The 61,029-nt window shown below is 44.4% G+C and overlaps 11 protein-coding genes across 12 annotated transcripts; 5 read left to right on the top strand and 6 right to left on the bottom strand.

Annotated features, from left to right (window-relative positions):
* The first annotated feature begins 1,980 nt into the window (after positions 1 to 1,980).
* On the top strand, positions 1,981 to 5,885 carry LOC102709823 (CBS domain-containing protein CBSX3, mitochondrial). The gene is made up of 6 exons (XM_006650493.3): positions 1,981 to 2,127; positions 3,912 to 4,170; positions 4,247 to 4,328; positions 4,970 to 5,043; positions 5,305 to 5,365; positions 5,476 to 5,885. The coding sequence occupies exons 2-6, from the start codon at positions 3,913 to 3,915 to the stop codon at positions 5,619 to 5,621; spliced, it is 621 nt and encodes a 206-aa protein (XP_006650556.1). The 5' UTR covers positions 1,981 to 2,127; position 3,912; the 3' UTR covers positions 5,622 to 5,885.
* A 1,001-nt stretch (positions 5,886 to 6,886) lies between these two features.
* LOC121053807 lies at positions 6,887 to 8,190 on the bottom strand. The gene has a single exon (XM_040521647.1). It carries the CDS (start codon positions 8,011 to 8,013, stop codon positions 7,255 to 7,257), a length of 759 nt encoding a protein of 252 aa, XP_040377581.1. The 5' UTR covers positions 8,014 to 8,190; the 3' UTR covers positions 6,887 to 7,254.
* A 3,932-nt stretch (positions 8,191 to 12,122) lies between these two features.
* On the top strand, positions 12,123 to 13,648 carry LOC102706091 (GEM-like protein 1). Its single transcript, XM_006651731.3, has 4 exons — positions 12,123 to 12,606; positions 12,710 to 12,799; positions 12,872 to 13,167; positions 13,277 to 13,648. The coding sequence occupies exons 1-4, from the start codon at positions 12,393 to 12,395 to the stop codon at positions 13,451 to 13,453; spliced, it is 777 nt and encodes a 258-aa protein (XP_006651794.1). The 5' UTR covers positions 12,123 to 12,392; the 3' UTR covers positions 13,454 to 13,648.
* Positions 13,649 to 13,733: 85 nt separating this feature from the next.
* LOC102705805 (ATP synthase delta chain, chloroplastic-like) lies at positions 13,734 to 15,330 on the bottom strand. Its single transcript, XM_040521962.1, has 2 exons — positions 15,070 to 15,330; positions 13,734 to 14,840 (listed from the first exon to the last, which is right to left on the bottom strand). Exon 2 carries the CDS (start codon positions 14,834 to 14,836, stop codon positions 14,207 to 14,209), a length of 630 nt encoding a protein of 209 aa, XP_040377896.1. The 5' UTR covers positions 14,837 to 14,840; positions 15,070 to 15,330; the 3' UTR covers positions 13,734 to 14,206.
* Positions 15,331 to 17,749: 2,419 nt separating this feature from the next.
* On the bottom strand, positions 17,750 to 18,948 carry LOC102705521 (syntaxin-related protein KNOLLE). The gene has a single exon (XM_040521960.1). The coding sequence runs from the start codon at positions 18,868 to 18,870 to the stop codon at positions 17,935 to 17,937; it is 936 nt and encodes a 311-aa protein (XP_040377894.1). The 5' UTR covers positions 18,871 to 18,948; the 3' UTR covers positions 17,750 to 17,934.
* Positions 18,949 to 21,145: 2,197 nt separating this feature from the next.
* On the top strand, positions 21,146 to 24,589 carry LOC102709350 (putative rRNA methyltransferase YlbH). Of its 2 annotated transcripts, XM_006650492.3 has the most exons (9): positions 21,146 to 21,388; positions 21,479 to 21,595; positions 22,030 to 22,134; positions 22,235 to 22,339; positions 22,866 to 23,004; positions 23,505 to 23,620; positions 23,699 to 23,755; positions 23,865 to 23,963; positions 24,054 to 24,589. In XM_006650492.3, exons 1-8 carry the CDS (start codon positions 21,173 to 21,175, stop codon positions 23,940 to 23,942), a joined length of 933 nt encoding a protein of 310 aa, XP_006650555.2. In that variant the 5' UTR covers positions 21,146 to 21,172; the 3' UTR covers positions 23,943 to 23,963; positions 24,054 to 24,589. The 2 variants fall into 2 exon arrangements, with proteins under 2 accessions (XP_006650555.2, XP_006650554.2); XM_006650491.3 differs by having other exon boundaries at positions 23,865 to 24,588.
* Positions 24,590 to 28,382: 3,793 nt separating this feature from the next.
* On the bottom strand, positions 28,383 to 32,538 carry LOC102709064. Its single transcript, XM_040522263.1, has 7 exons — positions 32,481 to 32,538; positions 32,127 to 32,199; positions 30,744 to 30,890; positions 30,340 to 30,649; positions 30,184 to 30,262; positions 29,491 to 30,085; positions 28,383 to 28,790 (listed from the first exon to the last, which is right to left on the bottom strand). Exons 3-6 carry the CDS (start codon positions 30,886 to 30,888, stop codon positions 30,020 to 30,022), a joined length of 600 nt encoding a protein of 199 aa, XP_040378197.1. The 5' UTR covers positions 30,889 to 30,890; positions 32,127 to 32,199; positions 32,481 to 32,538; the 3' UTR covers positions 28,383 to 28,790; positions 29,491 to 30,019.
* A 3,534-nt stretch (positions 32,539 to 36,072) lies between these two features.
* Positions 36,073 to 39,460, top strand: LOC102708782 (endoglucanase 10). Its single transcript, XM_006650489.3, has 6 exons — positions 36,073 to 36,669; positions 37,094 to 37,401; positions 37,538 to 38,002; positions 38,242 to 38,377; positions 38,456 to 38,628; positions 38,719 to 39,460. Exons 1-6 carry the CDS (start codon positions 36,294 to 36,296, stop codon positions 39,115 to 39,117), a joined length of 1,857 nt encoding a protein of 618 aa, XP_006650552.1. The 5' UTR covers positions 36,073 to 36,293; the 3' UTR covers positions 39,118 to 39,460.
* Positions 39,461 to 39,825: 365 nt separating this feature from the next.
* LOC102705242 (pentatricopeptide repeat-containing protein At1g77405) lies at positions 39,826 to 41,682 on the bottom strand. Its single transcript, XM_040522057.1, has one exon. The coding sequence runs from the start codon at positions 41,660 to 41,662 to the stop codon at positions 40,355 to 40,357; it is 1,308 nt and encodes a 435-aa protein (XP_040377991.1). The 5' UTR covers positions 41,663 to 41,682; the 3' UTR covers positions 39,826 to 40,354.
* Positions 41,683 to 45,932: 4,250 nt separating this feature from the next.
* Positions 45,933 to 47,565, top strand: LOC102704969 (glycerol-3-phosphate acyltransferase RAM2-like). The gene is made up of 2 exons (XM_006651727.1): positions 45,933 to 46,943; positions 47,035 to 47,565. The coding sequence occupies exons 1-2, from the start codon at positions 45,933 to 45,935 to the stop codon at positions 47,563 to 47,565; spliced, it is 1,542 nt and encodes a 513-aa protein (XP_006651790.1).
* A 174-nt stretch (positions 47,566 to 47,739) lies between these two features.
* On the bottom strand, positions 47,740 to 49,918 carry LOC102704693 (beta-fructofuranosidase, insoluble isoenzyme 3-like). Its single transcript, XM_006651726.3, has 3 exons — positions 49,701 to 49,918; positions 48,241 to 49,592; positions 47,740 to 48,163 (listed from the first exon to the last, which is right to left on the bottom strand). Exons 1-3 carry the CDS (start codon positions 49,885 to 49,887, stop codon positions 47,966 to 47,968), a joined length of 1,737 nt encoding a protein of 578 aa, XP_006651789.2. The 5' UTR covers positions 49,888 to 49,918; the 3' UTR covers positions 47,740 to 47,965.
* Positions 49,919 to 61,029: the final 11,111 nt, after the last annotated feature.

Here is a 61,029-nt window from a genome sequence, read left to right as displayed (position 1 = left end):
CTGTTCTCTCCCCCTCCCTCCCGTTCGCCGGCGGGGGCCGGGCCAAAGGCCGACGACGCACGCGCCCGCGACGGCGACGCGTCTTGTTGTTTACGTGCGGCCGTGACGCCGACCTCTGCCCGACGACCTCGTCATCATTGCTGCGTTTTGCTTCCTCCTTGCAATTTGGGGGTGTTTAGTTTTTTAAAAAACATCATATCAAAACTTTAAATACACATTTGAAGTACTAAACTTAGTCTAATTATAAAATAAATTTCAGATTCCGCTTGGAAACCGCGAGACGATTCTTTTGAGTCTAATTAATCCATCATTAGCATATTTTGGTTACTATAGCACTTATAACTCAAAGATTCGTCTCACTATTTCCTTCATACTTGTATAGTTAGTTTTAATGTTTATATATATTTAATATTTTATTTAGATGTTCATTCGATGTGATGTTTTTAAAAAAATTTTGGGAACTAGATAGCCCCTTATTATCACCCCGGTAGCACTATAATTATGGATATTATTATCATCGTCGTACTAGCAGCTCGGTCTGTGTATACGTGCGGCATTAGCGATAGATTTGATAAAACAAAATTTACTGGGCACGAGCTTAGCCATGGTCTGCTCACTTGCACAGCGTTTGACCGCGTGAGAAGTTGTACAGTAAGATTATCCAGGAAGACGAGACCTCCTTCGAATGTTTCTTGTATACTGAAACTGTTGCTACGATTTATACGAGGACGTGAGGTACGTGGTGGTTGACTATAATAGATTTGTTTTGTACTCACTTTGCTCTAAAATACAATTTTTTCTAACATTTATGTTTTGTACCGCAATATATTTTCTCAATTCATGTGATTTTAATGATCAGATGCTTGAAAAGGGAATATAACCAATCTAAAATTAAAAAAATTGACTGCTAAAATAGTTAAAAGGATTTTTTACTAAACATTTTGTTAACTAATCTAAAAATATTTATATTTTAAAAAGGAGATAATAAAAATTACTCTCTCCATACTGAATTACGCTATTTCTAACATATTGTCTCCATTATAAAATATACTCTATTTGTCTCCGAAAAACTTAATTTTAAGACTAACTCACATATACCAAGACAAAGTCACAAAGATCAGAACATCCTTTTAACTTTTCAAATTGTAATACATTTGTCTCCCGCTTTTTTAAATCTTAATATATTTGTATCTTATTTTACCAAAATCTCAATAATTATTCAAAAGTAAAGTGTCCGTGGGGGCAAAAATGAGGAACTAAAAGTAAAGACTTTTAAGTACAAAGATATTAATTATTTTTTCGCACAACTACTAATCTCAATACATCACAGCCATTCTTCATTAACTTTTTCATATATATTCTCTTAATCAATCACACCCTTACTCTAGTCATCGATCCGACCACAACGGTAAAATAACATGATCATGGCTGTTTAGATTCAGGGACTTTTTTGTCTCTTGTCACATCGGATGTTTGGACGTTAATTAGGAGTATTAAATATAGACTGATAACAAAACTAATTACATAAATAAATGCTATTTTATTAGATAAATTTTTTAAGCCTAATTAAGCCACGATTAGCAAATGTTTACTGTAGCACCACATTCGATCATGTACTAATTAGGTTCAATAAATTCGTCTCGCGAAATAAACCAGAGTATAGAGTGTGTTTTATTAATAGGCTATATTTAATATTTCTAATTAGTGTCTAAATATTTAATATGACAGATATTTAAAAAAAGTCTTATCGAAAATAAACAGGCCCTAATGCTGCATATTACTGGATGCCGTCGTTCTCACGGTCTCGCTCCTACTCCTACTTGACTACTACTTGTCCATATCCACCTTGATTTTCGCTGAAAAAAAAGCAAATTTATATCCCTCTAATCTGCACTGAAATTGGAGAAATGCTCTGACGAAAAGAGCAGACAGGGGGGGTGAGTGGATAAGACCGACGGCACATGACTTCACGGCACCACGCCAGAGAGGGGAGGTGTCGCTTTAATTAGCGCTCATCACCACTCCCTCGCCTCGCATCATAACAAGTGTCCCTCCTCCTCCTCCCCAGCTCTTGCATCCGGAAGCAAACTCGGTCGTCGTCGTCCTCCTCCTCCTCCCCCTCAGCAGGTAAAGCCGCAGCATCCCTTTCCAGTTCCATGCTCGGGTTGGAAGTAGAGTGGATCGATGCTGGTTTCTCGTTCTTGCTTAACTGGAGATGTGATGCTGATGTGTGGGTATGTGTCAGTGTGTGCCGAGTGACGAACTGGTGATTTCTTGAATTCAGAGGAAAGATCAAAGAATTGTACTACTACTTTTTACAGTGTTGTTCTTGGTTTGTCCCCCGCGAATCCGCGATCTGCTCCGTTTCACTCCTTCCGCGAACAAACGCGCACAGCTCTGCTAAAGTTGGTAGTAAGTAAAAAGATCTTTTTGTACGGAACAGAGCGAAGATTACTAGTGCAAGCAAAGCAGTGTCACTGAGAAAGAACACCTGTGGTTGATTCCGAAATATTTGTTCTCTTCCGATCCGTGGTGGCGACTGGCGAGAGCTTGCTTCCCATGTTCTTTCTGTCCACCTTTTCAGTTAGAGAAGCCAAGGAACTTACTTTGGTTTCGGGTTAATTAGGCGTGTCGTAGCTTCGTTTGCAATTTATGATTCGAATTTGGTCTTTTGATTCTTGCAGCTTCTGTGATTTGATAACATCACAGCGGTACACCTAAACCACCGAACCGAATATCATGTACACATCAAGAGCGTGTAGTTTAGTATTTAGTGGTTTGAGTGGAGACGGCAATAACTGGATTCTGTATTTGGTGGTGACTCATTATTGTGTGACTGTGACGTGAATCAATATTCTTCTTGATCTGCTAACGCATGCTGGCCAGATGCTGCCAATTTTTTCGGGTTGGACTCTCATGAATTGAATGATTCTTGGAATCTTACACCAAGAAGCTTGAATGTATTGGTAGGGGAATCCCTAGAGAATACTGTATATCAAAATGAATGTTGATTAATAGTCAAGACGTATTACATGACCATTTCATTAGCCCAGTTACCCGGAGTTTAAACTAGTCATTCAACATATTTTGGGTGTGCACATTGCTTTATTCCAACATTATCTTTACTGATCAGGGTACAAAATGGTAAGGTAGAGCTATATTGTTATACATCCTTGTCATTGCATCAGCGTAGTGGAAATTAACTTCCACTTGCCATAATGCTCCCAGGCCCCAGCATGATTGGTACATGGTTGTTTATTTGTGTGCAATAGTTCGAAAACTACGTTAGTTTGAAGTAATTCCACTTGTTAAAGCTTTCTTGTCGCTTTCTTTACAGTTCTTTGTACTGAAACTGATTGTCCAGTCATTTTAGCAGTCTTGCGACCTGCACATTACATGAAAACTGATTTGCAACATATGCGAGTTTTGTAAATATACCTGATGCCCTGTTTGGGACAAGGAAAAAATTTCAATTTCCATTGAAATAATTGTCATTTCAATGAAATATTCCAAAGACCCATTTACTTACTTGAAATGCAAAAATTGAGGAAGAAAGAAAAAGAAGAGTCGTAAACAGTTATAAACATTAATTCCCAGTCTTTCTCACTTGTTTTTTGCCAGTACATTTTTATGCCATGGTATGATTGGGTACTAGTCTCTTTGCCTTCAACGACAGCATCTATAGTTCTACCCAGGCCCACAAAGGCCACCACATTGTTGAGTCAAGTAATTGATCACACCTGATTTGGGATTGATAAACTTTTGTGTGCATTTGGTTTTTCTCTAAGCTGTATTTGATACCCTTTTATCATTTGCTAAAGAAAATGTGATATAAGAAGTTATAGGTCAGACAGATATGTTCTTTGTTCAAAACTAAGTATTGTATCATTTGATGTGTTGATCTGACACAGAATGCAAAGAGCAATTCAAGCTATCGGGTCACATGGCAGTCTGCTCAAATCTGCTGTTCTCCGACACATCAGTGCTCCAAAACCAGCTATGTTACCTGCTGTATACTCACGCTTCATGTCAGTTTCATCGGCTCAGATAGAGGAGAGCGGATTTGAGACTGCCACTGTGGCAGATATTTTGAAGTCTAAGGGGAAGAGTGCTGATGGATCTTGGCTCTGGTGCACCACTGATGACACTGTCTATGATGCTGTCAAATCTGTATGTGTTTCTTTGTCATCGTATTACTTCTTTCGTGAACATTTATGATTTATAATGATAAAGATTCTCCTATCAGATGACACAACACAATGTGGGAGCTCTGGTGGTGGTTAAACCTGGACAAGATAAAGTAATTGCTGGTATTGTTACTGAGAGAGGTAACGAGCTATTTCGTGTATTTATAAGTTCTCTATCTGCAGTTGAAAAACACAATCATATGCTTGATCAAAGACCATTGTTTGTTTCTGTTGTAAAGAGATACGTGTGTACGACACATGCTTTAAAATTGGACGAGCTTAAACAGCACATGCAGAGAGGGAGGGAGGGAGGGAGCAACAGTTTGTTTGTTCAGTTGTCTTGCAATTTTTATGGCAGCAAAGGTTATTCAGATTGATCAATATATGTGAAAGGCTAGCTGTGGTAATATTTTGACATGATTGTTCAAATATAGCTTACTATACAAGCATATGTAGGGAGATTTGGTCCTGTCTCGTGCACTGTATAGTAGAGATCAAACCATTTATTGTTATGTCCAATCCTGGACCTCCATTTTGCCATGGGAAATCACATCAATTTCCTCAAATCTAGATGAAACCATCAGGCTGCACATCTTCCTCATATTTACACAATCCCCGCTGTACTTCCAGGTTCAGTGCCTAATCAGAAACAGTGTTCGTCTGAACGGAACTGATCATTTGGGTCAAAACAGTACATAAAACCTGACCTGTTTATGGACAGATTGGCTTAGAGAATATTTGTGTTGTTTAAATACCATCTCAAACTTGCAATGTCTCTGCAGATTACCTCCGAAAAATCATCGTGCAGGGACGATCTTCCAAGTCAACTAAAGTTGGAGACATCATGACTGAAGAGGTACACCGTACACCCCTTACTGTGCTAATTTCCTTTTAGGCCGTGTGCTTCGGTAATAAAGCACACGTTACACCACCCTGAATCCGATTAGTACAAAAATTAAGCCTAAGCATTGGTTGGTTAGTCAGGTGACGAATTTGGTTGCCAAAACTATTGACATCTTGTGCGCTGGTTTTATTTGTAATAAAAACATGAATATCCTACCAGAGCATTTTCCCTGATCTAAAAAGAATGCTCATTGACAAAGCATCATTTTGACAGAACAAGCTCATCACAGTGAAACCTGGGACTAGAGTCCTGCAGGCAATGCAGCTGATGACAGGTAAACATCTTTGATCTTTTCTCCTTTCCAACACCAGAGAGTTCAGAATTCAGATAGCACCAGAGCAACTAAACCTTGACACACCGGAGTGCCCGGTTTCGTCGGTGCAGAGAAGCGCATCAGGCACATCCCGGTGATAGAGGACGGCACGGGCATGGTGGGCATGGTCTCCATCGGCGACATCGTCCGCGCGGTGGTCAGCGAGCACCGGGAGGAGCTGAACCGGCTCAACGCCTACATCCAGGGTGGCTACTAGGATGATGCAAGGCTGCCTCACTCTTCCAATAATGAACGCTCTGGATGATGACGAAATGGGCCGCGTCTCTCCTCCTTGGGAGGAAATGCTGCCGGATGGTTTCTGCTGTTTCTGCTTTGTTTTCGCGTGTATATTATCCGTTTTCGTTTCCATCTAATGGGTAGAAACACCGAATAAAAAGAACCGTGTGCACCGTCTTCTGCACCCTTGAAGACGAGTCTTGATGTTTAATTAGATGGATTTGCCGCTGTTGTCCGGCAACCCTGGGCGTTTGTGAGTTTGACTGGTCAGATCGGACGTTGAATGTAAGCGAGGCTTAGGGTTACTGTTCATGGTGGTCGCTGCAGGCAAGCTGAACGGTTCAGGCTTGACTTGTGCCGTTGCCCACGTGATGAGGTCACGGTCCAAGCTGAGTTCAACCCTCTCTCTACTCGTCTCGTCTTTAGCCAGCAGGTGAAAAATTCAGCGTTCACCCGTTCTTGTCAAAACCGACTCCGTTTCCCCGTTCTCCCGGTGCTTCCAAGTTCCTGCGAACTATAGAGCGCTGGCGACTGGCAGCTGGGAAGTGGGAAAGGCGTATGAGGAAGCGAATTTCGACGGTCATTGCTGGGTGCTTCGACGGGAAAAAGCGAAACCCATATTTACAAACAAAGAATAATAATAAAAAATATGTTTTTTTAGCAATTTTAAATCGAAGATTAGAAAATAAATTACGATAAAAAATTCCTAAAATCAACTTTGAATTTAGTGTTAAAAATTTAGATTTTCGCTCAGGGCAACTATAATGTACTATAAAAATGATTATTATAAAATAAATGCTCTCATATAGGTTGTCTCTATACATTATGAGTGTGGTCATTATAACATTAATAACTAAAATAGTACATAGCCATATGAGTTGTCCATAATAATAAATGCTCTCAAATGATTTTCTGTGAAGTTTATCAAAACCAATGCCAAATGTGATGGTCCAACTCATATAAACTACATGGTTTTTATAAGTTGCTCATGTATAAACAAAACCGAAAATATGAGCCTGAAAGATCGCGGACGCAATGGGGCCGGCAGTCCACGTTCGCTCCATTAATTGTGTCTCCTCTTGCCGCCATTACCAACTTAATCTCCCATGATTAATGCTCTAACGTAACATTCCTCAAATGTCTCCTCTCTCAAGAAAAGCGGAAAAAGGGAGCCGTATGCTAGGACGTTGTGGTGATGTCGAAATTGCGACACCATGTTACTTCACTTGCATCTAAAGCAGGAGCTTGGAACAGATCAAGAAAGTATACTAAAAAAATTCTGATAAAATTGTTTTGTCGTACTAGTACATTGGGCAGTGCTTGGTGCTTACGGCAAATCCTGCATGAATCGCTCCTCGTTGGAATGAATAATCGAGCGAGCAATTGCAAATTTGCAACCAATAATCTGTACAAATCCGCATTTGGGAGAAACCTGAACGAAAGAAAACAAAGAAAGAATCTGAATATGTTCTTCCGTTGCAATCTCTGCGCGCTTTTTTTTTTGTTTCTTCTTCCCAGCAAGCAAGAATCGGAGGGTTCGGTTACGCATCGATGTCATGGTGGTAGGCCAGTAGCTTCAGTAGATTAGTACGCCGCGGCGCCGGAGGAGGGCGCTACCGGCGGCCGGAGAGGCGGTTGAGCCAGGCGTTGCGGAGCTGGAGCTCGAGGGGGTCGCCGAAGCACTGCGCCCTGGCGAGGCAGAAGTGGGTGCAGAGCCCCGCCGACGAGCGGACGCGGCAGGTGTCGAGCACGTAGCACGACGCGCGCTCCATCCCGCGGGCCTGCACCACCAGGCCCCACACCTGCCGCGCCGCCTCGGCGGCGCCCGCGCCGGCGGACGCGCCGTCCTCGACCGCCGCGGCCAGCTGCTCCACCAGTATGATCCCGTCCGGCCGCCGCTGCGCGCCCGCGCCCCACCGCCGCCGCACGTCGAGCCAGCTCTCCGACGACGCAGACTCCCGCCGCACCGTCACGCGCCGCCCGCCTTCCCGGCCGCTGCCGTCGTCGTCGTTGAACAGGTGCACCAGGAACGGCGCCTCCCCGATGTGCCGCACGATCTCCGCGATTGACTCCCGCATCCACCCCTCCACCCTCTCCTCCCCAACCTTCTCCACCTCCTCCTCCCCGTCCTCCCTACCAAACACGCCTCCGAAGAGCCCCAACCCACGCTCCTCCTCCCGCCTGAGCTGCAGCCCTCGTGGCGCGTCCGCCACCGCCGCCGCGCGGAGCCGCACCGAAACCCGCCGCGGCGCGCTCCCGAACGAACACGGCATCCGCAACCGCCCTGCCGGCGTATACAGCGCCACCGACGACGTCGACGCCGGCGCGGGGCAGTACCCCCTCACGGGAGTCGCCGTCGCCGCCGCCGCCATCCGCCGATCGAACCGCCGGAAAACGCTTCCCTCCCGAGGCGGTGGGGATCAATCTCTGATACGAAGCCGGATTGGTGGTGATGCTAACTACCAGAGCAAGGCGAGGGTTCGCGGCGAGGCGCGGGTTGCGCCGGCGGCGAACGGGTGGTGCGCGTACAAATAGGTTGAAGAGGATGGCGTCCGAGCACCGAAGGGGAAGCCCGCACGAAAGAAAGGATTCGTAGCCGTAACGACTCGGCCCCCGTGCTTGCGTGGCGTCCGACGTGGAAGAGTTTCCGCCATCCCGTGCGGCAAGATGGGATCTGTGGCCACCCCTGTGGGGGATCGGTGCGATCTTAGTGGTGGAGACGCGTGTTCGGTGTTATGTGAGGAGGAGGGAACGTGGGGCGCGTCGGCGCGCGCGTCGAGGCACGCTCCGGCACGCAGCGGGCGGGAGGCGGGAAGGAGGTTTGCCCGCGGGAGTGGGGGGGCCACGTCGGAATCGGACGCCAGGTCAGCACGCGGCGACACGTCGGAGAGAGCCGGTAGCGACTTTTTCTTTTTCTTTTCGTGTTTTTTTTGTTTGACTGCCGAGTGGTGCGGGCCAGAAGTGAAGTGAAGGCGCTGGCGTGGCCGATCGTTTGGGTCTCGTTTTGCTCGTGATCCTGGTGCAACCAAGTCGTGTACCTGGGGTACACGGGACCGAACGTGCATGAATATCTTATTGAAATGACTCGATTTGATTTTTGACACGAAAATTTTCTACTGTGCAAAGAAGGTTCGACAAGCACACAATTCCATATCTCAGTTTTTCAGGCGCCCAACTACTGGTGACATGACTGTAAATTATTTAAGGGGCGGATTTAATATGGGGGCGGTGGGGCTCGATCTCCCGCTACCCCGTCCCCGTTAAAACTATTAGAGCCTCCACGAAGATCTCTCTAAATTTTTATGGTAAAAAACAATGAAAGGGAATGATAAAACTCTGTCTAGCTTATTCAGACTTCTTTAATCTCGCTAGCTAGATCCGACGTTGAATTATTCGAGTATAAATTGAGAAGAGAAATGGTAAGGAGACGTACGAGGTTCGTATACAAGGCATGTTGGATGAGTAGATTGCCACGTTTCTCATTTCTCGTCACCAGCTCCTTGTCTCTCCATCTGCTGCTCTCCCTCTATTTGTAAAATAAAAATACTTTTAGGTTGTTTAGTAGTTATCAAGTTTGTTAAGGTTGAAAGATTTAAGTGGAGAATATTTGAGGAGACAACATACTATTATAACTAGTACTTATAATACTTATATCACGTAATGATCTTTAAATCCTAAAAGTTATATTACCTTTGTTCTAAAATATAATTATTTTTAGAATTTGATATGAGTATTAAGGAATTAGCAAGAATTAAACCAAAATAAATTATGATTGGTTTAAGAAAACGTAGCTTGAGAAATTACTAAATTATGGGATATATTAAGGGGCTGTTTGGTTTGATAAGCACGAGAGGCCTTTCTCGGGCAAGTGCATTCAATCACATACACACTAAATCAAACGCCTGAGCATGATGCTCGACCTACGTGTGATTTTAAGAGCACCAACGAAACAAGCACCGAGTATTTAGAAACCAAGGTAGTATTCATTGTGCATAAGTATTCCCTATTACTACCAATAAGCTATGCATTTGGTTTTGCATCAAGACTAAGGTTGAATTACATGTATTGGCTCGCATTGAATTATCCTTCACACCAATAAATTCAAGGTAAAATTATATACATATGATATCAAAACAAATGTCATATGCATCAAGTTTGCATGTATGCTCGAGGCATGTGATATCTATTAAATATGTTAACAAAACCAAAGTGATGCATGCTATGCGTGACCATATATGGAAAAGTAAAAAAAAAAACTAATTTGTAAACAATTGTGGGATGAGGGAAGGGTACAAGAGACATTAGACGTTTGAAAGTGGGTCAAAAACAATCATACCCATTTATATTGAAGTACTCCATCGAATCAAAATATTTATCGTTTAGAACAAAATTTGACAAATCTTTTAAAATTTCGACAAACAATTTTGTGTTAAAGCAAATTTATAAATCTAATAAGTTTATGATTATTATGGCACTACCTTTGTTTTATACTATAAAGTTTTCTAACATTTACATATGGATATCAATAAATCTACACATACTTGCATGCATGCATGCAACCAGACGTAGTCAAACGTCTTATATAATTTAAAATGGATGGAGTGGTATTTTGAGGATAATCTTTTTATATTATTTGTCTTGTATTTAAACTAAGTATTTAAGAAATCATCGATTGTTAGAATTTTAAAAGTTCGATCAAATTTTGATTTTTATGGGAGATTAGTTCGCATCTAGCTCAATCATTTAACATGTGCTTTCTATGATACGGTGAATTTCGTGTGATTGCATCAAGCCGTTCATCTGACCACGCCGTTTGTTGGTCCCTCCTCGTGCGCGTGGGCCCAAACAAAGAAAGCGACGCAACATCGGAACTGGCCAGCTTAAAAACTTGCGAAAAAGAGGGGTCACGTGGAGCAGGAGCCACCAGGCACCAGCCGACCACCCACCTTCCGACCGGGCAACGTGGTGAAACCGGGAGGGGCGGGGCTAATACGCAACCGCGCGCGAACGCTTTTTGCGCAGCCCACGTGAAGATCAGTCCATGTAGCCCACGTGAAGACCAGCCCACGTAGCCAACCCACGTGAAACCAGCCCGCACATCTTTTTTTTCCCATTTAATTTTTTTCCCTTTTGGTTTGCCAAGGTCGGCTAGCCCGGCTAGTTGGGCCCAAATAAGAATTGAATGTATGTATGTATGTATGTATGTATATATATATATATATATATATACTTTAGGTATATAAACTTTATACACATAAACTTTACGTATATAAACTTTATACATACCTACTTACTTACATACATGCATACATACATACATACATACATACATACATACATATACACAAATTCTCTATATGAAATATATATATATATATATATATATATATATACACACACACACAAATATTATATACATAAAAAAGTACAGATATAAACTTAATATATATATATAAATTTTTATATATGTAAAATTATGTATGTAAAATTTATACACATAAAATTATATAGTAGAGAGAGGAAGAGAAAGAGAGTGTGACGTACCTGCCTATCTGTGGCTGTAGAGCGAAACGTGTTCGTGTGAGCACGGACGTCACGGACCTGCCTATCTGTGGCTGTGGAGGGAAACGTGTTCGCGCGAGGACGGAGTTCGCGACCGATCGCGAATTAGACTTTTCGAACCGGGAGAGCATGGCCGGATACTGGGCCCAATAATGCCATTACTTGGGCCGAAGTGCTGAAAGAGCCCAGTGATTCGGCCTTTTGAGTTCAACCGAATCGTCAGAACCTAAAAGATGCGGCCCATTTTGGTCATTTCTGCTTTATTCGAAGAATCCGATCCGGTGCCGCATCTCGAGTCATATATCGGCCGACTAGTAGTAGCTTCGTATGCTGTTCACACGATTGGTTGACGTGAAAATTGATAAAATGCCACTCAATATAAGTAATAGTAAAAATTACCACTCAATATAAGTAATAGTACTTATTTTCTATGCTTACCTTGCTTCTGTCTCCGTCCAATAATAACTTTATTTTTCGTTTTCCCGTATCCAACGTTGACCACTCGTCTTATTTAAAAAATTTATAAAAAACTTTAAAAATTAATAACACATAAAGTATTATTCATGTTTTATCATCTAGTAAAAATAAAAATATTAATCGTAAAAAAATTCAAATAAGACAAAAAGTCAAAATATTATATCAAAAAACTTAAAAATGATCTTATTTCAGGACAGAGATAGTATACTTTAGGTTAATTTTACTTTCTTATTTCCTTCGCTGCGCATTTTATATGGAAGCTATTTTTGTCATGGGGCATCTCCTCTACGAATACTCCGTATTTTCCCGTTCGTTGACTTGGTTCTCCCGGTCCTTCCTGATCAGCGATACCTTTGGAATCACCGGCTCGCCGCCATGCCATGGAATGGGCCATGGGCATCTCGCCGGTGCGGTGGTGGAGCTGGTGCGTGCGGCCGACGTACGCGGACGCAAAGCCCAAAATATTCCACTTGTCTTGTGTGGAGTCACGGCAACCTCGACTGCATTTGCACTTCAATAGTCGAATCCACCCCTTCCCCTTTTGCCTCCGAGCGAAAGTAAACGCGACGGAGAAGGACCTCCCCGTGCAAGCCACTGCCTTCGGTTGGATTGGCCAACGCGGCAAGGAAGGAAGGAAATCATCCAGGGTGCAGGCTACGCGATCTGATCGATCGATTTCCGATTGGTCGCCGGTGATTAGTCTCGCGAGGACATGGCGACGTCGTGGACTGCGCCGCCGCCGGGGTACCCGCAGGTCGGCGGCCAGCCGGCTTACCCGCAGCAGTCCTCCTCCACGGCCGTCGCCGTCGCCTCGGGCAGCAGCGGCGTGGGGAACCCCTACGTGTTCGTCACCCCGGCCAGCAACGGCGTGGGGAACCCCTACGTGATCGTCACCCCGGCCAGCGCGTCCCCTTCCACCTGTCACTGTGCGTTCCCCCCTCTCTCTCGATCTCGGCATGTGTCATGTCTATGAACACGCGCACTGACGTCTCTCGTCGCTCCGGTGGCCGCCGGCGACCTGGCCTACAGCCATCAGGAAGGCGCTGGAGCGGTACGGGAAGAAGCTGGAGGACGGCACCCGCAAGGCCGCCGACACCACCGGCAACATCTGGCACCACCGTGCGTACACACCCGCCGATCCCCTCTCCCGGCTCGGCCGCGAGCGCTGATCGATGCTTCCACCCCTTGCAGTGCGGACGGCGCCGAACATGGCGGACGCGGCGGTGGCGAGGCTGGCGCAGGGGACGAAGGTGTACGCGGAGGGCGGCCACGACAGGGTGTTCCAGCAGGCGTTCGGCGTCGTGCCGGGGGAGCAGCTCCGCAAGGCCTACGCCTGCTACCTCTCCACCTCCACTGGCCCCGTCATCGGCACGCTCTACCTCTCCACGGCCCGCCTCGCCTTCTGCAGCGACAGCCCCCTCCCCTACCAGGCCCCCGGCGCCGGCGCCGCCGCCGGTGGCCACCCTCCCGAGGGCATCTACTACAAGGCAAATTACACTTCATTTCTACATTTTTCAGCTTCAGTTCAGTCCATTTCATCCATGCCTGTCACCTGTTCGATGAATCGATCACGTAAAGGAGATTGACGACTTGCAGGTGGTGCTTCCCCTGAACCAAGTGAAGTCGGTGAACCCTTCTGCCAGCATGACGAACAGGGGCGAGAAGTACATCCAGATCACCACCACGGACAATCACGAGTTCTGGTTCCTGGGGTTCGTGTCCTACGACAAGGCGCTCAAGAATCTCTACGAAGCCCTGCAGCGCCGTGCGTGATCACAGCCCTCAGCTACCGCAGCTAAGCTTCACCTCCATCCTAATATACATATCTGTTGATTTAAGTTTCTTTCGTGATCTTGTAAGCTTCAGTTGGAATAAGTGTGACACGTTACTGAAACAAAAATTCCGATGCCGTGTGTATGAACATTGTCAGTGTAGAATGTGCTGAATTGGTTAAAAGTGAACGGTAAATGCTGACAATTACTTGCATTGAACACACGTAAGTATGTGATATCTGCACATACACAGAACTAGCTGAATTCCATCGCGCAATTACTGGCTAGATAATAATACATGTTCTCATTTGAAGATAGTCATGTTTGATGTATACAACTCCTGTGCTTCCTCACCATTAGTCTCTGCTCTAGCATTTACAGAGCTCTGACTTCCGAATTCCGCATACAAACCGCAACTTTTAGTACTTTACAACAGCATATAGAACCTGCTGTTTAATTTCAGCGAAAAATACGCAGCAAGAATAATAAGGAATATTACAAGTATACAAATATAGGCTCAGCTGAACGGTAGCGAGTAGCTAGCATCTCACGATTGACAACAACACTAGATAGGAAAACTGTTGTTGGCGACGGCGAGTCGTCGGCGTTCTTCTTCTGTATAGAGTCCATTGGATAATTACGAGCTTACGACGGAGCTGTACTTGTATATGGTCCGGCCGGCGAGCCGGCGGCGGCGGAGCACGCTAATTCGCTGCGTGTGCGTGTGCGTGTGTGTGTGTGGAACATGTGTGGCTCAGGGGTGCGGGTGGGAGATGCTCTGGTCGAAGGAGTCGACGCGGTTCTTGAGCGCGGCGAGCTTGCCTTTGACGCTGAGGTCGATGACGTGGGACTCGCCGGGGCCGTAGCAGACGACGAAGCCGGCGATCAGCGATGGGTCGACGACGTTCTCGATGGTCAGGCTCGCGAACCCGGTGATCCGGCGCATCTTGCGCGCGATGAGCTCGGTCTGGCGCGCGTCGAGCTCCACGGCGGAGGAGACCACCACCCGCAGCGCGCGCAGCTGCGGCGGCGCGACGTCGGCGCCCTGGCCCTCGTCGTCCGCCAGGGCGGTGTTCCTGTCCAGGAGCGACCGCAGGAAGTCGAGCGTCAGCGGCTGGAACGGCGCCAGTGCGGCGGCCGACTGCCCGCCGTCCGCCGCCTCGTCGTGCTCGACGCCGACGTAGCTGCTCGGCCGGCGCAGCGTCTGCGCCTGCCACCGCGGGGACTGCCCCGTGTGCGCCCGCCCCACGGCAGCCGCCGCCGTGCTCGGCTGCGTCGACAGGCCGTCGAACCGGACGGACGCCGGCATCAACTGGCCGGCCTCCCTTGCCGCCGGGAACGCCGGGTGGCCGCAAGGGTTGATCGGCTGGTTCAAGATGTTCATCGCCCTGCATCAACCAACAACGAATGTCAACCAACCACGCAGCTATATACCAACTATATTTCAAACACCAACAATTTAATCCACGGTTTCGCTGCACAAGAAACAAATTGAATCCTAGACTCTTAGAAGATTAAACGTTCGAACAAATAATAAGCAGCTATTCTCGCTATCACTCACACGGTGAAAAACACAAGGGCAAGAGCATCATCACAGTAAAAAAACCGTGTTCTAACCTTGCTAGAGCCCAGCTCAGCCTCAGCTCGAATTGGCAAGAAGGGGAGAGACCGAGAGAGAGTGTATGCCTCAGGGTGTTTGTGAAGTGGAGAGAAGTACTGCGTATGTATCGCGGTTAGCTAGCTTGGTGAGGAGAGGCGCGGATAAGGCAAGGCAGTAGCAGCGGCAGGAGGACGAGGAGGAGGAGGGAGGGGAGGGAGAGAATTTGGCGTGCACACGATGCGGCAGCGGCAGCCGCACACGCCCCATCCGGAAAAATCTGCGCGACGCGGCTGCCCAATCCCGTGTGGTCACTGGTCACTCGCGATCTTGGGGGCAGCCGGGCCAGCCCGCGCGCGACGAGCCGTCACGTTTTCGCGCGCGCGGCCACGGTCGATTCCGCCGTCCCAGAATAAAAACGGCTCGTTTCATTTTAGGGGACGCGATGGGGGCACAGGCGCAGAAGTGGCCCGTGGCCGTATTTTTCACGGACGCGAGAGCATCGTGTTGCTGCTGCTGCTATGTCTTCCACATGGTGATGACTTTGACGTGGAGCACGAGCAGTTGTTGGACGATACCGTGGTCGGCGAAACGATCGGCCACGCCCGCACGTAGGCTGTTTGTCTCTTTGGTCAAGACGGGACGGGGGCTTCGTCTAACACGTGGTGTACGGTGCAGGTTTGGGCTCAACATTGTCGCGACTGGTCACTGCTTTTTAAAAACGTTAGACGATGCTAAAACGGGGCTCAATTAAGTTTTTAACCCCTTGCGCGTATGCTTGTGCTTGGCGCTCTATAAAATATCGACCAGAGGATGACGACGACTGTTTAACCACGCCCCCGGTTGCTCAAAGCACGCGAGATGCCCTACGCTACTCGACGATTTCACGTGTGCGGCTGGCTCCAATGATTCCGAGCACCAGCAGCATTTTTCGTGTTCTTCTCCAGCGCGGCACACATGTACCGTTACCATTTTACCAGCGGTTAATGGTGAAAAGGCAGAGTACTTTAGCATTAGTGAGAGCGGTGAGCCTGTGACCTGCTTGGCGCTTTGCTAGTTTTTGTCCTGAATTTTTCCGATATGTCCCCTTCGTCTGTCGGTGTCTCGTTCTTGTTGTCGTGATCTCTATTCAGATAAGTGAGCTGGAACTTTCAAAGATGTGTGTTGTTGGGCTGAGCTAGTGTCCCTGAGGATCCATGACCTATGCAGGCCCAACTAATCTCGGCCTTTTGGAATAGTAGAATCAAGTACTCTCGGAGGAAAAAGTCCACCGGAGATTACTAAACTTGAAGCCGAGTTTGCTTTTCGTCCCTTAGCCGTAATATTAGAAATGTGTATCTCTAAACTAACAAAATCCGTTCATAAAAGGTCTCTCGGCAGTATTGACCCATTTTTGACCGGTTTTGCTGACGTGGCGTCCGGTGGATCCCATACGTCAGACTTTTTTATTTTTTACTCTCTCATCTCCCTTCCTCTCCCTCTTCCTCTTCTTCCTCTCTTCCGTGCGTCTGGACAGCACAGCGGGCGGGGGTGGCGGCAGTGGCGGCCGGCGAGGGCGGGTGGCCGACGCGGGCGTGCGATGGCGGCGGGGACGGCCGACACGGCCGGAACACGGGCAGGGGCGGTGGCGTGCGGTGGCTGGAACATGAGCAGGGGCGGTGGCTGGAACATAAGCAGGGGCGGTGGCGTGCGGCGGCAGGCGCGAGCGGATGACGCGGCCAGACCGGAGGTGGCGTGCAGCGGGCGGGGGCGACCGACGCGGCCGGAACACGGGCGGGGCGATGGCTGCCAGACCGGCACGGCCGCCGACGACGTGCGTGGCAGGCGCGGGCGGGCAGCAGCCGGCGCGGCGATGGTGTCACGGTCGGCGCTTGCGAGTGGTGGTGGCACGGGCGTGCATCGACTCTATGGCCATCGGCTGCAATTCTTGCAAACAAGAATGGAGAAGAAGGCAACGTCCACGACGACGACGTAGAAGACGACGACAGCCGTGGCGAGTGCGTCGCCGACTGAACCCGCTCGCCCCCACCCCTGCGGGCAGCGCTCTAGAGAGAAACAGGGAAGAGAGGAAGAAGCGAGAGAAGGGAGAGGAAGAGAGAGGAGAGAGTAAGAAAAGTCTGATACATGGGATCCATTGGACGCCACATCAGCGAAATCGGTCAAAAAATGGGTCAATATTGCCGAGGCACCTTTTGTGAATGGATTTTGTTAGTTTAGGGATACATATTTCTGATATTGCAGCTAATGGATAAAAAGCAAACTCGGCTTCAAGTTTAGATCTCTGGTGAACTTTTTTCCTCTCACGACTATAGGCAAACAAAGCCCATATAGACAGTTACCACTTGGGCCTTCGCCAACTGACCTCTTCCCGACTTCCCGCTGTGTTTTAAGCTAGATTTTTCTTGGCTTTTATGTGTATGTTTTTTGAACTACTAAACGGTGTAATTTTTTGCAAAATGTTTCTATAGAAGCACGTCATCTCATATTTCTAAAGTAAAATTTTAATTTTATAGTAGTTAATTCTATTGTTTATATCATTAAATAACAATTACAAAATCAAATAATCTTTCATCAATAATCTTTGAAATAACACAGCCAAGATAATTCACAAATGCAGCAAATATGGTCTCAAATGCAGATTCGAGAACCAATCGGTAGATGGGCACTGCAATTAACAGAACAAATATACGGGCGTATTTCATTTGATCATCAGCTAAATCCTGATTGATACAGAAACATTCAGCCAGAGATTAACGAACGAATCGAGAACACGAAATTCGAAAACACGGGAGTGAGACACAACTGTGAAGTGTCTGGTACCAAGTAATCGTAACCGAACCCCTCGACAACACGAGTAATAACTGGGAGTTGACGCGGCCAAGTTCTCATGATCTCTTCAGGCTGGTGGCGATGGGCACGACGATGAGGAGGACGAGGAGCAGCAGGATGACGATGCCGATGCAGAGGCATTTGCGGCTGCTGCGCTGGTACTCGCGGGCCTTGCCAAGCTCCTTGTTGCCGCCCTGGACGTAGGTGGTGGCGCTATTGACGTGGCGCTCGATGTCGTCGAGCTGTTCACCCTGGGACTCCACCACGACGGCCATGTCGAGGAACACCTGGTGGAGCTCCAGGAGGCTGCGCTCCACCTCGCGGGCGGCGTCGTGGCGGTCCTGGATCTCGTTCACCGCGGCGAGCACCGCGCCCTTGCCGTGCTCCGCGACGGCCGCGCACAGGAGCTCCTCGCTGCGGCCCTCGGAAATGATGCGCTCGATCACCTCCTCCTCAGGGACCTCGCCGGTGAGGGTGTAGTAGCGGCGCTCGATGGTGTCCTTGTACTCGGACATGATCCGCTGCCGGAGTGCCTGGAAGTCGAGCATGAGGTCCTTGAGCTTCTTCCGGAGCGCGGCCGTGAGCGCGGTGCGGGTGCGGTCGAGCGGGGTGCCCTCGCGGCACCCGGCGGAGAGCCTGCGCTGGGCGGCGTTGGCGCGGTCCATGGCCTCGAGCCTCGCGCGGATATCCCGGGCGCGGCGGAGCACGGCGATGATGTCGGCGTTGACGCGGCCGCGGAGCGCGCGGAGGGCGTCGGGCTGGTGCAGAGACTTGCCCTCCTCGTTGGCGGCGTTGAGCCTGGCCAGCGCGTCGCGGATGGCGGTCATCTCCTCCTCCACGGCCTCGGTCTCCTGGAAGAACCCCTTCAGCCGCTCGTCGGTGACGCCGACCTCGTGGAGCTCGACCCCGTCGCCGCCCGCCTCCAGATCCTTCATCGCCGCCTTCTTCAGGTCGACGTAGCTCATGAACGACTTGGTCATGAGGTCGTTCATGGCGACGAATCTCACCTCGCTCACTTCTAGGGTTTGGCGATGGCCGGAGGCGAAGGGGATCAGGTGATCTGTGAGGAGAGATTGGCTTTGGGGAGAAGAGAGGAAAGGAGAGGAGAGATTTTAAAGGTCGCCGTGGTCAACGTGGTGGAGCGGGCGAAGGGGAATAGAGCCGTTGGGCAGGGTGGCGGTCGGCCGCCTGTAACGGCTATGAGATTTTTCCCCTTTCCTTTTTGTTTTTCGTTCGCAACGGCTACAATATGGATTAGATTGCACCAGAGAATGGGATGTAAATGTAATTACTCTTTTTCTTGTGAAGCTCAGTAAATATAAATCTGGTGTGTGTTATGGAGGAAAAATGGAGGTGTGCTTCGAGTGCAGCGATTTGCAACGCAGGATTGACCAAACGAATCGTGTGTTGTTTGTTATTGCATTTTTGTTATGAAAATAAATTTTAAATAAATTATATATATATATATTCTTAGTGATTTAGAAGCAAATAATGAAATATAAATTTGATAAAAAAAACTCTAAAATCAGCTCTAGATATAAGGTTGAAATTTTAAATTTTGTGTTATAAGCATAAGCGAAAGATAAGGGTACCAAATTAGGTCAAGGCTCACAGATCAAAGGAAATCAAGAATGTCGTTGTTTCAATGGCTATATTGCTTAATTGAATTCCTCGAAAAGGGTAAGATGGATATATTGTGTCATTTCATTTGGTACAAGTGTATACAATCTTCTTTTTACGAACCTGCGTGACCTGGTTTGTGGACAAATGTTGTGAGATGGTGAGAATAAGATGTTTCATTGCTCCAAATTATTGTCATTGAGTTTTCAATGACTTGCCATAAATATCTATAATGTACCAATATATTTGACATTTGTTCTACGATATGTTATTAGATCATATGTTATTGGATCAGTGATTATTTTTTAAAAATATCCTTATATACACATGGTTAATGATTAATTTATACTCTTAGATGTTTCCAAACTTTTGTTTTTTTTCATAACCTCCTTGCACGATATAGGAGTTTGTGTGTATACTTCAATAAATTTTTTCAACAAATTATACATTATGTTGCACAGATTAATTATATTTACAATAAAATAAAATAAAAAAGTATTGAAACTCATAGATAAACTTCCATATCTTGTAAAGAGGCTACACACGAAAATATCATTTTTTTAAGTTTTAAGGGAATAAATTAATTGTTAACCTTGTAACTATATAGAGTTTTTTTTGGTATATTTGAAAAAAAAATTCTAGTCCAATAGTATATTGTAGAACAATTGATAATCTTATTATAGAAAGTAACGACGTAAACTCACTAGCATACATATCATAGAAAGTAACAACGTACATTGTTGAATTAGGATGAATTATCTCTTCTCTTATTTGCATTAGTTTTATTTCCTATGTGATTCTTCTATTTACAATTTACAAATAGTCTATTCATTTCATATAGTTTAATTTAATTTATCCTACGTCAAACATATTTAAATTAGAATAAGATTATAGAAAAATATACTTAACATCTACAACATCAAACTATTTTCATTAAATCAACACTCGAATATATTTTTATAGTGTATAATTTTGGGTTAAAAATATTGTCATATTATATATATAAATTTGGTTAAACTTAAAAATGCTTGACTTAGACCAAATCCAAAATAACTTATGATAATATAGAAAAGAATGGATGGATTATTTAGTACTTGGGGCTATTCGTCCATACATTTTGACCCATCGTCAACCCCCCCCTCCAAAAAAAAAAATTGGCAAATCCTTGAAGTGGTGATTAAAGCATAGTTCGACACAAAGAGTTAGGGTGAATTTTCTAAATTATTAAGCGGTGAATTTTGTAGTTTCAATAGTTCATACTTGATTAATTATTTATTAATAGGACTCATTGTTTTACGTATTCTTCTCCACATTATTCTTTTACTCATTTTCAAATGTACACATAAAAGTTCCATCTAATACTCTAACCATTTAAAAATCATTGGTTGTTAAATTTGAAACAGTATAAATCAAATATTGTCAAGTAAATACAAACATGCGGCATCATTTCTCCTTTCCCTTTTCTTTTTGAGGGAGGACTTTTTTTTTCGCGAGGGGATATACACTCGCGAACAAATGGGAGCACCCGAGTAACTGAACTTGGTTCATCTCAGCCGTCGAAAGCATAGATCCGACGGTGCAGAGAATCCGAGCAGATGGATAGAGCAAAACCCCCTTATCCCCTTCCTTTCCCCCTTCTACCGAGTTCTTTCCAAGCTCTTCGGCTCCTCGCCAATGGCTTCCTCCGCCCTCGCTTCCCCTTTCCTCCCGCCCCTCTCCGCCCCAAACCCTAAGGCCCTCTCCCTCCGCCTCCCGGTTCGCCGTATCCCCGTGGCGTCCGGCGCGGCTCCCTCGGGCGCCGCCGCGGCGGCGAGGGAGCGCCGACGCTTCCTGGAGCGGTACGGTCTCAACCCCAACGACTTCGAGGATGATACCGAGGAGGAACCCACGGTTTGTTCGGTTTAACGATCGATCTCACGGAAGTTAGTGCCTCTGCTGTATCTGGTGATTTGAGTGCCCTTTTTTTGGGTTTGTTTTCAGGAAGAGAGGAGGAGGGATAGGCGGAAGCGGCGGTCGGGTCGAGGGGAGGCGGCGGCGGAGGTCGCGGTTGCTCCGACGAAGGCGTCTGAGCCTCGGGAGACGCATAAGATGCTTCAGGTGAGACTTTGGTTTTGGTCCGCGTGTGATTTTGTTCATGTGCAACTCCTGAAAAAGGGCGTGGTGCACTTGTTCATGTACTGGCTAAATAAAAGAACCACTTGCTTGTGACCAAATTGCCATCATTAGCTAGGTGTCTGTGGTGGAAATTAATGTTTGTTTCCTACTTGCCATAATTTCTGTCAGAAAGATGTAGTAGATCAGAAGGTGTTTGGTAGATAACTCTTTTGTCCTTAGAAACCAAAATGCACGCTCATGTATTGATCACTTTGCCAGACATGTAGAACAAAATAAACATTGTTGCGTAAGAATGACCCCATACTGCAATTATTCAGCAGCTATTTACATTAACTTGTTCACATGAAAGTAGATCTTGCTTATCATTTCAATGCTTCAGTTCTTTTAGATATTAAAGTGCGCCATGTTTCTGCCAGGTATTAGGAGGAAAAGTACGCCGAAGAAAATTACTTTCACCAAAAGATAGGAATGTTCGTCCAATGATGGAAGTTGTACGAGGGGCAGCCTTTGACATTTTACAGGTACCTGTGTAGTTTAATTTGTTTCTATCAGCTACTCAGTTATAAAAGTTCCACCTTGTGGTACTAACAGATCTATATTGACTCTTCGCCAAATGTGCAGTCAGCTGGTGGTTTTCCTTCCTCGCTTAGACCTGGTCGATGGTTAGACTTGTATAGTGGCACTGGATCTGTTGGAATTGAGGCTATGAGCAGAGGATGTTCAGAGGTTTTCCCCAAAACTGAAGCTAAATTCTATTTATGTGCTAATTTAGTTACTTACCCTGGCTCTACCATAAATCCATCACTGATCACTCTAAACGTCCAAATGTATCCACAGTATACATGAATGAGATTACCACTTCTGGGAGGTGTGCATAGGTGTACAAGTATATTTGCAGTTTATTTCATAAAAATATCTATTGTCACATCTTGTTTAGTACTCTCACTTTTTCGTATTATAAGATGTTTTGGTCTTATCTAGATTTATCCATAGACCAACGAATATGTCTTATATATATGTCCAAATTCACTAGCATCCATATGAATCAACGATTACCAAAATATCTTATAATATGAACTGGGGTAATAAACATAGGTGTACAAGTTAGCATGAAGTGCCTTTTGTGTTCTTTTCTAATTCTCTAGTTTTACAGTTGCGATAATGATTTCAATTTCTGATGGAGAGAACAACAAAGTGATCAGGAATGACAAATATTATCATTCAATCATTTATCTTTTCCTTTTGTCTTTAGGTACATTTTGTTGAGATGGATCCTTGGGTTGTTTCTGAGGTCCTTAAACCGAATCTGGAGTGTACAGGATTTCTTGATGTTTCGCACATACATATGATCCGCGTCGAAAACTTCTTGTCCAATGCTGAAAAATCTAGTGGTATGACTCTTTCTTAGGGAATATGGAAATCTAATTCTAGTTAGGAAATAGCTGGGCCTGTTTGGTTGATGCCCTCGATAGCCACAAAAAAATTGGCAAAAAGAAGTCCATTTGGATCATCGCCAAGCCATGGTTGGTTATACCAATTTTTGGTTTGGTTACAAGGATATTAAGCCAAAACAGGTTTAGAACTCTGCGCCGACAGTGACATGCACTAAAGCTAATGGGTGCTTCGCATCCTTGTTATTACGTTGTTAAAGTTTGATGATCGTAACCACGTATTAATAGTATTAACAATAGAAAGCTAGTAATGGATGTGAACATTGTTGCATTAGGACACATCGTGCAAGACTATGATTTGTGTGCCTTTCAATACACTTTTTTTGCACACAAACACATGGAGCACAGTGTTTCTTGTGAACAATGTATTTTGGACCGTTTCAACAACATTATTCTTCTGTTCTCTGACGCGCGCAGTCCCTTTTATCTGTCTCTCTCAGGGAAATATCCATCTTTTGATTATATTAGTGTAACACCGCCATATGTTGAGGTAAACTACAGTACACTACTTGATCAACTCGTAAGGTCACCATTGGTTGGAGAAGATTGCTTCATTGTAAGTTTTTCATTTTGTGTCAATCTAAGGATTTTGCTCTCATGCACATTCCTTACCATCATCTCTTTTTTTCCTTAGCTCGTTGAATACCCGCTGAAAACAGAGATGCCTGAATCATGTGGAAGCCTTATAAAGGTGAGTGTATTACACTTTTACCCTACTCAGTACTGACATAACGGTTGTGCAATAGCACTTAGCTTTCTGGGTTGTCGATGGAGTTGCTCATTGTTCTCAAATATTGCAGATAGCTGACAGGAGGTTTGGTAGGACAAACTTGCTAATTTATGGGCCAACCTGGGCCGAGAAAAAGAGGAGAGCTTGAGATGATTTGCGGAATGTTGAGGCAATTTCTCCTCTCTTTATGCACATCTTGGATCTCTCCACAGTAATATGGGAATACTGTAATACAGACTCTTCAACAACCATCCTGCAGATATGTAATGACTGGAAAGGAACTCTGTCTCGACTGCATCACCAGTCACCACACTCTTGAACAGCAACGAGTGGCTCAGCTCCTCTCGAAACCATCAGCAGTGAAATTCATGGAACTTCCCGCGGAGATATACTACTGAGTACACTGGAAGACTGTACGAGACAGAGAGTACTTCTCTTTCATTGTGGTTCACCGATCCACGTCCCCAGAAGAAGAAAAGGATCACTGCGTTTCTAGGGATCGACATCAAGCCACCATTCGATAGACATCTCTCCACATTGCTATGAACCTAAAGGCTGCCTTCTCGGTGATATGATCTAGTCCATACATAGATTCATGCAGTATGCTGGCTCCAGCTGCATCTATAGGATGATTTTTTATGTGCTCAATCTCCATGTAACAGCATGATTATTTCGGCCATTAATTGATGGAAACAATAAGAACAATGTGCTTGCTTTTGGTATTTGCACTACTTCCCTGTGCGTCGTGTTTTCTGTTGCCAAGATACAGTCATGCAAACATGTGCGGGAGCATTGATCTGAAGCAATCGCCAGACCCTTCCTTACATTGCACGGAAGAGTTTGGGAATTCGGATGACTGACTTTTCTTTTTCCCTTTTTTTAATGGAAGCATCGAGTTGAATTTCAGGATAATAATCAAGCAGCAGCAAATGCTTCCTCTTCACTATACCACATTAGTACATGGTTTAGGCTGTGTTATTTTGAACACTTTCTCAACCACTGCTCTCGTTTTCTATGTGCAAATTTTTCGAACTAGTCTCATCATCCTAAAATGAAGCTAATCTGTCCGTTTCAAAATATAATCATTTTTAAGATTTAAATTTTATATCATAATATAAGCATTTTCATATTAATTTCTATTATTTCAACATTCTAGAGCCAAGTGTATGCTTATAACGGGAACCTAATCAATTCAAAAATTTAAAAATTGACTATTGAAGTGATTAAAAATGAATCTTTTGATACTCCACTCTGATCAAAAATATTTGTCGTTTATGTCGATTTGATCAAACTTCTTCAATTCCGATATACAATTGTTTCTTAAATGCTTAGTTTAAATATAAAACAAATGATATACATAGATTTTCCTCGAAATGTACTATAATAATATCATATGCTTATTTGGTTTTATAAATTTATTCTAACAAAAAAATGGTCATCAAAATTTTAGAAGTTTGGTTAAATTTTGTCATAAACGATAAATATTTTTAACGAGACGGAGTATATCCTTATTCTATGCTACAATCTAGATATGCTTATATTTTAGAATGAAAAGGCATAAGTATTTCTTCACCTACCTCATCATTTGAACTAATCACAATCATTCCCTATTTAATTTTCTCACATATGTTCTCTTCTCAACTAATTACAACATTTCTCATGTTATTTTCACATACTTTATTAATCTACGTAGCTAACTTTAAAAAGGGCGCATTTTAGGACGAAAGGAGTATGCAACAGTGTAGCTTTTTATAAAAAGTCTATATAAAAGTTATTTTAAAATCATAATAATTTATTTTTAAAGTTTTTTAATGTTAATGCTTTATTAATTATACGCTAATTCATCGCTCCATTTTACGGTAGAGTGGGAAGCCTATCATGTCCAGGGTTCGCGACCGCCGCGGTAACCGCGGTAACTGCGCCCTCCGCTGAGGCACAGCTTCGGTAAGCTGCGGTAACCGAGTTTAAATTTAAGAAGAATTTAAAAAAATTGAGGAAATTTAATGAAAAAATATATGTTGTATATGTTGATATATAGTGTAGTTTTGTCAAAGAAATTAATGAAAAAATGTATTCCCGACGTAATTAAAAATCATAAACGAGTATTTCGGGAAACAAAATTAAAAAATAGCCTATTGTAAGTAATATTTCATAGAAAGATGGTCAAGAATATATTGTGTTGAGTCATTATTAATTTACACTAGACACTTGGGTACATAATGTTGAAATACAAATATACAACGATGGATATATGAAAAATATGTATAGTGCATCTTAGTACATACATAATAGTTTTATTTGTAATAATGAGTAGTAGGTATAGTCGTGACCCATCAATCAAAATGAAGTTGTCGTTACTTGTTATTGGAGTAAATTATTTGATGAAGAGTGATGTGTCGGTGTATGTTTGTATGTTGCAATATCAAGAATTTAGAAAATGTCATATGAAATTTTCTTGTTTTCCCTATAACATGTCCTATTGTCATAAATATAGTCACAAAATATTTTTCTATTTTTCATGTATTTTTTTAGATTTTTTAATTTTTTTTATATTTGACATCACATTCGCGGTCTCATCGCGGTAACCGCGGTTTCCTCGCGGTAACCGCGGTTTCGGCTAAAAAGCCGTGTGGTAAGCCGCGGTAACCGCTGTTCTCATGTGTTGTTCTAGCAAGTAGTTACCGCGGTTTTCGCGGCTTACCGCGTGGTAACCGTGGCAAACCGCGCGGTAAGCCACGAAAACCGTGCGAGTTTAAATTTAATTTTTTTGATTCAAATTCATCACGGTTTTTGCGGTTACCGTGCGGGATCCGCGGGAGCGCGGTACCGCGGTTTTGATGGCTTGCGCAGTAAGAGGAACCCTGATCATGTCTCAGCTTCCAGACGTCAAGAATTTATCGATATTTCTTTACTCATCTCCCAAATTTCCTGCGAGATTCATCTGCCAAGTATGCACGGTCATTTTCCCACCCGCCCTGGTTGGATTTATCCACGTTAACCATCGCAGTTTCGTCCGATCGATCCTAGCCGTCCATCCTTGCTACTGACAACGTGCTTTTAGGACATTGTCAGTGACCCTTTCATTTTAGCATTAATTATATGCCATGTTAAATTTTTTATGATATAACAATAATTTAGTTAAGAAAGAGAAGATAATCCTTTCATTCTAATGAAAGGCTTTTTGGCGTTGTTTGAAAGCCGAATGGAAGTTCATTGAGGACAAACCTTTCTTTCATCTAGATCCCATGCGGGGTCCACCTCCTATTTTTCTCTCATGCAATAATTACTCTTATGCAGAAATTTAATGGTCTATCAAGTCTATGAAACTGTAAAATAAAAGAGACCACCGAGAGATACCCTTTCATATTATAGAACAAAACTAAAACACTGACGTGTCACACTTGAAAACTATGAAATAAAATGGGCCACTCATAATGGCCTTAAGACTTATCTCTCGAATTCCAATCATGCGCGCCTCAGCCAACAGATGCTCTCAGGGCATGCACTATGCATCGACGTGGCGAGTAGCTCAAGCCCGCCACGTCGGTGTAAGCTCACCAGCTCAATATGAACCGTGCCCTCATAGGTGTGCACGTATCCTCTGCAAGGTACGGTGCCTTCGGTGGAAAGTGAGAGAGAGGGGAGAGAGAAGCCAAGAAAAGGAAGAGAGAGGACAGACGCCGACGTTGCTCTCACCTCGTCGACACCGAGGCCGGCCACCGCCACCGTACCGTCCACGACCCATCGCCAGCCCCGATGCGCCGCCACGGGGACACGATCGCCGATCTCCCCCTCACGGACTCGCTGGACGCTGAGCTCCGCCGCGGGCATTCGCCCTCCGCCACCGAGACTCGCCTGTCTTCGATCTCCGCCACCGGGACTCAGCCGACGCCGAGCTCTGTCGCCGGGACACGCGGGCTGAGCTCCCGTCGTCGGCGACGTCAGCGAACGAGAGAGAAAAGAGGCGGGCGAGAGAGAAGAAAGGTGAGAGTGAGTGACAGGTGAGAGAGTGTAGAGGTGAGACAGAGAGCGCCGGCCCAATAAAATATTAAAAGCTAAAGTTTCATGGGATCCATATAAAGAAACTCGTACACTAGAAGAAGTGACTTCATCCTACGTTGTATCTTTTTTTTTTGGGTGGCTACTTCATTAAGGAGCATATGTAGTGCATACCCTCAGCGGACGGAGTAAAACAAAAGAGAGAAAGAAACGTACGAACAAAAACAGGTCGGGCGAGGGCAAAATAAACGGTAGGGTGGAGTCTCGCGGCCCTTCCCCCAACCAGCGAATCTGCTTGGGCTTCAGTGCGCAGTGCAAGTGTGCATTTCCTGCCCAGTGCAAGTCTACTGCTGGATTTTCCTGCAGGGGGCATTTTCCTGCCTGACTTGCCTGTCTACCGCTGGATTTGCCTGCGACCACTCTGGTGACTGGCGGTAGGACCAGGAGTAGTACCTTAAGGCCTTGTTCGGCAGGCCCATTTCCAAACCAGGCTTGGAACTGTTCTGGGCCTGGTTTGAATGGATCCAAGTGACTTCACTGCAAATCTAAAACCACTTGTGGATTGAATCCACTTCTTTTATTAATCCACCTCTTCAAAAAAATGCATTCGGTTTGAGCTGGAATGAAAACAGCTAGCACCAATCCTAGCAAAAAGATCACAGGGGCTTAACAGCAGCTCTAAGATACAGTTTAGCAAAGGGATGTCTCCATGATTACGGGGCCAGCTATGATCATGAGTTTGACATCAATTTAACAGCTACCAAGGTCAACAGCACATGAACAAAATAATGTCTGGGTTGCCACAACAGCTGATCAGGATTATAATAAGAAACAAACTAAACTTCGTGCAAGTAAGAAAACTGAAAATATAAAGCCTCATCATCTGATCGGCGATGGACAACAGCTGATCAGCGATGGACGACGAGGAGAGGATCGCGCTGTAGATGATCGAGGAGCGCTGGGTAGGAGCAGACCGGTCTCGCCATCACATGGATTGCTGCAGGATGGTGAAGGAAGCCTCATCATCTGAATTCTAGAAGAACAGAAAAGAAACTGAAAATGCATGGTTAAAACAGCATGATCAGGTCACCATCTCAGATCAAGGATCTGGTAGGGTGGTTGGTGCACAGGCAGTTAAGATTGCTGCATATGATAGGTATACCTCTATTACTACTACATCAAAGCTTAATTAGGAAACAATTATAAGATCAATTACTACTGTGTGAAATGAAGATGTGTATTTATTAAAGACTTGTATGTACTACTCCAAGATTGGAAATATATGGATAGTTGTCATTCGAAAGCCAAACAAGCAGGCAGCATAAGTTTCTCCTGCATCACTCCAACAACATAAGTCAACCTAAAGCAAAAGGTTTACTGATCAAGTGATAGATTATATGAAATTTAAACAAAATTCGAAGTTTGGGAGCGATCTGGTAAGACATGCATGGTGTGAAACATAGTTTACTGAAAAAAATTGTAATTTATGTTACTCCTGTGCAGAGATAAATGTAATTCTTCTGGTTGTTCTGCTCTGACTTCAGATACTGAGTACATGGTCATGGAACCTACCTCGGGGTCATGCAGGTTAACTAACAGCACTAATTAACAACACTAATTAACTAACATCACTAATTAACATGAGGTTAACTAACAACCCTCAAGTAGCCCAAAGTTTCAACAAGACGAGAACTAACCTTTGATGATGCTAGGCCATTTCATTTCTCAGCCACATTAAAGCAGACTCCAAGTCATCTTCACAGGCACACAAAAATATTTCTCTATTTGCTGGGGTCTTAAAAACTGCATAAGCCTTTGCCTTCTCTTCTTTGGTGACATCCATTGAGCTCAACATAGATACACACTTCTTGACAGAATACTCTGCTGCTTGTGAACATTCCTTCTCTCTAGCTGCAACTTCTTCCTCGCCTTGTTTACTCCTCATCTCAAGGTATCGCTCCATCATGCTCTCCACTCTTGAATTCTTACTAGTCTTCTTATCTTGTTTTTGTTGTCTCCTTTTTGCTATTAAAGCCCGTCTTCTTTCCTCTTCAGTCACAATTCTTGAATCCTCAACTTCAGTTTCCTTCTCTCTCGGGTTTCTTTGGTCTTCAAGCAGCACAACATCAGTTTCTTCCTCTCTTGAGTTCCTTTGGTCTTCGAGCAGCACAACATCATCTTGTTGTTCAATCAGGGGTTCATCATCTTCCAATTCTTGTACTAGCCTCAGGGGTTCCTCATCTTCCATTGAATCAAGGGAGGTGCAGTTGTATTTTCCCTCAGCAAGATGTCCTATGTAAGAACAAGAAAACAACACACGGTTTAAATTGCAGATAAGTAGCAATTTTTCTACCAAGTTACTTCCTAATTTGGACACATACAAAACTTACCGTCATATAGCTCACCAAGTGCATCATACAAGGGAAAGCTGGCCTTGTTGTTGCGAAACTTTTTGATCTTTGGGAATGTCTGCACATGCAAAAGGATAATCACAAATCATTGTAAGATCACATGCAAAGAAAGATATTGATCACAAATCCACTTACAAGTTTTGCCACATAGCTGGCGATCCCTCGACCATGCATCTCTTCTCGTTCCAAGAAGACCCACTTTGTTGTCTGGCCGCTTTCAACATCTTGTAATCTCTTTTCAGTTGACCCTCCTTCTCTTGAACTTGACTTTTGGTGAATGACACACATCTGTTCCTTGTGTGGAAATCTTTCACCATTCTATTCCATCCTTCAGTGTTCCAGCCATTATCTCCTCTATAACCACTGTCTTTATACTCATGAAGGATTTCAACAAGTGACTTCTCCAACTTCGCATTCCAAATTGCCCGCTGCTTGACTTGGTTTCCTAAAAGAAAGTATCTTTAGAATCATTTATAGACATAATAGATGTACATTGTGAAGAGTATTGAGAAATCATGAATAAACAATAAATACCATACCTTTTGGAGAGCTTGCAGTCTTCTTAGCAAGTCTACTTTGAGGAGAGACAGTCTTCATCCTAGTACTTGTCACAGATAGCATCCTACCAAGCTTAGGAGACACCCTTGGAATCATACTGAGTTTTGGAGAACCTCTTCCAACCATAGCTGTCATATATATACAACACTTTATTCAATGATTACATAATGACTCATATTATATATAACTTTATTCAATTATTACATGACTCGTGACTAATGTCCACTAATGTACATGATGCTGATACTGGACCCACATCTCTTGAGCAATTGAGTCTCTCAATGCGTTGCCCTCTTCTCTGCTAGCTGAATTTCCTTGATCACCACTTGGTAAATCAACAAAGTATGTTGGGTCGATATTATCTGGCTGGTCATCCAGCCACAACTCATCTCCTTCCATTTCCCTAATTAGATTGTGAAATATAGCGGCTGCAATGGGTATTTTGACTTGATTCTTCAACTTGTGGAATGTTGCGACTTTAAGAATAGGAAAGCGCTTCCTAAGCACTCCTAGAGTCCTTTCCACATGGTTCCTTAGTAGCGCATGTCGATGATTGAACAACTCTTTAGGATTTTGTGGTCTTCTATGTCCTGCCCCAAACTCTTTCAAGTGGTATCTGACTCCCCGATATGGTGCTAGAAAAGAAGAGGTGTTTGCGCACCCACCATCAACAAGATAAAACTTGCCTGGAGGCACCTCGAATCCTTTGCTCATAGCAGACCTCAACACTCTAGAGTCCATAGCAGAACCCTCCCATCCACTAGAAACAGATGTGATCTTAAGGTCAAAATCACAAGCAATCATAACATTGATTCTGAGTGTTGACTTCCTATAAGAAGAGTTATGACTGAGCATCCAAAGAAAGAATCCAAGTTTCTCCTCGATCTTGATTCTCGTATCAAGGACAAGTTCGTTCCTTCGAAGGTAATCAGCCAAATAATTGAAGATCCAGGGTTCCATCCGAAAAGCTACCAAACAGTTCTTCACGTGTCCTTGGAGCAACCGATGGACCTTCTCCTCACCTGATTCCTCAGGGCTATGGCGTTGTTGCTTTTCCCCTCCTCGGTTAGAACCCAAAAGAGAGAGGGCAGGGAAAAGAAAGAGCATCATGTTGTCGTCCTCCTCTTCCTCCCTCATCTTTCTAACACAGTCTCTCAAAGTCATATTCATTGGATAGTACTATATACCAAAAGAATAGTGTCATATATTTATTGAAGAACATGGCAGCCATATAGAACAGTAATTGACAATGAATTCAGCTTAACAAAATTGAAAAGGTGACCCTAAGATCACCCCCCCACCACTACTAATCCCCAATCAACATTCATAATAGAGAGAGAGAGCGCAACAAACTACCAGATTACCTTTCGGAGTCAAAACAAAGTCCCAGGAAGGAGGCGGCTCGTCTTCACCAATCCTAGGAACTGCTGGTACAATCTGAATAAAAGCACAAAGTAACTAGAAATTAGGAAATGCACAATCATATTTATGCACAATCAGAATTTATATATGCACACTACTGCTACTGTACTGTACCCAAATTGATGAAATTTTGGTTGAATAATTACAATTAAGAGGTATCACTGTGATGAATTATCAGCAAAAAGAAACCGAGCACAAGATTGTCATGGCAAATATTCCATGACAAATATTAGCACAATGTTTTGAAAGATAATAAACAAGAAATTTTCAAGGAAAAGCTGAGTTAACTTCAGTACTGCAGATTGATGAGGCTGAAGATGATTGGATTTCTTTGCTGCACAAGCAATCCTTAACTTCAGTACTGCAGATTGATGGCTAAGTTCAGAGCTTGTGGCAATCAAATTGATGGCTTCAAATTCAATTAGCACTGGAAATTCTAACATGATTCCTCAAAATTCAGGCCTCATCGTTTGACTTATGATAAGCATAAGATAAACTTGTAGAGCAACTAAAAGAAATATATATGTAAAGTTTTGCACATGTGTTCTTGTCTGTCTAAAAACAAATGTTGTAAAATAAACCATGATAATAAAAAAAACCCTAAAAATCAATTTTGACAGATCGATTTTTTCTCACAGGGGCATGAGCATGACAGATCGATTTTGACAGTCGGTAAACTAATCTGGTTGTAAATCATGCACAATGAGTTGCCGCTATAATTTAAAACATTCCCTTCTAGTTGCTACATGCATGAATCAGTAGATTGTAGTTTATTTCAGTGGTGGTGTGCTCAGTGTGTATAATACTATAATAGAACATGCATGCATCAGGTGATGGTCTGATCTGTATGAACAGTTAACAGAACAAAAGCCTCCTCCCGCTGCTGCTCCGGCTGCTGCTCCGGCGAGAAGGCAACTACAAATCTAGAGCAAAAACCTCCTCCCCCTGCTGCTCCGGCGAGAAGGCAGCTATGAATCTAGAGCAAAAACCTCCTCTCGCTGCTGCTCCGACGAGAAGGCAGCTACGAATCTAGAGCAAAAACCAGCCAAGAACCCTAGCAAAAACCCTAGGAAGAACAGGAAGTGTTACCGGTGAGAAGGCAGCGGAGGTCGCCGTCGCCGTCGACGTCGATGAGCAGCCGTGTCGTCTCCTTGCATCCCGGTCGCACCGTCTCCTCGCGGCGTCTCCTCGCGTCGCCGGCCGCGCACGCCGTCGCCTCGCGTGGATTGGAGCCGGAAGGACGGAGGTGCGGATCTGATCCAGGCTAGAAACAGGGGGAACGGGGTCAAAATGGGCCCGTTTCCAATCTGGGCAGGCCGAAACGAACGACGCTTTTGGGCCAGGCCAGATTTAGAAACGGGCCACTTTGTTCCAGCCGGAACAGAGGCCGTTCCGGGCCGTTCCAGGCCTTATCGAACAAGGCCTAACCCGGTTTGATTGAGCATTTTTGTCTTTTATTAAATGAAATTAACGGAGCATTTTGATTCCCTGCCTTTCACTCTAGTGGAACAATATTCTGTTGGCCATTCTAAGCGTTGTGGGATTCTCTTCACAACAGAAATGTAGTAGCAGTACTAGGTCTTTTGACTTATTCAATAAATAAGCCAAACGACGTATATTTGTAAATAAAAGATAATTTATAAATAAATATTTTATATATGTCTTCTTAGCGATCTAAAAACAAAAAATAAAAAATAAACAATGTCAAAAAAAATCTTAAAATAAACTCTAAATTTAAGATTGGAAATTTATATTTTGACTTATAAGCATTAGCATAAACGAAAAGATGAGGATGCTAATTAATTGCCTGGATAGCCTGTGCCATTTTGGAATTTTAGCTTGGGTAAAGCTGTTCCTCTTCAAAGGGGTATCAGAGGATTATGGGATAGCCTCATTTTCTTCATTACCTATAAGGCTATAACCCCTCCAAAAACAAAGACCAAGGAGACCTGACCAGTTGTTGGCATCAAACAGAAAAGCAAATTTGGATTCATTATGGATCAGACCCGATAACCCGGTACAGTAATTCCTTTTCTATGCAAAAATATATTAGTACTAGTGAGAGAAGCCACCACATGATCATCTGACGGACGACATGAGTCTTGCCCTGGGGTCCAAGGAATCCACCGACAGCAGTCCACCGACAGCTCGCCCAGATCTCGATTTGTTTATCAAACTCACCAAATTATCACATTATAATATTACTAGTAGAGACTAGAGAGTAGTATTATTTCTCTCTTTCTTGCTGATTAGTCCCCGTCTCGCCAAGAAGAGAAGTGATTAGCACACCGTGGTGAGAGAGTGACCTCTCACCAATTAAGGTGTGCGTGCACACACACATCCGAGCATTTAATCAATCGCGTGCAATTTTCCCAACCACTCCTCTCGCCGTGTCACGCATCGCATGGCATAACCGCATGGCCAATCGCTCTTCGCAGTACGCAGACACGCCAATTTACTTGTTTGTTGTACCACGTCAATAAATTAAGGTAGTATTATGCAGGGCAGCGCCTTAAAAATGTTATCTTTTTTGTGCATTGGAATACAGTACTACTGTACTGGGGCTCACTCACTGACCATTAAACTATTAAAGTATGTGGTGGTGGTTATGGATTTTAAAACAGTTATCTGATATTGGCTAAGCGATTCTGGTAGCTAGGCACCTCGATAGGAGGAATCACAAGTTGATTAGAATATAATGATATTGCAGATAATGCATGTCCTAGTATGAAGGGGTTTAGATTAAAAAAAGTAGTGATTCATACATATATAAGGACAAGAGCAACAGTGATTATAGGGCATCATGCAGCAAGATGCTGGGCATATATATATGCCCTGAATTCCCCATTTCCTTCATGGTGTAATCCTTTCCCTCCATACCCCCACTCTGTCGAACCTGATTGAAGTATTAAGCTGTGAAGTGGTTCTGTCAGAAAAAAAGGGTGACAATGGTATGGACAAGAACATCTGAATCACTAACGCAGACAGTACTGGTTAACACAACACACCCCAAACGTTTGCTTCAAGCCTTGAGCAGCGGTAACCGCTTTGCAAAGGAAAGCCACTGCGACTTAAGTTAATGCTGTCGCTTTCTTGCATTATTGGCACCTATCTTTTTTTGTCACGTACAGTTTGATAAGGTACAAACAACTATGCATCCCCAGATCTACCAAAGTTAATAACAGATTACCCACCCTCTCTTTTCCATATCATCTGATAATTACATCCACTAGCCACCACTTCACACCAGTAACAATTACAATTTCAGTCTGCTCATACTTTTCCCGCCTAATATCTTCCCACAAAGAAAACTTTAGTATTTTCTGTATTTTAACAAATAATAATATTGAATAAAACGAATGATCAAACAGGTGTAAAAAAATAATGATACTATCTATTAAAAATATAATATGGAGATAGTATTTGTTATTTCACGAGACATGCACAAGTGCACCCCACTGGGTAAGTGCAACTCTGCTATACTACCTACCCCAACACGCCCTCTACCGTGCATGGGCGAGCTCCCAGAATAACAGAGGGAGCAGCAGTGCAGCACCCACCAAAGAGGCAAAAGAGTGAGCTTTCCCCATATTTTTTTGTAACCTTAGCCATTCCCCAATCACGCACCGTGGAGAGCAGCGGTAGCGTTAGCGTAGAGCCGTAGAAGGCACCGCACCGGCGCCGACGCGCGCCCAACAAAAGACCCCACCGGTGAAGTGGAGTGGCCACCCCACCCCTCCTCTCCAGCGCGGCGCGGTCGCGACACCAACCGATAGCGGAGCGGCAACAGAACGCGAGCCGAAACGAAAAGACGCGAGCGAGGGAGGGGAGGGGAGAAAGGGAGGGCCGGCCAGAGAGCAACGCCCCAACCACCGCCCCCCCGCCCAGATCCCTCCACCCCATCGCACGCCACGACACAACGCAACATAAACATAGCACCACCACGCCACTGCCGCCTGCCTCCCACAACACGCCTCGCCCTCTCCCTCCGCTGCGCAGTTCGCTTGCTCACTCTTGGGTGAGCTCGCCCCGAGCCGTACCGGCGGGGGCATTGCCGGCGACGAGGAGCGGAGCGGCGGAGGAGGCGGAGGAGGAGGAGGGGAGGCAAGATGTTCGGGCGGGACCCGTGGGGCGGGCCGCTGGAGATCTCCAATGCGGACTCGGCGACGGACGATGACCGGAGCCGGGACCTGGACAGGGGGGCGCTCATGCGGCAGCTGGACGAGACGCAGCAGAGCTGGCTCCTGGCCGGGCCGGGCGACCAGGCCGGCAAGAAGAAGAAGAAGTACGTCGACCTCGGGTGCATGGTCGTCGACCGCAAGATCTTCATGTGGACCGTCGGCACCATCGTCGGCGTCGGCCTCTTCATCGGCTTCATCATGATGATCGTCAAGCTCGTCCCCCACAAGCGCCCCCCGCCACCGCCGCCCGACCAGTACACCCAGGCCCTGCACAAGGCGCTCATGTTCTTCAACGCGCAGCGATGTGAGTTTCCTCGACTCGCTCTTTCCTCCCTCACGTCCATCTCTGCATCACAAGAAAGATGATTTTTTTTTAATCAGAATTCAGATCCGGTTTTGCACATCAATGGCATGCGAGCGTGTCCTGCCTCCTCTTGCCTCACTCTGTTTCTACATTTAGCATGTCTTGCTCACAGAAAGATCTGGTCGTTTCCAGTAAAATTATCCCAAATATTCTCTCCACGCATGTTTAACCGGATCAAAGTTCACGTGCAAAAAAAAACTGTAAAAAAAAAATTGTCTCGCTCCGCTGGATCTTGAAACAGGATGAACAAACACCGACAAAAATTGGTGAATTTCATACTGGCAGCTAAAATTGGTGAACAGGAAAAAACACCGACAAAAATACTCTGCTCACCTTCTGACGATGTATCGTTCTGAATTGTCAGCTGGTCCGCTGCCGAAGCATAACGGCGTCAGCTGGAGGGGGAATTCTGGCATGAAGGATGGCCTCTCCGACAGCACCGCCCGGAAGAGCTTGGTCGGAGGCTTCTACGATGCAGGAGACGCCATCAAGTTCAACTACCCCATGGCCTGGTCCATGACCATGCTCAGCTGGAGTGTGATCGAGTACAAGGCAAAGTATGAGGCGATTGGTGAGCTCGACCATGTGAAGGAGCTGATCAAGTGGGGCACAGATTACCTCCTCAAGACCTTCAATTCATCCGCCGATACCATCGACCGGGTCGTTGCCCAGGTTCGTTGAGGCTGATCATCTCTGTCCTGAGCTTTTCTTTTCCTGTTCCAAGAAATAAGGGGTCAGATCCACTCAATTATGAAAATTTCACAGCAGATTCTAAATAATTGATTTTGATATGAACTTGTTGTTGCAGGTGGGTATAGGTGACACCTCAAAAGGTGGCGCCCAACCGAATGACCACTACTGCTGGATGAGACCAGAGGATATCGATTACCCCAGGCCTGTCACTGAGTGCCACTCTTGCTCAGATCTTGCCTCCGAAATGGCTGCTGCTCTTGCTGCAGCTTCCATAGTGTTCAAGGACAGCAAGACTTACTCTGACAAGCTTGTCCGTGGTGCAAAGGCCCTGTACAAGTTCGGTAGGCTGCAGCGTGGGAGATACAGCCCCAATGGCTCTGATCAAGCAATTTTCTACAACTCCACCAGCTATTGGGATGAGTTTGTGTGGGGAGGTGCGTGGATGTACTTTGCCACAGGGAACACAACATACCTGTCGGTTGCAACAGCTCCAGGAATGGCAAAGCATGCTGGAGCATACTGGCTCGATAGTCCAAATTATGGAGTTTTTACCTGGGATGACAAGCTTCCAGGATCTCAGGTTAGCACACTTCACAGTTCACACCTCTGCATTCAATGCACTGGTTAGTTAGAATTACGCTGTAGTTAGCACTAAATGTCACAAGCGGCATAAGGTAATCTGAATGAGAAAAGATACAAGGATTGTTTTAGAAGGTACAGGAATTAGCCAAAAATGATTTGCGCTGAGAAGGGTGGTTAATTAGTATTGCAGTGATACTGTGATCCACCGCTAACATTGCTCCTTCCTACTTCATTCAGGTTCTTCTCAGCAGGTTGCGGCTTTTCCTAAGTCCTGGATATCCATATGAAGAAATACTGAGAACGTTTCACAACCAAACGGACAATGTTATGTGCTCATATCTGCCGATGTATAATTCATTCAACTTCACTAAAGGTTGGTGTTGCTCCCATTTGCATCTCTTTTTTTTCCTCTCAGCTACAAATGAAAGTTAAACAATGGGATGTTCTGCAGGAGGAATGATACAACTCAACCATGGAAGGCCTCAGCCGCTTCAGTATGTTGTCAATGCAGCTTTCCTTGCTTCTCTATACAGTGATTATCTGGACGCTGCAGATACACCAGGGTGGTATTGTGGACCTACTTTCTATACTACAGAAGTTCTCCGCAAGTTTGCAAGGTCACAGGTAATGTTTTGTTGTCAATGCTCTTCAAGTAGTCAAAGCTACATTAGTACAGTGCAGTGATTTGACAACTCAAACACTTTCAATTTGCAGCTTGATTACGTCCTAGGTAAGAACCCACAAAAGATGAGCTATGTTGTGGGTTTTGGAAATAAGTACCCCAAGCGCCCTCATCACAGAGGTGCATCGATCCCTCATAATGGTGTCAAGTATGGATGCAAAGGAGGCTTTAAATGGAGGGAGACTAAAAAGGCAAATCCTAATATCCTTATTGGAGCAATGGTTGCTGGCCCTGACAGGCATGATGGCTTCAAAGATGTCCGCACGAACTACAATTACACAGAGCCTACCCTTGCTGCAAATGCTGGCTTGGTGGCAGCCTTGATTTCCCTCTCTAACGCCAAAACTGGAATCGATAAGAACACCATCTTCTCTGCAATTCCTCCTATGTTTCCAACTCCCCCACCTCCACCATCAGCTTGGAAACCATGAAGAATCAGATCGCTGAATATTTCCTCAGCATCAAACGGAGGGAGAGACAGATGGTTGTTTGGTATAGCACAGGACATATACAGAAAGCAGACAACACGAGCTTACAGAGCCTCTATTTTCTGTATCAGTATGGCAGATCGGTATAAAATCATCTGTCAACAATAGACCGGGATGTTGTGTGCACCTTGTGAAACTAATTTTTGGGGTCCTTGTTGTTATTCATTCTGAGCTCATGTGTGAAGTTCTTTTTGTAGAAATGGAACCTTTATAAACTGTTTTATAGGAGTGACTTTGTCATCATACTAAAGGATTTCTAAACCTTTATACACCTTCCTTGATCCCATTTTGATCTACTTGCATTACATTTCAGCGACACTTCAGGGGCATTTTCACTAAATTCTCATCAGAACCAATGATATTTTTTTGGGTGGCGGATGAGTTGGGCAGCCTATTTGTTAATGGCTCTACAGCATGGTAGAACAAGCCTATATCTTTATATAGTTAAACTTAAGTAATCCCTGTGATGGTGCACCAATAATAATACAAATAAAACTAACAACTGCACCGATATAAACCAACAACTAAGAAATAAAAAAAAATACGTCTAATGGGCATAACATATTTGTCATGACTCATGAGCCACATCATGAGATCTTACGAACAAAGCAACTGAGGTAGGAAAGGAATAACGATGATGATATAGAGATGGTTCCAGGCTAGATAGCAGGAAATGGCAATTTCAATTTTGTGATGCTGTCTTTCACCACAAAAAAAAAGTGAAGCTGTAAACTGCAACAACTGAAGATAGCAAGAAAAGACCAAATCTGTATTATGGCATATTGGTACAGGAGTATTATGCTGAAAAACTACAGGATCCCAAAATGGTACAGAAACAAAGGCTGTAGCAATAACAATTGGCAAGTTCGTTGCATAATAATTATTCCAACGTCAACCATGAGCAAGAACCACAGATATTGCTTACCTTCCGCGCAACATTTTGCCTGGGATGATCTACTTTCAAGTGGCATGTTGGGCAACAAGTCCTAGGCAATGATCTTTCAGCAAAGACACTAACCAGAGCACTCCCATTGACACTGTTCCTCAGTTCACAGATGATACATGTATAAGCATTTACTCTGTACACATCTCAATAAAGAATTCTTTGCTTGGTGTACAACCCTCTCAACACCAAGAGTGGATAACAAGTTTGCATTGGCTCATGTTGCACCTCAGTTATCTATCTTGTGACTGATCGCATTATGGGCTTCATTCGCAATAACTGTTGAAATCTCTCCTTGATGCCATAGTCAATAGACTGACACAGCTCTGCCGGCAAAGCCTCCTCATGTGCCTCCTCAATTGCATCTTTCACAAGCTTATATGTGTGTTCCCTAGGAAGATGCCCATTTTGAACCATTTCGATAATGAACTGCCTTGCCTCACTAATCCGTCCACTCTCGCACAAAGAGTGGATAATAGGCGTATATGTGCTCGATGTCGCTCCCCCATGTCCCCTCGCCACCATCTCCTGCATCCACTTAACAGATTTTTCCACCTCGTTCACCACACTATAATATCTCACAAAAGAATTGTAAGTAACCCTGTTTGGTTTGCAGCCCTTCTTTAGCATTTCATCAAACAGTTCGTGTGCACGCTCGACACGGTATGTCTTGCACAGGCCATTGATCAAACAGTTGTAGGTCACGACATCTGGCTTCAGCCCTTTCTCCCCCATTCTCCGGAACAGCCTCCCTGCCTCATAGATCCTCCTCCTCGCTGCTTTCCGGCAACCCGTCTCCACCCCGATGCGGCAGTACCAGGAGATGAGCACCGTGTACGTGTAGGAATCAGGGCTGCAGCGCGCGCCGGGGCGCTCCATCTGGTCGAGAAGGAACCTGGCCTCCTTGAAGCGGCTGTTCTGGCACAGCGCGGCGAGCAAAGTATTATAGCACTGCGCGTCAGGGGAGCAATGGAACTGGCGCGCGCGGTGGAAGGCCGCGAGCGCGTGGCGCGGGAGGCCCTCCTCTCCGAGCGCGCGTATGACGTCGGTGAGCCCGGCCGTGGAGACGAGCGGCGCGTGCTCGCGGAGGAGGCGGAAGAGCGCGGGGAGCGCGCGGGCGCGGGCGAGGGAGAGGGCGGCGGCGCGGAGCGGGGCCTCGGTGAGCGGCGGGCGGCACGGGTTGGCGTCGGAGTGGGACCAGGAGAGGAATGCGAGGGTGAGTGCGGCGGCGAGGCGGCGGGTGGGGGCGGAGGACGGGGAGGGAAAGGGGCGCTGCGGGCAGAGGCGGCGCGGGGAGCGCGGGAGGAGGAGGCGCGGGATGGCGGCGAGCGCGGCGGCGATGGAGGACGGGGAGAAACCCCGGAAGGCCGGGGACGGGCGCAGCGTGGCGTCGAAGCGGCGGCGCTGGAGGAGCGCGACCAGGAGCTGGGGCACAAGACGGGACGGCGACGGGGGAGAAGAGGAGGACATTGGTTGCCCGTCTGCCGCCGTCGGAGCCCCCTGGAGCAGGGGTAGCTTCGGTAGCCTCGTCACCGTCACCGACATCGCCACGGCCACCGAGCTGCGCGAGCCCGCCCCGCCATGCCGCTCTCAGCAGCTCCCCTCCCACCGCACCAGCAGATGGCTCCGGCGGCTGCGGTGTTGTGACGGCCGAGAAAGTCATAGCATAGTAGAGACTAGAGAGGCTGCAGCTTGGGCTCTTGGCCCATAAACATATGGCCCAGTCTACTCTTACAGCTCACAAAGCCCAACTCCACAGATTGAGCCAACTACAGTGTTCTAATGGGATTCAGATCATCTAATGTAATGCCAATGGGTGAATGGTATTTGTATCTAGAGTTAAAGTAATATGTAGCAGTACTTTGTCAAAGTTACATTTTAACAGTAATGTCTCTACTGTTCTGAAACTGAAAACGAGGAAGCAGCTAAACCAAAAGGCCCAAAAAGAAGTACTTCCTCCGTTTTCTAACATATGGCATCATCAACTTTTTGATGTATGTAAGTACGTTAGACTATTTGTTTTATTTAAAAAGTATATAAACTTAAGAAAATATAATTATAATTTAAAATATATTTAGTAGTAAATCCAATCAAAATAAAATAAATGCTAACCATGTATTTTTTTTTAATATGACAAATAGTGAAATGTGTGTAAAAAAAGCCAACGGTATTATCTATTAAAATATTATTTGAGAAATTATTGATGACTATAATTCTAAGTGTTTGATCGATTCTCCTCTTAAACATACATTTTACCGGAGGGAATACCTTCATTCGGTGGTAAGTAAATCCAGGGTTTCCTGGTTGACTGATCAATGATCTTTGCAAGAAACTCTTATCTACTTGGCGCTTCCAGCTCGACCTGGATAACAGAGTAAGAATATGATTTTGTCAAAATAATTCAAATGCTCACCGATCAAGCTAGGCCATCCCCCAGCCAACCAGGTACGAGATTGACAACTCTGTAGCTAGATAAACTGAGGAATCAGAATTTTTGCACAGTTCGAACATTATTAAGAATCAGTTCATGCATGCCTCCCTGTATCTCTGGTGGTAGAAGAGATATTCATATACTATATCAGTGTCAATTCTTAAGTAGTAGCTACTAGTACTATTTAGGAGGCACCTAATCCTAGCACAATTACAATTTTAAGCTAAAATTCTAAGTTCATGATCTGACACGGCTGGTGTTAGATACATATTCCTTCCTGCGGTTTAGCTTCATATTTTTGACACCATGCAAAGAGTTCAGAAAGATGCTTAGGTTTCATAAAGAAATGGAACAGAACGTGCCTTGGCTAGATGATATGTGCACCTACCTTCATCAAGAGCATAAGGGTTTATGTTCTTTTTCAATATTTCTAGAAAACCCACGGGACTAAAACACACCATCATCCTATCTTTGATTATGCTTATGGTTATAGCCAAAATTTGAATTAAATTTAGAGTTGATTTTGAGGATTTTTTTATTAAAGTTTAATTTTTACCTTAGCTCTTAGATCGCTAAGAATATGTATATAAAATTTTTATTTGGAAATTATTTTTTATTTGTAAATATATTGTTTGATTTTTTAAACGAAAAAACCAAATAATCACCCGCATATATATGTTATTAAAAAAACTCCTGCTATACCTGCAAGAATATCACCTGATTTTCCAAAGAGTTAGTGCAAATCTACTCTGAATTCGGGGTGTATTTGCTATTTTATCGTTGATAATTAATTAATATGGAAGAAAGATAAGGTTAATATACAATATATTTACATGTACGAATCGTCATTCGTATGCATATGCATGCCTGATCAATATCAAACATCAAATAAACATGTCATATGGTCTACATACATGCAAAGTCAACATATGGAGAATTCATGCTTGCATTATTCAAAATTTCAAATGCTCTGTCAAGGATAACACGTACTCACAAATCATCCATTATACCACATCCTTATTCTAATATATGACACCGTTAATTTTTTAGCACACGTTTGATCATTTGTCTAATTAAAAAAGCTTAAGTAACTATCATTTATTTTTCCGTGGTTAGAATTATTACCAAATACTTTAACATAATCTAAATTTTTACATATTTGCACAAATTCTAACCTCAAGACCCAAACTAATGCACAAGATCTATGAATGCATTGGAGCATCCTCACATTGAAACGAAGAACAACCTCTACCTATACTAAAAGTCTATGTACTGAACATTCTCTAAAGTATTGTTATGAAGTACTCGTATTACTTCTCTAAAGGCACCCTTCCAAACGCCTCCCCTTTGTCAGCATTGTCCTCCCATTACATTAATCATAACGGATGGTCGATTGTGTTGCCGAGGTAACTATAGCCACATGAATAAGTACATGTAATGATTTGGTACGATGGTTGCATGCTTTGGGAAGGCGACGATGGCTTGGCCAGATGTAGCCTCTGTCATGATTGCTGATGAATTGCAATATGTCATGGTGATTCAAAACAATAAGATGTGGTTGGGCTATCTCTCAATGTTTCTATTCTTTTTCCCCGCTTTCTAAATAAACTTCTAAATCTAAATTGGCGAGTATACCCAAATCAATTATGATATTTCCGTGCTCTAAGATTTATTTAAAAAGTTTAAAACTAACTTTCGGTTGGATAGATTTCAACTCAACTTCAAATTTTCAGTTAGGGATTTACAGAAAATCAAAGTTGAGGACTATCAGTTGCATAATTAACAAAGACTCTTCAGATGTTATATATAGAAAATAAGAATTCATGTTCTCTTTCAATATTATGAAAGACCCACGTGGTTAAAAAACCGTATTCAGAAACACATCTATTCACAAGAATATCACCTGACTTTCTAAGAGCATCTCCAAGAGCCCGGGTATATGACTAGCTAAGCTAAATTTTAGCTATTGTGTGAAAAAAAAACAATCTCCAAGAGAAGAGCTATCTAATAGGCTGTTGGAATGACTAATTTTTTAGTCTCTCCCACCTCATCTCAATAGCCAAATATGGCTGGACCTACATGTCTGTTATGATTTAGCTAGTGAAGATGTCTAGTCTGTTGGAGTACACATCAATTTGACTATGGAATCATTTGACATGAATAGTTAAATTAGGATTTGGAGAATTAATTTTGACTAGTCGCTTGGAGATGTTCTAAGGAGTTTATGCAGCTCTACAGTGAATTAGAGGTGGATCTTCTACCTCCATGGTAATGTTTGAGATAGCTAATATTAGAGGATAGAAGGGTTGTTTGATATTTTTATATCTATTTGAGATATAAACAACTAAATTAACTATTACAAAGTAACAAATCTTACTATAGAAATGTTAAATTAGGTTTTTTTACCGTAAACTTTTGCATGAAACATATCATAGCATGCCCGTAAAAGTAGATATAATTTTGTTCATGGGACAAGAATATCATTGATTAATTAATTAATATAGAATAAAAACGTATACAGTTTTATAAGATGGTGTTACTATTCAACATAATTGCATGCTTCGATCAATTTTAGACATCAGTTAAACATGCCATACGGTTAGACATCATTTAAACATTGTCATACGATCTGCATACATGCAAAGTCAACATAAGGAAAATTCATACTCGCATTATTCAAATGTTGGATGACCTTAACATGGCATTCATTATATGTGTTAATTCAAGATAGCACGCCACACTAACCTTTAAGACAAACAGATAGACTAGGGGCGCGTTAGACCCAGGCGCTAAGATAAACTTATCCCTCTCGTTTCCTCTCGTTTTCCGCATGCACGTTTCCCGAACTGTTAAACGGTGTATTTTTATAAAAAAATTTTATATAAATTAAAGTTGTTTTAAAAAATCATATTAATTTATTTTATATTTTTAATAATTAATTAATCATGTACTAATCATATTAATTTCGACTATCTTAATCACAATACACCCAATCAAGCTTCTTAAACAATTACTGGGTCGTCGCCTTCAACCTAAGAGAACAAAAACTTCACTGCATGATTCACATCAATACAATTTATCGTCTCCAACTTCGCTTTTGTGGCGACCATGACAAAGTTACTCCCCATATAAAACAACACCTCACCGGTGCATCCTATGAAACCTCTTTGGAACATTGGAAAAAATTTACAAAAAATTCAAATGTAATATTCTACCACTCTCTCTCTCTTGTAGGCTTCTTTTCCCTCGGTCTCTTCTATGAAAACGTCACAAACAATTCACATTTTTTTTGTTCCATGCTTTTAAAAAATTTATTTATGCCTATATAAGCAGCCATGGAACAATGCAGCACTTGCATGCAAATACCACAAGACAAAACTCGCAATGGGTGGTGCCACGATGATGGTTGCCTCGCCGTTCCCGGCGGTGGAGAAGTGCTCGTCCAAGGACCGCGGCGGCGACACGGTCGTGGCCGACCTCGATGGCACGCTGCTGTGCGGCCGGAGCTCGTTCCCGTACTTCGCGCACATGGCGTTCGAGACCGGCGGCGTGCTCCGGCTGCTGCTGCTGATCTTGCTGGCGCCGCTCGCCGGGGTGCTCTACTACTTGGTCTCTGAGTCGGCCGGGATACAGGTGCTCATCTTCGCGTCCATGGCCGGCGCGAGGGTCGCCGACGTCGAGGCGGTGGCGCGCGCCGTGCTCCCCAAGTTCTACTGCTCCGACATCCACCCGGAGTCGTGGCGCGTGTTCTCGGCGTGCGGGCGGCGGTGCGTGCTCACCGCGAACCCGAGGATCATGGTGGAGGCGTTCTTGAAGGAGTACGTCGGCGCCGACATCGTCGTGGGGACAGAGCTCGTGATATGGCGTGGCCGCGCCACGGGGCTCGTTAGCTCCCCCGGCGTGCTCGTCGGCGAGAACAAGGCGGATGCTCTCAGGAGAACGTTCGGGGACGCCTCGCCGGAGATCGGCATCGGCGACAGGCGGACGGACTACCCGTTCATGAGGCTGTGCAAGGAGGGCTACGTGGTGCCGGCGACGCCGAAGCGGAGGCCCGTGCCGCGGGAGGAGCTGCCGAAGCCGGTGGTGTTCCACGACGGCCGACTCGTCCAGAAGCCGTCGCCGGCGCTCGCGCTGCTCACCGTGCTCTGGATCCCCATCGGCTTCGTGCTCGCCTGCCTCCGGATCGCCGCCGGCGCGCTCCTCCCGATGCGCATGGTGTACCACGCCTTCCGCGCCCTCGGCGTGCGCGTCACCGTCAGGGGCACCCCTCCCCCGCCGGCCAGCCGCGAGACTGGCCAGTCCGGCGTGCTCTTCATCTGCTCCCACCGCACCCTCCTCGACCCCATCTTCCTCTCCACCGCCCTCGGCCGCCCCATCACCGCCGTCACCTACTCGGTAGGTACACACGCATCACACTACCAACTCCGGCGATCATCTCGATCACACTCCATGCAACCATCTCAGTGCGTTTCATGTGATCTAACAGGTGTCGCGGCTGTCGGAGATCTTGTCGCCGATCCGGACGGTGCGTCTGACGCGTGACCGCGCGGCGGACGCGGCGATGATCCGGCGCCTGCTGGCGGAAGGCGACCTGGTGATCTGCCCGGAGGGGACGACGTGCCGCGAGCCATTCCTTCTCCGGTTCTCGGCGCTGTTCGCCGAGCTGACCGACGAGATCGTGCCGGTGGCGATGGAGAACCAGATGAGCATGTTCCACGGCACGACGGCGAGGGGGTGGAAGGCGCTCGACCCCTTCTACTTCTTCATGAACCCTAGCCCCGGCTACGTGGTCACCTTCCTCAGCAAGCTCCCCGGCGAGCTCACCTGCAACGGCGGCAGCAGGAGCAGCCACGAGGTGGCCAACTACACCCAGAGGCTCATCGCCTCCACGCTCTCCTACGAGTGCACCAGCCTCACCAGGAAGGACAAGTACAGGGCGCTCGCCGGCAACGATGGCACCGTCGTGTCCAAGCCCAGCATCGACAAGAAGGCGGCCATGGCCACCATGGGCTGCTAAATTACCGTAGCGTGATAATTATCTTGCTTAATTAAATGCTAATAATCGACAGGTTAAGCCTAAGCGCACCTCTGTTCTTTGACTCCGGTGTTGATTTGGCGCATGCACGTGCTGTTCATGTAAACGACAACGACTTAATGTTTTTTTTTCAGAGAGTAAGCAACCAGGGTCAATGTAGAAGGAAAAAGTACAAATCGAGATGTTGTAACACTATTTATCTTGTGGAGGGTAAACAACTTAATTGTGTCTCAACGCAAACATTAGCTAGTAAGCATCTATGTAGAAGAAGAAAAAATTACAAATCTAGTTACTGATATATATTTACCTAATTCCTAAATATTACTGTGAGCATATATAGCTGGTATTTGTATTGACCTAAACCTATCTATTTTCTCTTACTTCATATCTGCAGCGTCTCTGTCCTGATCTTGGCCGAGCCCATGTCGTACGCGTTCAGGCTGGCGACCTTGACGTCCGACTCGCCGTTGTTGAACACGAAGAGGCGCGCCTTGTCGCCGACAGCCTTGGTCGGGTACACCCTTGACAGGATCGCCGTCTTCCCGTGGCCACCAAAACTCTCCACCACCGAGTGATCAATCTGCATCACACGCACAGTTAAACATCATATGGATGAATCAACCCACGAGAAGATTGAATCAACCTCATGTGGCGTACCAGAGTTCGTAGGGGAATCTTGCCGGTCTCGGCGATGTCGACGTCGACGAAGCCGGCGAATGTTGGCTTGTAGAGGTGCTCGGCGTACGATGACCTGGAGGGGTCGGTGCACATGAGGACGACGTGCTTGTTGCCACCGTCGTCGGTACCGCGTTTGAACACGCTGAAGAACACGGCCGTCCTTTCCTTGAGCTCGTCGGAGGCCAGCACCCACAGGCCGAACGGGCCGACGCCGCCCTTGGTGTCTGCGCCGCGCGCCGCGCACACTGTCTGCGCGTCGGCGCCGCGCCACGCCGGGTCGAACGGCTCGGCCTTGTCCACGTCCATCACCTGGAACGACGCCTCAACGTCGGCCTGTGCCGGCGTGGCCAGCCCGTTCACCTCGAAGTAGCTTCCGCCGCCACTGACGAGCGCGTCCGTGATGTTGACGTGGTTGCCGCGGAGGGACTCGATCTCGGCGACCGGCCACTGCAGGAGCTGCTTGCCGTCGGGCGCGAGCCAGATCTTCCTCGGGATCGCCTGCACACCGGCCCAGCCCTTGAGGACATCGGCGGCGGTGGAGTCGGACTCGTTGGCCCACCCCCATAGCACGCGGCGATGCTTCGCCGGGTCGAGGAACGTCTTGGACGCGTAGAAGTTCCCGTAGTCGTAGCGGAGGCCGTCGTTGCCGTCGGCGAGTGCCGCGTCCGGCACGTACGTGTCAGAGGCGTGGTCGTACTCCCCGAACGTGTAGTACTCGAACCGTGTGAGATCGAGGCTGACCTTGAGGACATGCTTCGTGCCGCCTGTGGAGGAGGCGACAGGGTAGAAGTCCGGGCACTCCCACATGCCAGTGTCGCCAGAGTGCAGCGCGCGGCGCGCGGGCGCCCAGTGCCTGAAGTCGCGGCTACGGTACAGCGCGGCGAAGCCACGGTGGTTGTCCTTTGTGCCAATCACCAGCCGCCACACGCCGTCAGGGCCCTGCCACGCCGTCGTCGGGTCGCGGAAGGCGGTGGCGTTGACGCCGGCATCGGGGGCGATGACGGGGTTGTAGTCCGGCTTGACCCACTCCCGGAGGTAGGGGTCGGCGAGGTCCTTGGGGTAGGCCACGTTCTGCACCTGCCGGCCATCCGCGTCGATCCCGGTGTACATGATGACCGGCGTGCCGTCTGGCAGCACGGTGGCGGAGCCCGACCAGCAGCCGTTCTCGTCAAACGGCCCCGTCGGGTAGATCGCCGGATCGAGCATCACCCAGTTGACGAGGTCTGTCGACACAGCGTGCGCCCACACGATGTTGCCCCACACCGCTGCCTTGGGGTTGTACTGGTAGAACAGGTGATACACACCCTTGTAGTACATCACGCCATTAGGATCTGTGCGTATCATTGAAAAAAAGAAAAGATCAGTCATGTTTATTGTTTAAGTTCTCCTTTGCAATGCAGATCTCACAGCACGTCGTTGTAATGCAGTGCTTCACTTACCGTTGATCCAATGCTTAGGGGGCTGGAAGTGAAAGCCAGTACGCAGCTTGTCGTCGACGTGCTTGGCATCGACGGTCTCGAGGGACTGAAGGTCAGCGAAGCTGCGGTGTGACGCCTCCGTCACGGGCAGCAACGCCAGCACGGCGAACACGAAAAACAACGGCAACGTACGAGCCGCCGACGCCATGATGGAACTTGCCCGAAACTACTTGCTATTTTTCGAGAAATCAAAGAACATGTAGACAAATCTGAAAAAACACACGTCTAGATTTATAGGGATTATAAATTGCAGGAGAACGAAACAGATACGGAAAAACCCAAAATAATCCGAGTACTCTACGTGACCGCGCCTCATCTGGTCTCCCACGGCCCACGCGGCTCTAGGCTTCCAGCGCGGGACACGATTGCATCGCGCATAGTAGCCCGTTAGTCTAATTAGCGCTCATCCAGAATAGAATCCATCAAACCGGTGGATATTCGCCCGCACAGATCTTTCCAAAAAAAAAGAAAAGAAAAAAGGTTTGTTTTCTTTCCGGTAGCGCACCCATCCCCTCGCACATTTTTTCTTGCTGGACCCAAATTCCCCTGGCCCTCAAAACTACTCGCCATTATAGTTGCAAGCCAAGAGAATAGAGGCATAAAACGCTGACACATGCAGAATATCGCATAGCCAAATCAAATAAAGAAAAAAATAAAATCATCGAGTTAATTTACAAGTTCCCGACACGTTTTCAACCACTGAAATAAAGAACAAGTTGTATATCTAGACGCAAAAAAAAAAAAGCTCGATCCAAGCTTCATGGAAAATGTGAATAGGGCAAAGAGAATCAGCACGTGAAGAAGCGTAGAGAAATTTACTCCCTCCGAGTCTTTTTAATCAACGTTTAATTTTTAGATCTATGTTTTTGACCATTTGTGTTAATTCAAAAAATTTTATAATTATTGATTATTTGGATATGATTTGATTTATTAATAAATTAACTTTAAGTGTGATTTATAATCTATTATATATAAAGTAATAGAAAAATAAGCTGTCTCTCGTCTAGAAATTTAAGATTAATAGAAGAAAAATAAGAAAAAAAATTAATCGGACAAAATCTATGTCTATTGGAAAAGACATCCCTCGTCCGTATATACATCTATTTAAGGCGCGCTTAATGATCGTTGGCGCCCTTGGAGAGTTCTGCGATCCTGGGTTCGGTCTCTAGAGAGAAGTTCTATTTTGATTTTGATTTTCTTTTCCAGCACCGGTTTCCTCAACAGCTTATCTGAAGCGAAACCGTTTTTGATTCTTTTTTCCAGCGCCTGCCAACTTATTCATAAAATAAATTATTACATACAAAACAATATTAGTAAATTAATATTTGTTTATTATTTAACTACTTTAGATATAAATTGTGTTTGCGGTCACCTAAATAAGTTCTCAAAATAAATCATTATTATTCTGATGTTAGGGTAGATTAAACTAATTAATATACTAACCCACCAACTTGGCGCATAACAAAAAATAAAGTCATTAAAGTGGAACATAATTTATATAGAGACCGAGTAAAAATACACTTCTCTAACAAATCAACTGTGGAGTACGGACTATTCTACTCTGGAGAGGTAGATCGATGTACCTACCTTGCCTGCCCTCCAAGATCGACATATCGGTTACTTAGGGCCGTTTGGATCCGGAGACTTTTTTTTAGTCCATCGTCATATCGAATATTTGGACGTTAATTAGGGGTATTAAATATAGACTGGTAACAAAACTAATTACATAAATAAAGACTATTTTATTAGACAAATTTTTTAAGCGTAATTAATCCACGATTAGCAAATGTTTACCATAGCATCACATTCGCTAATCATGTACTAATTAGGCTTAATAGATTCGTCTCGCGAAATAGTACAGAGTATGGGGTGGGTTTTATTAATAGTCTATATTTAATACTTCTAATTAATATCCAAACATTCGATATAACAAGAACTTAAAATCATGGGTAAACAAACACCCCCTTACTTTGTGTGTATAGTTTAACCGAGAGAGCTAACGATAATTTAGAACGAAACAAAAGTTCAGCTTAATTTTTTAAAAAATATTATTATTGGAAGAAGACTCTGTCCATCTGAAAATTCAAGAACATTTGAAATTCTATAGATAAATGACTTATTATAATAATCTTATATCAAACATATAGAATCATGCTGGTCAAGTTACGTCGGGGTTTAAAATGATAGTTGTTTTTAATTTTTTAGTAATAAAACCTAAAAGTATATATGTAATTATGTAAAAAATATATATATCAAAGCTAGCCGTGCAATTTGCGTGCCACTGTGCTAGTTTTATATGTTTGGACAAAAATTTTGAATAAGAAGAAAGGTTAAACTTAAATCTAAAAATTAATTGCGTCAATTAAAAAATTGGAGTAAATACTTCTAAAACACATAAAAGTTACTTCCAGGTAATATGCAAGTCACTTCTCAGTAAAATGCAAGTAACATTTACATTTTTTATTAAACTTACTTCTAATAGCCTGAAACTTTGCATCTTGAAATATGATTAGATTTTATTCATTCATTTCATTGTAACCTAACCATGATTTATTTTGCTTTGTGGGAACACAATGAAATTGCAGCTATAGATTCAAACCGAAGATTTGACCTTACTGACCTCCAGTAGAATGATGATGACAACGATGTGGATGTGATACACAACTTAGGCCTGCCTTGTTTAGTTCCCAAATTTTTTTTTCCAAAAACATCACATCGATTTTTTGGACATCTAAATAAAGTATTAAATATAGATGAATCAAAAAACTAATTACACAGTTATGGAAGAAATCTTGAGACGGATCTTTTGAGCCTAATTAGTCCATGATTAGCCATAAGTGCTATAGTAACCAACATGTGCTAATGACGGATTAATTAGGCTCAAAAGATTCGTCTCGCGGTTTCTAGGCTAGCCGTGAAATTCGTTTTTTCATTCATGTCCGAAAACCTCTTCCGACATCCGGTCAAACATTTGACGTGACACTTCTCCCAAAAATTTTCTCAATCTAAACACCCCTTTAGTTTGCAAAAAGTTTTGCAAAAACATCAAATCAAAATTTTGGACATTCATTTGAAGTATTAAACGTACTCTAATTATAAAACAAATTTCAGACTCCATCTGGAAACCGCGAGATGAATCTTTTGAGTCTAATTAATCATCATTACTACATATTGGTTACTGTAGCACTTATAGCTAATCACGTCCTAATTAGGCTTAAAAGATTTGTCTCACGATTTTCTGTATAACTGTATAATTAGTTTTAATATTTATGTATATTTAATGCATCATTTAAGTGTACAAAGATTCGATGTTTCACCCACATGAGAGCCACTGGCTCCGTGAAAAAAAGACAATCTTTTCTTTTCGTGTCTAACGTTTGACTATCCATCTAATTTTTAAAAAAAAAGTTAATTTTTTTAAAAAAGTCACACTAAAGTATTATTTGTTCTATCATTAAATAAAAATAAAAATATTAATCATATTTTTAGTAAGAAGAAGATTCTATCATTGTATCTAAAAACTAAAAAATGATTTATTTTATAATGGAGGGAGTACTTCCCAGAACATAATTTGAAATTGAAAAATGTTACTTCCCCGGAACATAGATGTTACATTGAAATTTGTTTAATTTACTTCCCAACAATAATTATGCCATGAAAGACTCTTACATGATAATACATTAAAACCATTATATTCAAATTATATAGTATTTGTGATCTACTTAAATCTAATTATCGTATTGCACTTAAAAAATGTATAACAAAATCAATTCATTATTAAATATATTTGAACACCGCATAGAATTTCATATTTTATAAAGTAAGTTAGACAAATTATAGAAGTAACTTAACACATGAGTAAAAGTAACTCTTTGTTGTATTAGAAGTCATTCAACTAACTGTAGAAGTGATTTATCACAGAAATAAAATTAATTATTCTCTATATTAGAAGTAATTTAGACAACTTATAGGAGTAATTAAATGCAAAAATAAAAGAAAATCTTTAGAAGTAATTTAGATAAGGGTTAATTAGATCATGCCAATAGAAGTAACATAACGTATAGACAAAAATAACTCTTTCATGTATTGAAAGTAATTTAAATATATCATAGAAGTAAATTTAACACGATCGAGCCTACCATGAGCGGAGATCAAACATTGTTACGTATGAAGCTCGTAACACGGTGGAAGATGAACCATGTCGGCCATGACGCAATTCAAGTCATAGAGGTTATACTGCGAAAAGGTTAATGGACGCGCGCGCGGCACATCCGAGAACCGTATTTTTTAACCTTATGTATATAAAGTTCGTATTTTTTATTTTATGTGCATAAAATTTATGCGTATAAATTTATATGTATAAAGATTTCAGTATATTATGTTTATATTTACAATGTCTTATGTATATATAATATTTATATATATATATATGTAGATTTTCACATAAAGAGTTTGTGTGTATAAAGATATATATATATATATATAGCGCAACACTAATATGTACATTCTCTCAGTGCAAGTTATTCTATACCCCTTCCTTCTAAGGCCTCCTAAGGCCGGGGGAGTCTAGTGTGCGTGCGCGACGGATGAACGGTTTGCCTCTCTCCCTATATATATATATACACATATATATATATGTGTGTATATATATATACATATATATATATATATATATATATATATATACACACATATGAACTTTATATGTGTAAACTTTATACTATAAACTTTATACACGTAAAACTTTATACATGCAAATTTTATATAAATACATATATATCCATATAAAAATTACATATACATAAAAAATAGTAGATATAAACTTAATATATAAAAATCTATATATATATATAAATTTATACATATAGACTTTATACTCATGGAGTAAAAATGTTACTTTACACATGTAAAATTAAAAGAGCGTTGTTTCTGGTGGGGCTTCTGCCCACCGACTTGGTGGGCCTGGAATTGGGCCGTCCAACCGCAGGAACGAGGAGAGGAGGAGGCGTTTTTTAGAGTGTTCGCGCGTGAAATAGACTTTTCGCCTAAGGTCTATCCCATCTCTCACCCTCTTTTTAGGGCCCGAAAACCACCGTCACCTAGGTTGGTCAAAGCTTTTTCTTCGTGGGTAAACCTTTTTATAGGTTTCCCCTATATGTACATAAGATCATCTCTCGTCGCATATGAATTGTGTGATAACATAACGACTATTTTACGACAACAATGTCGAATCATACCCATGAGAGATCAACTTTTTTAAAAAGCTCTTTTTCTAACAATAGGATACAAACGTTTTTTAAAAAAATAATATATGAGGCGAGAGATAAAATTGTTTAAAGTTTGGAATCTTAAGAAATGTGTATAGGATTTGTATTAGTATACACTAATGCTATGACAATAGCTGCAGTAATGTTGTACATTTTATGTAGTAATAATGGTATGTTGTTATAAAATATGTGTATTGTTGTTGCACAATTATAGTAACATTGTGATACAAGTGCAGTAACATCGTGATAGAAGTACAGTAACATGCGGTATGACTGTATACTGTTGCTACAACATAACTAATATATGTGGGAGAGCTAAAAGATTGTATTTTTAATCTTTAGAGAGTAATATCCCATTTGTCTTACATTATTTTTTAAAACATTTTTCACTATAATGATTAAAAAAATGTAATTTAAAAAACTAGATCAGTCATGACTATATTTTAATGTTGTTACTGTATTTTAAGATATGTTACTGTATTTTTGTTTTCGTGTTACTGTACTTTTTAGACAGGAGTAAACAAAGATGGATCGTGGGGAAGGTCAAATAACGGATTTAACCACGGGGGAGGGGGCATAGAATAGGTTATTTTTAAGGGGTGCACATATTAATTTTGCTATATATATATAAAGTTTTATATGTCTAAATTATATATATACGTATATGTATACTGTACCCTTAAATTGACCGGCCGCACCCGCCCGTGCATTGGACCTCCCCATTATACTGGCCGTCAGTGAGCGAATAAGAGATGAACCATAGGTATTTATAATCCTCTAGTGCATACATACGTACGTATACATGCACGCGAGGGTGATTTTCACCGATGCACATTCCTCATTTTGACCAGTGTAGCACCCCCACGATGACACGTTGGCCTTCTTTTGGTTGATGGAACGGAGACTTCCCGGTCCTCATCAACGTGTTTCAGACAGCACGGCAAAACAAATCCGCATCTCAATCTCGTAATCTGACGGTTCGCACCGGCATGGCACGATAAGACTATTAAGTGTGTACGCACTGATTAGATTTAGCGCATAGGGACCTCCGATCACTACACACATGCTGCGAGAGGCAAAGGCAATGACTGAAAGGGATTCATGAGCAAAATGTACTTGGAGCCTAGGGAGCAAGATGCAAATTGTATAGGCAGGAAGAACCGAATGATAATCTGGATCCATATTTAAATATGATGGCACGTAATCGAGATGCCATGTGAAGAACAGAAGGGTTTCACACACGAAGCTTTCCCCGTAATTCTTAAGAAAGTACTTACGTAGAAAAGACACAACATCCGTGAATTTGCTTGGTGACGAACATGATGCACGTCAAGACGTGTTTTCCCTCTTAAAAACCATCTGAACATTTTAGTAAAAGTTCTATTTGTCACAGAAATCATATGAGCTTGTTACTTCTGTTAAAATTGTATAGCTAAATTTTCTTATCCTAACTACTCCCTTCATTTCATAATGTAAGATGTTTGACTTTTTTAACCATTCGTCTTATTTAAAAATTATAAAAATATTATTTATTTTGCTCGTGACTTACTTTATTATTAAAAGAACTATAAGCATGGCTTGCCAATTTTTTATATTTGTACTAAATTTTTAAATAAGACGAATGATTAAACGTTGTAACAAAAAAGTCAAATATCTTACATGATAAGATAAAACGGAGGTAGTACGAAAAGCACTATAAACCATAGAAACATGTTATAAGGTTACCACTTCAAATTAAAGAAAAATGAACTCTAGGTTTGAAGTTAGCTCTAGCATAGGTATCTAAGAGTTCTCATGATGTGTGTTTGTCACACCCGGAGTTTTATCCCAATCCTAAATTCGTAAAAGAAATTCGTAAACGATAATTGACTTAATTAACTCAGGAAAAATCTCTCTAAAGAAATTAATTTAATTAAATCGAGGTTCGCAAATCGATTAACATGATTTAAACTCAAATTGCAAAAGTATAAAATTTGGCCAAACAAATTAATTTAAAATTCGGCAAAAGTGGGGCTTTCCTCTTTCCCTCCTTTTTCCTTTCTTTTTCCCTTCCTTCTCAAATTGGGCTGAAGTCTAATTTTCCTCCTCATTTCTTCTTTTTTCTTTTCCTTTTTGCTCCCTCTCTCTTTTTCTTCTTTTTCCTTTTCCTTTTTGCTCCCTCTCTCTTTTTCTTCTTTTTCTTTTTCCTTTTTTCCCCTCCTCCTCCTCCTCGCCTGGCCTAGCCCAGCCTAGCCCAGCCAGCCAGCCGAGCCGGCCCATCCCCTCTCCTCCCCTCCACCATCCGTCTAGGCCGCCGGCCCATTTGCTCACGCACCGCGCCCGCCCGCGCAAGTCTGCCTCGCCTCCCTTGGCCGGCTGGACCGAGCCGCGCCGCTCCGTCGCCGACTCAAACTCCTCCGCCGCAACCGCCGCCGCCGAATCCGACTCGCTGCCAACTCGGCCTTCTCCCCAACGGCCGCCCGCCCTAGCCGGCGCCTCCACCCCATAAAACCCCCTCGTTCGTGCGCCGCCATCACCCCTTTCCACACGTCTTGAGCCGCCGCCGCGCCCCGTCGTCTCGCCGTAATAATGATTAGCTCAGAATAGCTGTAATAATGATTCATCACCCGGTTCGGGTTAATGGCAACTAAAATATTGATAATGGCGGGCTGTGGGTGCATGGTTTTGAGAGTCGCACCCATGGCAATTAAGGACTTGTTCACGGAAAACCCTAGAAGTAATTAAGTGCTAACCACATGCCGAATGGGTAAGGTGGGATCTAGAGCATGGCTTCGAACTATTTGACGTACCAAGGCAAGGGTAGGCGTGATGGAGTATGGACGGGCAATCGTGGTGTAACGAAAGCCTCTGCTGCTTTTGGATCTACCAAGGCACAAGAGGGAACTGCCTGACTTGGTGTAAAGGTAGGGGTGAAACCTGAAGTGCGGTATGATTAAATAGGGAGGGTTATGTGACGGGTCCTATCACGGTCTCCTTTCCGGTATGCCATGGTGGTATGTCGGCGCACGTTCAGGTGTAGTGAAGTCGTGTCTTGTGGGTACAGTAGTACACCTCTGATCAGAGTATAACCTATTCGAATAGCCGTGTCCACGGTTACGGGCGAACTCCCAGCTTCACAGTCTGATAGACAACGCTCAGGGCCAGGCACGACCTGACGTTTCGGCATTCGGCTTACCGGTATCACCTGGTCATGGACCTAATTCCATTGTCAGTAGGTTTCGGTCTGCTCGGAGTGAGCATGACCCTACCTTCGGTAGGATGTGCACGGTGCTGCAAGGCCTTGATCAGATGCATCACGACCTCCATGAAGCGTCTAAGGCCTTGAACGACGCCAAGCTCACTCAGATTGTCCGGTTGCAGGATGAGATCGACCGCCTGAAGAAGGAGAATGCCAGACTCAAAGGACTCCCGGAGCCCGGTGGTGCGAGGCTTCGTCTCACCGCAAGGAAGCGAACCTGCGGGCCACCAAGAGTTCAGTCTTACCCCGGTGCCCCGGATGAACCAAGATCATTGATGCAGATGGTGCCGACGTCTTCGACCCCGGTTCCCAAGGAAGGTGTCTCCCCTTTCAACACTGCAAGAAACCTAGCACCATCTCAGTCTCTAGCAGCAGTGAGTCCGCCTCTGCTGAAGATGAAGACGGTCTCCCCAACAACTCTAGGAGCCGATCCGAAGACGAGGAAGAAGATCTGTCCCCTGCCGTCGATCGTCGCTCTCCCTCCGCGCACTAGACGTCACCTTTAGCTTCGTTCTTAGTCGTTGTGTGCTAGTTTTGGTGTGTTAGGTTTGCTTCGCTTGGGGCTAGTGGTGAACCATAGCAGTAGTGGGGTTATGGTTATACCGCCAGGAGTTGTATGGTTTTTAAGCGTGTTTCTTAAGCAAGACAATTACAGTTCATTAATTAAATAAAGCCCTTGTTTGCTTAGCCGTTTCTTTTTCTTCTTTCTCTTTCTGTTCCCTCCCGCCCCTGCAGATGGTGAACACCCGCAACAGCAACCGCGACACCGACCAGTCCAGCACCGGAGGACCTCCCCCACCTCCTCCACCAGAGAACCCGTTACTCGCTCAGATCCTCGCTAGCCAGACACAGATGCTCACCCTCATGATGCAGCAGATGCAACAACAGCAACAGCAGCACCACCAAGTGCTACAACAGCTCTTGAACCAGCACCAGAACAACCAACAGCAGCATGGACCACCCCCTGTGCAGTCAAAGTTGCTAAAGTTCCTCCGCGTCCGTCCCCCAACCTTCTCAAGCACCACCAACCCCATGGAGGCAAATGATTGGCTCCATACCATTGAGAAGAAGCTCAACTTACTATAGTGCATTGACCAGGAGAAAGTCTCATTCGCCACACATCAGTTGATGGGTCCCGCCTCTGCTTGGTGGGATAATTTCCTAGTTACTCGCACTGCTACCACAGAAATAACTTGGGCGAAGTTCTGTCTCAACTTTCGCAAAGCTCACATCCCTGACGGGATAGTCACACAGAAGAAGCGTGAGTTCCGCGCTTTGCAACAAGGTACCAAGACAGTGACAGAGTACCTCCATGAGTTTAATCGCACTGATGCCAAAAGGCAAGAGAAATTTCTTGGAGGCTTGGACGACGAGTTGAAAAAGCAGTTGCTTTCGAGCGACTATGCTGACTTCGAGAGGCTGGTCGACAAGGTCATCCGTCATGAGGACCAGCACCTCCAGATGGACAGGAAAAGTAAGGCCTCCCAGTTTAGGTCCAACCAGCCGCACCCGCAGAAGCCCCAGTTCCACACCGGTCCTCATCCTCAGCATCAGCAACATGGGCAATCTACCTTCATTGTCCGTCAGCACCGTCCCTTCAACCCTAATAATTTCAACAACAGTGGTTCGTCTCAACGTGCTCCACCACAACGTGCGCTCCCTGCATCAGCTCCCCGACAACAGAATGCACCTCCACCAACAGCTCAGCCTCCTCCAGCTAGGAAGGATACAGATTCTAAGCCTGGGGTGTGCTACAACTGTGGCAACCCAGGTCACTTTGCCGACAAGTGCCCGAAGCCGAAGCGCAGTGGGTAGAGGTTCGTGCAAGCCCGTGTCAACCACGCCACTACAGAAGAAGCACAGGCTGCGCCAGAAGTAATACTGGGTACGTTTCCTGTCAACTCCGTACCTGCTACAATACTTTTTGATTCTGGTGCTACACACTCTTTTATCTCAAGAAAGTTTGTGGGAATGCTTGGGTTAAGAAGGAAAGAGTTAAGAAACCCGATGCGGGTTAGTACTCTAGGGCATAGTATGATTTCGGACCTTTATAGCCCTAATGTGCCCATAGAAATCCAAGGGACATCCTTTCTAGCCAATCTCATCCTTCTCGAATCCAAAGACCTAGATATCATTTTGGGAATGGACTGGCTTACCAAGCATCAAGGGGTGATTGATTGTGCCAAGCGTAGCGTCACCCTAACTAGTGAAGGTGGTGAAGTTGTGACATATCAGTCATCGGAGTCAGTGATAATTGGGACCAGTTTGAATCAGATGGAAGCCGAAGAGCAATCCTCGGAAACAGTCAAAGATCCGAAGAAATTGGAAGACATACCAGTGGTTTGCAAGTATTCGGAGGTTTTTCCAGATGATCTCACGACGATGCCGCCAGAAAGAGAGATCGAGTTCCGTATCGACTTGGTACCGGGAACTACACCGATCTATAAGAGACCTATAGAATGGCAGCCAATGAGATGGCAAAAGTGAAGAAGCAAGTGGATGAACAGCTTCAGAAAGGTTACATCCGACTGAGTACCTCGCCTTGGGGTGCCCCGGTTATTTTTGTTGAGAAGAAGGACAAAACCAAGAGAATGTGTGTGGACTATCGTGCTTTGAACGATGTCACCATCAAGAATAAGTATCCTCTGCTAAGGATTGATGATCTGTTTGATCAGTTGAAGGGAGCCAAAGTCTTCTCCAAGATCGATTTGAGATCAGGGTATCATCAGTTGAGAATTCGAGAAGAAGATATTCCCAAGAATGAAAACTTCATTCTCGATTCTAC

Source organism: Oryza brachyantha, chromosome 3 (genome assembly GCF_000231095.2).
Source record: "Oryza brachyantha chromosome 3, ObraRS2, whole genome shotgun sequence".
Lineage (NCBI taxonomy): Eukaryota > Viridiplantae > Streptophyta > Magnoliopsida > Poales > Poaceae > Oryza > Oryza brachyantha.
Note: the sequence above shows the minus strand (reverse complement) of the source record. Positions and strands in the feature narration are given on the sequence as shown.

Excerpts from the sequence above, each read along its gene's own strand:
- LOC102706091 (XM_006651731.3), top strand. The coding sequence starts at position 12,393 with ATGGCGACGTCGTGGACTGCGCCGCCGCCGGGGTACCCGCAGGTCGGC. Across the intron at positions 12,800-12,871 it reads CGGCAACATCTGGCACCACC|TGCGGACGGCGCCGAACATG; the intron begins GTGCGTACACAC and ends CACCCCTTGCAG. Across the intron at positions 13,168-13,276 it reads CCGAGGGCATCTACTACAAG|GTGGTGCTTCCCCTGAACCA; the intron begins GCAAATTACACT and ends GACGACTTGCAG.
- LOC102709823 (XM_006650493.3), top strand. The coding sequence starts at position 3,913 with ATGCAAAGAGCAATTCAAGCTATCGGGTCACATGGCAGTCTGCTCAAA. Across the intron at positions 5,044-5,304 it reads GAGACATCATGACTGAAGAG|AACAAGCTCATCACAGTGAA; the intron begins GTACACCGTACA and ends TCATTTTGACAG. Across the intron at positions 5,366-5,475 it reads GGCAATGCAGCTGATGACAG|AGAAGCGCATCAGGCACATC; the intron begins GTAAACATCTTT and ends TCGTCGGTGCAG.
- LOC102708782 (XM_006650489.3), top strand. The coding sequence starts at position 36,294 with ATGTTCGGGCGGGACCCGTGGGGCGGGCCGCTGGAGATCTCCAATGCG. Across the intron at positions 37,402-37,537 it reads TCGACCGGGTCGTTGCCCAG|GTGGGTATAGGTGACACCTC; the intron begins GTTCGTTGAGGC and ends TTGTTGTTGCAG. Across the intron at positions 38,378-38,455 it reads TTCATTCAACTTCACTAAAG|GAGGAATGATACAACTCAAC; the intron begins GTTGGTGTTGCT and ends GATGTTCTGCAG.
- LOC102705805 (XM_040521962.1), bottom strand. The coding sequence starts at position 14,836 with ATGAACATCTTGAACCAGCCGATCAACCCTTGCGGCCACCCGGCGTTC.
- LOC121053807 (XM_040521647.1), bottom strand. The coding sequence starts at position 8,013 with ATGGCGGCGGCGGCGACGGCGACTCCCGTGAGGGGGTACTGCCCCGCG.
- LOC102709064 (XM_040522263.1), bottom strand. The coding sequence starts at position 30,888 with ATGGTTGGAAGAGGTTCTCCAAAACTCAGTATGATTCCAAGGGTGTCT. Across the intron at positions 30,263-30,339 it reads CCAGCTATGTGGCAAAACTT|ACATTCCCAAAGATCAAAAA; the intron begins GTAAGTGGATTT and ends TTGCATGTGCAG. Across the intron at positions 30,086-30,183 it reads ACTTGGTGAGCTATATGACG|GACATCTTGCTGAGGGAAAA; the intron begins GTAAGTTTTGTA and ends GTTCTTACATAG.
- LOC102704969 (XM_006651727.1), top strand. The coding sequence starts at position 45,933 with ATGGGTGGTGCCACGATGATGGTTGCCTCGCCGTTCCCGGCGGTGGAG. Across the intron at positions 46,944-47,034 it reads TCACCGCCGTCACCTACTCG|GTGTCGCGGCTGTCGGAGAT; the intron begins GTAGGTACACAC and ends GTGATCTAACAG.
- LOC102705521 (XM_040521960.1), bottom strand. The coding sequence starts at position 18,870 with ATGAACGACCTCATGACCAAGTCGTTCATGAGCTACGTCGACCTGAAG.
- LOC102705242 (XM_040522057.1), bottom strand. The coding sequence starts at position 41,662 with ATGTCGGTGACGGTGACGAGGCTACCGAAGCTACCCCTGCTCCAGGGG.
- LOC102704693 (XM_006651726.3), bottom strand. The coding sequence starts at position 49,887 with ATGGCGTCGGCGGCTCGTACGTTGCCGTTGTTTTTCGTGTTCGCCGTG. Across the intron at positions 49,593-49,700 it reads CCCTAAGCATTGGATCAACG|ATCCTAATGGCGTGATGTAC; the intron begins GTAAGTGAAGCA and ends TGATACGCACAG. Across the intron at positions 48,164-48,240 it reads AGATTCCCCTACGAACTCTG|ATTGATCACTCGGTGGTGGA; the intron begins GTACGCCACATG and ends CGTGTGATGCAG.
- LOC102709350 (XM_006650492.3), top strand. The coding sequence starts at position 21,173 with ATGGCTTCCTCCGCCCTCGCTTCCCCTTTCCTCCCGCCCCTCTCCGCC. Across the intron at positions 21,389-21,478 it reads ATACCGAGGAGGAACCCACG|GAAGAGAGGAGGAGGGATAG; the intron begins GTTTGTTCGGTT and ends GTTTGTTTTCAG. Across the intron at positions 23,621-23,698 it reads TTGGAGAAGATTGCTTCATT|CTCGTTGAATACCCGCTGAA; the intron begins GTAAGTTTTTCA and ends TTTTTTCCTTAG.